The 72,089-nt window shown below is 39.9% G+C and overlaps 3 protein-coding genes across 4 annotated transcripts in view; 1 reads left to right on the top strand and 2 right to left on the bottom strand.

Moving 5' to 3' along the window:
* Positions 1-17,550: 17,550 nt before the first annotated feature.
* LOC139474368 (tRNA wybutosine-synthesizing protein 5-like) lies at positions 17,551-41,506 on the bottom strand. The gene is made up of 10 exons (XM_071257353.1): positions 40,954-41,506; positions 40,259-40,325; positions 39,859-39,984; positions 30,581-30,630; positions 23,230-23,322; positions 22,522-22,698; positions 21,898-21,964; positions 20,864-20,941; positions 20,060-20,131; positions 17,551-19,001 (listed from the first exon to the last, which is right to left on the bottom strand). Exons 1-10 carry the CDS (start codon positions 41,391-41,393, stop codon positions 18,888-18,890), a joined length of 1,284 nt encoding a protein of 427 aa, XP_071113454.1. The 5' UTR covers positions 41,394-41,506; the 3' UTR covers positions 17,551-18,887.
* Positions 41,507-42,124: 618 nt separating this feature from the next.
* On the top strand, positions 42,125-50,197 carry LOC139475883 (heterogeneous nuclear ribonucleoprotein R-like). Of its 2 annotated transcripts, XM_071259095.1 has the most exons (12): positions 42,125-42,226; positions 43,098-43,280; positions 43,554-43,777; positions 44,372-44,479; positions 44,904-45,080; positions 45,724-45,859; positions 46,092-46,300; positions 46,577-46,750; positions 47,267-47,382; positions 48,042-48,148; positions 48,453-48,559; positions 49,078-50,197. In XM_071259095.1, exons 2-12 carry the CDS (start codon positions 43,100-43,102, stop codon positions 49,393-49,395), a joined length of 1,857 nt encoding a protein of 618 aa, XP_071115196.1. In that variant the 5' UTR covers positions 42,125-42,226; positions 43,098-43,099; the 3' UTR covers positions 49,396-50,197. The 2 variants fall into 2 exon arrangements, with proteins under 2 accessions (XP_071115196.1, XP_071115197.1); XM_071259096.1 differs by lacking the exon at positions 48,453-48,559 and having other exon boundaries at positions 49,078-49,370.
* A 20,016-nt stretch (positions 50,198-70,213) lies between these two features.
* LOC139476044 (cornifelin homolog) overlaps positions 70,214-72,089 on the bottom strand; it is a 4,434-nt gene continuing 2,558 nt past the window's right edge. The window contains exons 2-4 of the mRNA XM_071259283.1: positions 71,673-71,760; positions 70,765-70,904; positions 70,214-70,318 (exon numbers count right to left, since the gene is read on the bottom strand). Of these exons, the coding sequence (XP_071115384.1) occupies positions 70,214-70,318; positions 70,765-70,904; positions 71,673-71,760 (333 nt within the window). The remainder of the gene's footprint in view (positions 70,319-70,764; positions 70,905-71,672; positions 71,761-72,089) is intronic.

The raw sequence follows: 72,089 nt of genomic DNA on the forward strand, positions 1-72,089 counted from the left end.
CGGTCTGTAAATAATCGAGTCTGGACCAGAAACCCAGTGATTAATATCATGAGCATCGATCCACGCAATTGGGATCAATGACATGCATCAACCAAGTCAGCGAGCCTGACCACCCGATCCCGTTAGTCGCCTTTTACGACAAGCATAGTCATCTTTTACGGCAAGCATGGGTTGCTGAAGATCCATTCTACCCCGGAATCTTCACGGGTCTCCAAAATGGTACGGAGAGGATGTAAATTGAGTTTAGATCAAGGAAGCCTAACCATGTTGACTGCACAGCTGTGACACCGGCGGTGCGAGTGACCAACTATTGGTCCGAGAGCGCTGTTTGACTTATTTATTTTCTTGCAGTTTTTCTGCGTTCAAGCAACTATGAGCTTGAGTAACCATTAGTCGATACAATTGTTAAATAAAGATGTCAAGAGCTGCTACTGTCATGTTTGCACACACAATACCAGGAACACTTTGTCATTGAGTATGCATAGAAATGTCAACAATGCCCATGTTTGTTGATTTGCAGCAGCGTCGGTATAGTAAGTTAAACGAACGAAAGTTTTTTTACACTTAAATAAATATTTAGCGTGACTTATAATAAGTAAAATACCACAATCGGTCTCGTTATATACCATTTTTTCGACGAAGATTTCTGGACCCACCAACAATTTCATTTCCTTTTTAAACAACTTTTAATCCAGGTTGTTCAATTATACTAACGTGTTGCAGAACGTGGCCTTGGCAGCTTATGGTGTACATTTCGCTACCTGCTGCTTCCAAGCTGTAGGTTATATAGTCACAGGTGAATTCTCTATTGACAATAACAACCTTCGTCCGTTGTTCGACTATGGACCAAAATATCATAAGCAGCCTCCTACCAATTGGAATCACAACTTTAAAATCATTATGGATGCTGTCGAAGCATATGCCAATGAATGGACCAAAAGAGAAGAGGAACCTGTTTTTTAAATAGGTTAAGTGTTCATTGGTAGAATGCACAACAATGAAAAAAACATTCTGTCCCAGCCTGCTGTCATCTAAAGTCTGACTGCCCAACATGAAACGTTGTTCTCACTGACAAATAACAAAATCATTTTATAACAGCATCAACTGTTTGGTGATGTAAGTGACATACCGTGGTATATAAGTGGCGGCACGTGGTCCTGTGACAGGTCACAAGTCAAGTGAAGTTAAGCACATGTGGTGCCTCCTTGTACAAGTGACTTTGTTCGAAATGTGCCTCTGTTCACCCAGCAGTGAATGGGTACCCGGTAGGGTGATATGACGATGTGGTTGTTAACCTTCTAGCATTTCACAGGCAGCTTCGGTTGTATACTCCCTAGGGAGCTGAGAATTATGGTTGAATGCTCACTGATCCACTGACCGGGGTAATAACAGTGTAGCACTTTGAACCATGGGGCTTCCGTTACAAAACGTAAGTCCGGCATTTCACATATTGTTTTCTCAGTAAACTTCAAATGACATTTGGTTTCATTTTCGATAAATTGACCTGAAACACAGAAGTTTACTGAGAAAACAATATGTGGAATACATCTATTTAACATTTGTGGGTAAGAAGTAGGCATCCCCATGAACACCAACTGCGCTCCCCTTCTTGCTGATCTGCTTCTTTTTGCACATAAATCGAAATTTCTTCTCGGATTATCCAAGTCAAAAGATGGTAATTTGGCCGAGAAGTTTTACTAAAGCTTCCGGGATATCGATAATCTTTTATCGTTCAATAACTATGAAAAAGCCAATTTCCTTCCACTGATTTACCCACCTGAACTTGAAATACAGGAGACCAGTGAGACTGCCCCATCTGTTTCATATTTAGATCTATGCATAAAGATTCAGAGTGACAAAACACTCTCCACAGGAGGGATGACTTCAACTTTCCAATAGAAAATTTCAAAGTGCTTCATACGACTCTTGTTCAGAAGTTGCTTGATCAAGGCTACAACATTCAAGACCTCACAAAAGCCCCCAAAACGTTTTGTGGTGGACATGTGAACGACGTTTCGAAATCATTTAATAGTGGTCAGTAATCACATACTTCCGGTATATAGTCTGGATCTCATAATGCATTCAGCTTTGGCAGATATTTCCTACGATTATGGAAATGGTCATGTCGCTTCTATTTCATAGTTTAGTTTACAAGAAGCTTTTTTCTATTTTGTTATGTCCTCTGAAGATACCTTTGACAATTGCATGTCCGAATTTCTTTTGATACACATAAAGAAGATAACACATAACAACAAAAGTAATTAGATAACAAAGGTGGAAACTTAACAAGGGAAGCCAACAGATAGTTGGCGCTGATAGGTGATTAGCAATGGACAAATGAAACCAGCTTATCACTGATTGGTAATAGACAATGGACAATGGGCAAACGGGAGGCTGGGGGTAATTAGCCCTGATAGGTAATAGAATGGAAATGGCAATTGACAAATGGAAGCCAGCTGGAGAGAGTGAGTGAGTGTGGTTTTAGGCCGCTTTTAGCAACATTCCAGCAATATCACGGCGGGGGACACCAGAAATGGGCTTCACACATTGTACCCATGTTGGGAATCGAACCAGGGTCTTCGGCGTGACGAGCGAACGCTTTAACCACTAGGCTACCCGACCGCCCCTTAGCCAGCCGGATAAATAGTACTAATCATCATGTATTCCTTTTACTTTTGTTGTTCTTACTGGTACATATACACTCTTCAAAAAAAGAAAGGCACAGGTACATTTTTAATAAATTTATTGCATCTAATATAGTCGCTACATTTAATTTAATATCGTAGATACAAATATGAAACTTTGGAGCTCGATAGTCACATGTTGTCGTTGTACAAAGGCATTGAAAACTGTTCATTGTCATGTCACATAAGGCTCAGTATCTCTCAGTATCTCGTGTGACCGCCCCGGGCAGCAATCACGGCTCTGCATCTCCTCGGCACTGACTGGATAAGTGTACGAAATTCTGTCCTGCGGAATTCTGCGCCAGTCTGCTTGTAACGAGTTGGCAAGCGTCGCTGTCGATGGATCTGTTGCAAAACAGGGACGATAACTGGTCTTCTGGGTCGGATTCCAGCCTTACGAAGTTGGTTTCTGACAGTCTGGTCTGATATCCTCCTCAAACCAGGGATGCGTCCTGCAGTCTCCATAGCTGTGGCATTGCGATGACGTAAGTGGAACAGTCGAATGTAGCGATCCTGTGTAAAGGTGGTAACTCTTGGTCGGCCGGTTCTCGGACGGTCTGCAGTGGAATTGAACCGTGTGTCTCGGTCACAAATGCGGCAAAAGGTGCTGCGGTGGACGTTGAAGTGGCGTGCAACAGAAGACTATGACTCCCCTCTTTGGATACGTCCTGTGGCGATGTTCCGATCCGCAGCGCAGAGTCTCGGCATTTTCGAACTTGAAAATGTTCACAATTGAATGTCAAATTACTGGTTTGTGCTTGCCTTTGTATAGCCAATACCACGAGTTACGAATGCCACCACTTTCACGTGTATTTTGCTTTACTGTTTCCCTCCATGACATTTTTTAACAAATGTGAAAACAATGCCGTTTTTCGACATTGCAAATCGACAATGGTTGCGTTTTGACGCACCGTTTGCCGAATAGCAGGCCACCAACATTTTCCAATAACATAACATAACTGTATGTCCACTTTATATACCGATTTTTTTGGTGTAGTCAGGTTCAAAGAATTACATACTACCTGTGCGTTTCTTTTTTTTGAAGAGTGTATATGTTCTCTGCTTCAATGCATTTATTCACATGATGAAGGAGTAAGTTTATACTCCGAAACGTTGTGTTCGTCATAATAAAGAAGTTGACATCCATAAATTATCTTCCTCGTCAATAAATTGTACCACCAGACCTAGCACCTTCAACGTCTGGCAAACTAGGCCGGGATAGCAAGCTGGCACCAGCATCTCATTCCGCGATATTCAATCCCATAATATTCAACGTAAAAGCATCCCTTTAGCCGAGTTATTCCTTGAAAAAAAGTAGGTTTTTTTTGTGGTGACAGAGGCAGATTATGCCACAGATTAGGGATGGAATGGAATGTATGAAACGGGGTGATTATAGATGATTACAGGCTGCGACAGCTGAGAAGTGAATAAGTATAATCTGCTGGAGTTGCAACAAAATCTCAAATGGGCATTTAATTGCTTCTATGTTTTGTCACGGCAGTAGTGGCTTGTTTGTTTCTTCACTCTATGCGTTCAGAAAATTACATTTATTGCTAAATCAATAAAAAACACAGTTGTGAACCTGCATTCAGCCCACATACGAAGTTCTAGATCAAAGGACACTAAAACAACAGGGAAAAGAATTGAATGAAGCATCACAAATGAAACACAACACAAAGCGTGGCTACCAGCATGTTTGGCAATATGTGTCCTGCATATTGATTTGCAGGTGACTTATTACATGTTTAGACAGTACTAAGTCAATCATTCATTGTCACCCTGAACACATCAAATCTAATCTCTGTTCTAGCTCCTCTTTGAATTCGATTTCTGGTTAGTCATCAATACTTCTTTGGTGTGGGAGAATACATTTTGTATCAAGTAGTCGGCAGTAGTTCAGCTTTAGCAGCACAGCCTGTAGATACTTGAGGATGAGCATGGCAAAAATGCTAAAAGAAATGTCCATGGCACGATTCGTGAGCAGGTGTTAATGAATCACTAATGATGATACATGTTGCGGACTTTTCCTGAAAAGATGCGAGACCTATAGGGCTGACATCCTTGTTTGCTTGTTTATTGTTCAACGGCGCACTCAGCAATATTCCAGCTATATGACGGCAGTCTGTAAATAATCGAGTCTGGACCAGACAATCCAGTGATTGACATCATGAACATCGTTCCACCCAATTGGGATCGATGACATGCACCAACCAAGTCAGCGAGCCTGACCATCCAGTTTACGACAAGCATAGTCAACTTTTTAATGCAAACATGCGTTGCTGAAGGCTTATTCTACGGCTGACTTCCAGAGACCAAATGTAATCTGTTAGTTGACAAGCCTAAGTACCTTGATCTCACATGTGAGGTGAGTTGAGGTAAAATGGGGTTCAACGTGTCCAAGATTATTTCTCTTTTATAGTTACGTGCATCATGCATGTTCGTGCTTCTACTAGTCCGGACTGATGCCGATTTTTATAGTGCTAGCCCACTGAGATTCCATGCCCCAGGTAAACATGAATACCCCACTCAGAGACAGTATACTAACTCCGAGCCAACCAGTCCTTGTTTTAGCCCCATAATGCCGAGTGCCGGACAGGGTAACAACGATGTAATGTACCATCTTTTAACGTCTTTTGGTATTATGCGGCCGGGGATCGTACCCCAGACCTTCCGCTCTCCGGTGGACGCTCTACTACTAGACCTCGGAGGCAGTCCTTATAAATTACAACAAAGAAACATATTGAACACATGAATTTATTCAAATTTATATATAAGTTACATTTGGCAGTTTGCTCATCTTGGTAAACTATGTACAAGCATACAAATACAAATAGGATTTTTAATCCTTCAAAACTGAAAAGACACAATGTAAGAAATTTTAAGTAGAATCAGTAAAGAATATCAACAACTTCATCACATCATTCTGTAGTACTTCTTAACTTGACAAGAGTTCACATACTGTTAAACTAATCTGATTTTGTTTCAAAGATTTTTAGAAAATGTTTCAATTCATTGAGAATTTATTTCAGGATTCATAGAAAAAGGTGGTAAGGTACATGACACTCACTTGGATGTGTAGTCAGTGGTTTAAAAGAACAACAAAGACTGATGCTTAACAAAAGTTTGATCACTGATATTACAATTTGTTCAGGGTAAACAATGAGAACTGACTGACAATGAAACATGTAATACAAGATAACTTGACCCAGGAGGTGAAACAAATTGTAATTTGGTACATTGGTGTTACAGACCCATGATTGTCGTAAAAGGCGACTAACAGGATCAGGTGGTCAGGTTTGCTGACTTGGTGGATGCATGTCATCGATCCACATTGCGTGGATCAATGCTCATGATAATAATCACCGCATTGTCTGGTATATCAGCCATTGGATTGTCTTGTCCAGACCCGATTATTTACAGACTGCTGTCATATAGCTGGAATATTGCTGAGTGCGGTGTTAAACAACAAACAACATTGGTGGTAACTTGGTGGTACCTTCAAAATCAGGAATAAGAATATGGCACATTTCAGTTAAATATATAAGTAATATAAAAGTAGAAAGCAAACATATTTTGAAAACGAACTTGTAATATGTTTTCACAATGGGTTCCTGAAACTCAATCATAGTGGTATACATGAAACTGTTGAGATTGATATATTTACAGTGGTAAAGTTATGAATATTTTTTCATAATTAATCTTTCAAAGTACTAGCTACATAGTTGTAATATAATTTTATAATGAAGTAGATCTGCGGAGATAATTCAGATATTTGTTAAAATTGAAACCCACAATGTAGTGAGTGCAGTGGGGTTTTTTCAACCATGAACCATACTTCTCTATGAGTTATCTCCCAAATGCAGTATGTTTACTCCTGTAGTCTGACACATCAATTAATGAAACTGTTCAGAAATGCTACACTACATGGAAACTGGGTCAACATTTCCCGCATGGCGACATGCTGTAGGCCTGTCGCCAACCCTCTCGACAGGCAGACCCGCAACATGGAATCTGGCTAACATTTCACTGCAGCGAAATGCTGTATGGGGAAATAGGTAGAATAGAGCTATATTGATTACTTAATACATTCATTTATATAAGCAAACAAAATTGCATCACATTTTACGTAATTTAATAATGTTAAAAAAAAAAATCCAAATCCAGTACATTGTCTTGTCAGTGGTCTGTGACATCACTTCGAGTTAATTTTCCTAAAATGAAATGTTTTGACTTATTTTTCAATTCATGGATCATTTATGATCTTTTCATTGCACCTCATGAATCACCTGGTGTCTGTTTAAGGCATACATGTGAATCAAAGATATAGTTTCTCTTTACAGTTTGTTTACATCTTTCCAACTATTACTCATCAACATGTAACTTTCTCAAACCAAAAATAAATAAAGCATTCTATGCAATGAACGATAGTTACATGCTTCTGAATTTGCAACAAGGAATGTATGGAAACAAACATATATACTTCTACTACATATACATATATTTCAGCTCTCAGTGTCCAATTTCAGCCATTATCAAGCACATAAAGCTTCAGCTTTCTGAGCCTAATGGTGCTTGAAAATGAAATGTCTTAACCTTTACAAAATATGATGGTTTCTAAAGAAAAGAGACACATGCCGAGTTCAGCTTTTTTAGTCAAAGGACAAAGGACATTATGTTTATTATAGCCAAACATGCATTTTGAAATGTAAAAAAAGGGTCAAATGAAGATCCAAATGTCACGTATTGCAGAAAACAGAACATGTTGAGACCCACTACTAACTAAAGATATACCAGTGTCCTTACATAAATAGGTTTGACAAAATAGCAGCTGTGCTGGCCATGTTGAAAATCATATTTGAACCTCTTGAACAAACTAGGGATCACATATATGTATTGATAACAGAAAATAATTCACTTCTGATGATGCGGCCTAAATGATAGACTTATCTTCCGGGGTAGCTTCCTCCAATTTAGATTGTTGTAGGGTTAGAAAGTCACAACTTCAATTGGGAATGATACATCTAGACATTCACCGTGACTTTGAAACAAGGATCAAAACTTGCATTAAAAAAATAATTTGATATTCTTTTAATTTTAGATTTTAAGAAGGTGATCTTCATTTCCTTCATAAACATCAACATACTTTTAATGTTCAAAATTAAATCAGAAACATTCAGTTTTGAGTTATCATAAGCCTTTGACATATCCTTACTTTCCTAAAACAGAGAACTGTCAAGTGAAGAAATGACACAATCATTCAAAAACCTTTATGTAAATCCATTGCAAATAACATTTGTTGAGACAGAAAGCATTAGCACAAAAATAACAAAACAACATAAGAATAAAAATCTTCTAAATAAAGGTTCATTCCCCCAAAACTCAAACAGCATCAAACCAACATTTGATACTGGATTAGACAGATGGTGGAAACCCATAAGTTTAATGCCTACTGCCAAGATCAATATTTTTCTTCAAGCTCCAATAACATTTTTATGAGAGATTGAATGATAATGGTTGTGACTTACTTGATCACTTCAAACATCACATTAATATTTGTATTGGCTTGCAGCCATTTGATTCCAGCTCACCTGAAGATGGACAAATGGAGTTCAATTGAACATGTGTCTTTACATCTCTATTGAAACAAGTTAATGTCACTAGTTGATGTCAGAGGGGACATGCTTACCTTGACATATCATTTGGTGAAGGGTCCTTGTCCCAACCCGACAATCAAGAATCAAAGATTTAGTTGTCTTTAGGTAGACTAGACACCTAGGTATTCACTGAGTGAGTGAGTTGGGTTTGACGCCGCTTTTAACATTTTTGCAGTTATATCACAGCGCGTATGTGGGAGGAAAGCCCAGAGTGATTGAGGTCTCAGACGTTAACCACTTCGGTGAAACCCACGAGCACAGGTATGGTGCTGACAAACCTAGAAACATAATTGGAGAGAACCTGAATTCGAACCCACAATCATAGGTTTCTGGCGTGCCCAAGGGATGCAACTCTTTTGGCGCTTTAGATGACTTGGCCACATGTGCCCCCTTAAAGTTTTGGAAACATGTTTGATGGGCAATATACTTATTTAGGTCTTATTCTCTGCATGTGGTGCTTACATTTCACATTATTCTGATTCCAATGTTGGATCTAGTGGGACATGGTATAAACTTTATTCGCAGTATGTTATCTGATAGCCCACCAGAACACAGCACCAAATAAGCCGGTCCGCCCCTGACATCTACATGCAGACACAAAACAGGCGACATGAGAATAAAGCGACAAAACCCTTTCCATATAAAATAGAACTGCGTTGACTTAGCTGGACATTTCAATGATCAAATATCACAGATTAAATCTTAACCTTTCAGCATGAGATCAATACAATCAAACAGTGTCTCCCAGCACACATAAATACAATCAAGAACAAACCTGAATACAATACAATGAATGTACCTGACATGTTATAACAGATATACAAACAGGAAGCTGCACCAATCATGAATACAACAGAGAAATAAAATATACACCCTCACACTACACACTACACACTACACCAAGCACCAACAACATGGGCAATGCATATGAGTGAGATATCTGTTGTGGATCTGTTAACACAATTTCTGCTCCAACACTGCATGGAACACAAAGAATGGATTTTTCACAGTGCAACCATGTGGGGAATCAAACCCAGGTATTTGTCACGATGAGTAAAACCTTAACCATGAAGCTACCCAACCACCAGTTTTCCACGAGGCCATCTGTACAAATGATCTATCTGCCATATATATTTATCATTCAAGGTGTAACATCCAAATCATATAAACTCAATTTGCACGAAAATATATAATGAGCAAAACTTGTCAAGAACAAAATGAAACACAAAGTAAGACTATATCACACAATATCGCAATTGCTGGCCACAGAGTTTTAGTATTGAATTAAATGGTTGATGGTTAAATAAATGACTGTATGTACAGTACACTTCATTCAATGGCTGCGATGTTTTATACCACACATATCACATGTACACGCTGTGTTATCACACAATGGACATATCACAGACACAGCCTCCCAGTTGATACCTTGACATATACTGCTTGTGTGGCGGGATATTAAAAGTGAAAGATCAGATCAGCAAATCAATGAAAATATACATAAAATTCTATTTGATATGGGACAACATATACAAAAATGTCCCCTGAATTACCATGAACTGTGTGAAGATATTGCTTGAGGTAAAGAATGAGTGTATTAATAGATTCAGTACAGACAAAACAGCATTCTGTCTCCAACCACCGTAAAGATTCTGCCATGCAATGACAGCCAGGAATAAGTCTCGACAAAGTTCATTTTTCAATGTGATTTGGTAAGTTTTGATCCTACACCTGAAGTTGTGAATAGTTTGCAGAATGTAATCTTGTTTTTCTCCCATCTAGTGTTTATTCAAGGCAGGCTATTACACCAGGCAAGTGTAAATTTCCTTCAGTGCAGTTAAACCATGTGAATTCAAGGCAGTCATTTTTTCAAGGATTTACAGCAACAATGAAAACAAATAAAATAACTAAGTGAAAATAAAAAGTTAGATTATGGAATTATGTTATTTTGTTATACACTATCTGATTTTGTACCCATACCATTCATTACCGTCAGGGGTATGGGAGAGGAGTAACAGGCAACCAATGTCAGTTGTTCAACGGTCTGCTCAGACAAAACTGTTTCATGCCCACACAGACATTTTCAGCCGAAGCTCTGCAATGCATGAGGCATTAGAGCCTTGTGACCACAGCAAGACTTCCATCAGGTACAGACCTCACCCATCAAAGGATGCTTGCTACCACTGACAGGAGCACTCAGATCATGGCACACAGACGTCACACCATCTGATGTGCTGGTCAGGAGCTGTTCAAGCTGATGTTCGCAATATGACATAACTAACAAGCTTCCATTAATATCACTTTGAACAGAATTCACTCACATCACGTGTCAGCATGTTGTGGGAGGAAAGCCTGGAGAGACGTAAGTACGTTCTGGACGTTGACCTCTCTGAAGAAACTCCCAGTTTCCAGTAGCCTTGAATAGTATTGACATATATGCAGGGATGAGAATGGATATTTTCCTTTTCAGCTGAAACTTCATTGCAATGGAGCGGGGTCCATAATTTGAGGGTGTTTATGGGGGAAGCCATAGGATTATAACGAATTTGTAGTCACTAAAATTTGCGGGTCCGCGGAAGATTCTAGCCCCCTGTATATGATGGCATGTCAGCTTAATGGACGAGGAAAGCCCAAAGTGTGACAGGTACCAGACATTCCTCATTTGAAACCCACAAACAGTCCACAGTATTGTGCTGACAAGCCAAGCAACATAGTCTCTCTGATCTGTACAGTCCTATCATCATCTGGTCTCCAAATCCATGGTGTTCTCAGAACCCTTGGCTCATCTATACTGTGGTTTCAGATCATAAACAGATCTTAGCACTTCAACCATAAATGACAATGTGAGTGCTAAGAGCATCCCCTTCTAGTCTCCATTTCATCCATGAGTAGACCGTGTATTGTATCTCCATGAGTAGACCGTGTATTATATCTCCATGAGTAGACCGTGTATCATATCTCCATGAGTAGACCGTGTATTATATCTCCATGAGTAGACCGTGTATTGTATCTCCATGAGTAGACCATGTATTGTATCTCCATGAGTAGACCGTGTATTGTATCTCCATTCCATTTGGATACATATCCGGGACCCATTCACAATAGCTTCGTTGTTCTTTCACCTTCTCAATTACACCACCACCATACTTTTCGAGACAGACTTTCCATGCACAATGGGAATGTATAGAAAGGAGACAAAGTATTCATTTCTGAAAGCATTCAAAATACATGCTCCAGAAAATTCACACTGGTCACCAAGGGGTCGAGAGTTATATTCGATGGACTAGAGAAGTAATGTACTGGCCATGTATGCAGTTAGCGCTCACAGACTTGTGCTTCAATATGCAGTGTGTGTCAGCTATGGAGCATCACTTCCCAAGGAGCCCATGCTATTGCACTAGTTTAGATGGGCTATGGCCACTGGTGTCACAGGACCTATTTAAACATAGAGGGATCTGGTACAGTGTGACAGCTGATGGTTGATGATTGGTTTGAGGTTGACTTGCTAGCTCAAGATACAACGCCAGAATATGTCATATCAGTTACAAAAGCACATTTTGTGTGCAATGGGATGAGCTTTTGAAGACAATGGGCCACAGTATATGGCCATGGAATTTAAGAGATACGTGACTGAATTCATATTCAGTGGCCTGACACGCTCACCATATCATGCAGAGTCCTTCGTCAAAGCACAAAGGTCTATTTAGAAATCAAACCTGGTGGAGGGATTGCTGGAGCTTAGAAACACTGCAGCGCAAGGACAGACCTTGTCACCAGTACACAAGTTTCTGTGCCAGCGCACCAGCGTCTGCCCCCGTCATGGGTTTTACTGGCACAAGAAGTGCCACCAGTGACAGCTGTAACAGTAACTAATGAACAACAGAGACAAATCTGAGGCTCAGGACGAGAAGCCAGCTCAAAAGCCAGATGAAAAGGTGTACTCAAAACCAAATCCCCCACACCGCAGTGACACATGGAGATTGGGCACAGTGATAAAGTAAAAGACACCTCGCTGATATGTGGTACAAACCTCTAGCGGGACGTACGAAGAAACCGCACACAGACAAGACATGGTCCTTTATTAGCTGAGGCAGAGACGGTTGAGAATCCCCAAAGTGAACACACCATGAGTGAAGACGTAGAGAAAACAGATTCCCCTAACGGACTGCTGACTCCAGATACCCATTCAGAGCATCATCATCAACTGTCCCATCATCTGTCAATTGCTCTTAGTGGAGCCCTGCAGTCTGGTACACTAACTATGCCAGCTACACAAAGAGTTAAGTCGTCGACCAATTCAGAGCCAGAAAGTGTTGACTTTTTGACAGTTCCAGTTACTGGAGGAGAGTATTATCATTTTACTTTACCACATGTTTTTTTCTTATTTCTAAATATTCAACATTATGCCAATGATTGAAACTATGCTCAAGCCAAGGACGATGTTGCTGAACAGTTTGGTTGTAATGTGTCAATCAAGAGCTGGAAGATTTTGTATTTTGGTCTTTTTAATTTGTTTGACTGTATAAAGGTTGTGACATTTATTCATGTTTTGACAAACCATTGAATGTCAGTATATGCCCACTGATGTATGCTACCTGTGGATGAAGTGACATGACATCAAGGCATGTAGAAGAACAAGGCATCGGACTCAACACACGTTTGTGGTTTTTACGGAAGCAGTTGGCATCGCCTATGGCAACAGGACATTAGTAACACAGCAACAACCACATCAACGCTGCATGGACGTTGCTTGCCACCACAATGTACTCTCAATTTAATGTGCAGGAAACAAAAAATAAGCCACAATGTTCAAGTTTGTAGTGTAAGTGAGTTGAGTTTAACTCTGTTTTTAACAGTTTTCCAGTTATATCACGGCGAGTCAGCTTAATGTGGGAGGAAAGCCTTAAGTGATGCAGGTCTCAGACGTTTACCACTTCAGTAAAACCCAAGAGCACGAGTATGGTGCTGACATACCTAGGAACATAATCAAGGTCAACCAGGATTCGAACCCACAATAACAGGTTTCTGGTGTGCCCAAGGGACGCAACTCTGCACATCGAATCGCGGCACCTTAGACGACTGGGCTACCCGTGTCCCCTAGGATGATACAGACTGGGCCACCCATGCCCCCTAAAACGATACAAACTCGGCCACCCGTGCCCCCTAGGATGATACAGACTGGGCAACCCGTGCCCCCTAGGATGATACAGACTGGGCCACCCGTGTCCCCTAAAACGATACAGACTGGGCCACCCGTGCCCCCTAGGATGATACAGACTGGGCCACCCGTGCCCCCTAAAACGATACAGACTGGGCCACCCGTGCCCCCTAGGAATATGCAGACTGGGCCACCCGTGCCCCCTAGGATGATACAGACTGGGCCACCTGTGCCCCCTTGGATGATACAGACTAGGCCACCCATGCCCCCTAAAACGATACAGACTGGGCCACCCGTGCCCCCTTCAAATTTGTAACGGAAATCACACAATAGAAGTAGCTATAAAACTCTCCTGACGATGAATGACATACTGGAACTAGATCCATCACTGACTTAGAATATCATGGAATTGGGATTCGAAACTTTGTATTTCTATGTCAGGTACACACCAACATGAACAATGTCAAAGTTGTTTCCAGGGAAACGGAAAAAATATAAATTCTAACAATCCCTAAATAGCAAAAGGCACCAGATGACAAACTGGTCACATGTATGCATAGTTTCAAGGAAGAATACCCATTAGTTTTAAACATGTAGTCAAAGTCAAACTTCTTGCCATGGAAACAGGGAAAAAAATATCTAAATTTCTAACTAGCAAAAGGCTCCACTTCAACCCATGAATAATACATGTTCCAAGTTTGATTCAATACTGTTGAACAGATTTTTAGTTCTGCTCCAAAAATGACACCTACCTCCATTTCAGCAAAGTCTAACTTGTGTCCATGGATACACGGAAAAATGAAATTTTGGAACATTCCTAAAAAGGCATGGTTAATAACATGTACCAATTTTGGATGATATATCTTTCATGGTTTTCAAGTTACGCTCAAAATTAGCAACGAAATACAGACGGACATGCAGACAGAAAGTCCAGATGATGATAATGCCAGGAGATAAAAACACTGACTTTAACAAAAGAAAACCCACACAGAACACAAATATTCCTTTGATGTTCTCCTTTTGTGCTGTGGATACCATGTGGGTCAGTTACGATAGTATGCCTAAATACCCACAATATGGTGCAGCCTTATATTATTAGTTACATTTGGAACTTGCAGATATATTTCGTTTTGGACACAGAAATCAGATATACTTGACTAAATGCTTCACTGGCTTGTACCATGTATTTAGAAGCTTCTTTTGGCTGATGTGAAAGTTCACCTGATGATCTCACCCTATGGATGAGATTGCAGATCTTACCGGCCTCATGGTTTAAATTTACCCATAGAGCCATTTGGCTTCCCCATTTCTTTTCTGAGGAGTCTTTTACAAATGCTAGTAGCCAAGAAAAAATGTTGGTTGCCCAAATATGCTACTGTCATCATGAACTACATGATCCATATATTATTATTGCTTGTAAAATATTTTATTGAATCCCCAAATTAAAATCAAATCAAATCTTGTCATGTTCTGAAGTCTGTGATTTTGTCAAATGTTAACCAATCATAGCTTAGAAGCCATGATTTGTTTTATTTTCTTGATTTTATTGGTCAGACTTTCAATTAGACATTGTTTTTGTTTTTTACTTCCTATGGGAGCCGCTATGGTTAGAACACAATCAACAACCGAATCACTTGGATCATCAGACGTGAGCACACCTGATACATTTTAAGATAGCAGTTCATGTTACAACGTTCGTCTCGGCTACTAAATGAAAAATACCAATAACAGAATAAATGACAGATTACAAAACACCTAGAAAAAAAATCTAGATCATCTGATATCAGCCGGTCACCAACAGCAAGGTGTTGCAAATCAATACCTGACAGCTGTGTTTGGAAATTTCTTGTTTTTTTAATAATGCATACAACTATTTTGTATAACAATAACACAGACTGTTTCTTTTTATCTCCCAACATTGTCAAACACAGCATATATATACACACATGCCAAATTAACCATTTACTTACCGTATTCGACGTAATAAGCGCCCGGCTCTAATAAGCGCCCCCGGTGATATTTGCTAATAGCTAATTTATTGGCTAGTGAACAAACCCAATTAGCACCCCTTCCGATTGATCAATGTACACAAGACTTATTTATGCGCGTATAATACGCACTCGTGTGTTATATGCACCTCAATTATGGGCAAATAAATTCTGGAAAAATATATCTGTCGTATATAAACATTTCAGGCTGTCAGCATAAACCACCAAATTTATCTTTTAACATTGTTTTTTTTCACCAAAACAATATTCTGATAAGAGCCCCCTATTTCTAATTTTGAGAGCGCCCTGGGCGCCTATTACGTCGAATACGGTATGTAACTTATGTAATATTTTCAGTCACGTTCCCTAATTTCTAGCCACCATGGCAACCAGTGTTCAATTTCCTGTCAGCATGGCAACCAGTGTTCAATTCTTGCCACCATGGCAACCAGTGTTCAATTTCTTGTCACCATGGCAACTAGTGTTCCAGTTCTTGCCACCATGGCAGCCAGTGTTCCAGTTCTTGCCACCATGGCAACCAGTGTTCAATTTCTTGTCACCATGGCAACCAGTGTTCAATTTCTTGTCACCATGGCAACCTGTGTTCAAGTTCTTGTCACCACATGAAAACTCAGGTCCCACAACCAGTTGGTTGTGAACAACAGGCCAGTTTGTTGAGAGGTATCATATAAAACAAATAGCAAATTAATAGTAATTGTTTCCACGACCTTGGTAATCCATCCAACACCATCACACTCAAACATGACAGTGAAGAGGCAGAGAGTGGAAGATCTATAATCCTTGAAACTTTCATATGCTATTCATAAACAATACAGACTTGAACATCATGGCATATGGCCTGTGTTCAATTAAATAATCTGTGGAACACAATGGCATATGGCCTGTATTCAATTAAATATTATTTTGAATACATTGGCACATGGCCTGTGTTCAATTAAATAATCTGTGGAACACAATGGCATATGGCCTGTATTCAATTAAATATTATTTTGAACACATTGGCATATGACCTGTGTTCAATTAAATAATCTTTGGAACATCATGGCATATGGCCTGTGTTCAATTAAATAATCTGTGGAACACAATGGCATATGGCCTGTATTCAATTAAATATTATTTTGAATACATTGGCACATGGCCTGTGTTCAATTAAATAATCTGTGGAACACAATGGCATATGGCCTGTATTCAATTAAATATTATTTTGAACACATTGGCATATGACCTGTGTTCAATTAAATAATCTTTGGAACATCATGGCATATGGCCTGTGTTCAATTATATATCATTTGGAACACAATGGCATATGGCCTGTGTTCAATTAAATATCATTTGGAACACAATGGCATATGGCCTGTGTTCAATTATATATCATTTGGAACACAATGGCACATGGCCTGTGTTCAATTAAATAATCTTTGGAACACAATGGCATATGGCCTGTATTCAATTAAATATTATTTTGAATACATTGGCACATGGCATGTGTTCAATTAAATATCATTTGGAACACAATGGCATATGGCCTGTGTTCAATTATATATCATTTGGAACACAATGGCACATGGCCTGTGTTCAATTAAATAATCTTTGGAACACAATGGCATATGGCCTGTATTCAATTAAATATTATTTTGAATACATTGGCACATGGCATGTGTTCAATTAAATAATCTTTGGAACACAATGGCATATGGCTTGTGTTCAATTAAATATTATTTGGAACACAATGGCATATGACCTGTGTTCAATTAAATAATCTTTGGAACATCATGGCATATGGCCTGTGTTCAATTATATATCATTTGGAACACAATGGCATATGGCCTGTGTTCAATTAAATATCATTTGGAACACAATGGCATATGGCCTGTGTTCAATTATATATCATTTGGAACACAATGGCACATGGCCTGTGTTCAATTAAATAATCTTTGGAACACAATGGCATATGGCCTGTGTTTAGTTAAATATTATTTGGAACACAATGGCATATGGCCTGTGGTCAATTAAATATCATTTGGAACACAATGGCATATGGTCTGTGTTCAATTAAATATTATTTGGAACACAATGGCACATGGCCTGTGTTCAATTAAATAATCTTTGGAACACAATGGCATATGGCCTGTGGTCAATTAAATATCATTTGGAACACAATGGCATATGGCCTGTGTTCAATTAAATAATCTTTGGAACATCATGGCATGTGGCCTGTGTTCAATTATATATCATTTGGAACACAATGGCATATGGCCTGTGTTCAATTAAATATCATTTGGAACACAAGGGCATATGGCCTGTGTTCAATTATATATTATTTGGAACACAATGGCATATGGCCTGTGTTCAATTAAATATTCTTTGGAACACAATGGCATATGGCCTCTGTTCAATAACACATTCATGTTCCTACAAAAAACACACCAACTGCTCATTCCACGACCTCTGTCAAACTTAAACAACAGAAAACTGACAGTTGGTACAATTGACTATCTAACTCCAAACTGGTCCTCACAACAGGGTTTAAGACTTCAACCAATATCTGTGTAAACCATGAAACCATAAGCACATATTCATTTCCCTGCTGTATGAACCAAACTCTACTTTGGCACTGCTAATATTCTGTACACGCAGTTTGCTCTACAGAAGTAAAACATCTTGCCAGCCTGATACAGGCTAATTGCCTACAAGCAATATTCAAAATATAGCTGTGGTTATCAAACTCCCGTCGCCACTTGGAATGATTATGACTCTCATCATCAGCTGAGTTTATCACCTTGCTGACAACCCCTCACCACTCTGCCTCTGCCAAAACTTGAAGGATTTTATGAACGCTTCAATCAATATGCAATATTAATATTATTTGGCAGCAGACCTGTTATGCACACATCTGGAAGTAAAAAAATAGAGGGGAGAACAGGTATGTGTGCTTTAAAGACACCCTCCACAAACCACATTTGCTATCATCATATCTATACATCCGCCCCCGCCCCCCAGAAAGCATTTGTTATCATGAGATCGCATTAATTATTCAACCCTCAATTTTAGTCATGACCATAACCTAAGTTGTGTGTTGTTTCAAAACCCTTCCCCTTAATTGTTCACGTATATGGACCACTCCTAAGTTCCATGGTTATATAGCCTATGTCATTGTGGAACACATTTCAACAGTTACACCTTAAAACATTTTCTCAGATCACCAAACTTTTTCATACTTTAGTCTCATTGTAATCCTAGTTCAGCAATGAATTACAGTCACCAGGCACCACGATTAAAATATACCCTAACAATCGTGGTTCTTTGGCTCAATCAGATATCAACCAATGTGTTTGTATCCAGGATGTGTAGACGACTGATGAGAACTTCGGGTGAACAGGCCTCACAGCTCATCGTGGACGTCCTCCGGGTCGGTGACCAGGTCCTCGTCCTCCCCTTCCCCCACTCCGAACAGCTGCTGCACCTCTGCGATGTATGTCTGGGCATCCCACCATGCCTGAAACACGAAAACACAGTCTCAGGACACACGATCATACACTCCTGCCTGGGCGTCCCACCATGAATGAAACACACACAGTCTCAGGACACATGATCATACACTCCTGTCTGGGGGTCCCACCATGCCTGACACAGTCTCAGGACACACGATCATACACTCCTGTCTGGGCGTCCCACCATGACTGAAACACACAGAGTCTCAGGACACACGATCATACACTCCTGTCTGGGCATCCCACCATGCCTGAAACACACACACAGAGTCTCAGGACACACGATCATACACTCCTGTCTGGCATCCAGTAATGGCTGTTAAATCCATTGCTGTCAAAGGGAGTGAGTGAGTGAGAAAGGGAGTGAGTGAGTGAGTGAGTGAGTGAGTGAGTGAGTTTGGTATTTCAGTCCCATCACAGCATGTCAACTTGATGTTAACTTGTATAGTTACATTGCCAGAATTTAGTCTCATTTTGATGCATCTTTGAAGTTCCTAATCAAATGAATGTTACACAAAGGCACAAGAGTCAGATTCAAAAATGTCCAAGAAATTTAATTTCATCAAAGTCACCTGAACAATTGCAGATTGAGCCATCGCATCACTCAGACTGCTCTAATTTAATTCTCATTATGGCTCTGAGAGCCACTGGACATTCACTAAATCAGGTCACAACTCTACTTATCGATATCCGCTCATACTCGAACTTGGCATACATGCACACAAGAGGACACGCACACAATTAGTCATTACAATGTTCACAAATTGGTCAAGAGCAACAGTTCAGACAAGAAATGAGTGAATGTTGTTTTATGCTGCACCCTGTAATATTAATACATCATAAACATAGTCTGGTGTCTTGTACTTAACTGTTTCTGGAATATCCAAACCAGTGGTTGACAGCATGAGCCATGAGCCTTACATCCTGTTAACCATCTTATTAACCATCCTGTTAACATCTTGTTTACATCATCTTAACCATCTTGTTTACATCGTCTTAACCATCTTGTAAACATTATGTTAACCATCTTATTAACCATCGTGTTAACATCTTGTAAACCCACCTGCTCTGGAACTGTCAACAGGTCCTGAGTGTTGATTTCACCATCGCTGTCAACGTCTAAGGTTCTGAAGAACTGGAACATACAGTCATTCAACAGTCAATACCACTTCCATCTTCCTGGGGCAAGGGAGTTAACTGACTGTATAAGTCCAGTTTCCACCCTTGGGAATTCCTGGGCTGGACTGTAGCACCCCCAGTGGGTATTAAGAGTTATGTCCTTTCTATGTCCCTCTACTGACCAATCAGAATCCACCTCTAATATCACTTGCATTTGCGGCAAAATGGCGGCACCCAGTCAAGACAATCGATTATCAAAATATATATTGTAATGAAAAATGTCTTACTTCGCTAAGTTCATCAAATCATGTGAGCACCTTGATTGTAAACATGAAATGATTTGGAAAATATATGTTGTCACCGAGCTGTTGGTACACATGCTTTGCAAATCTTGCAATCGACAGAAATCTGCAGGGCAGTTTACAAACTGCATGTCAAACTCCTTATGCGATTCTCATTGGACTGTGCACAGACTCATTAGTCCAGCCAAAATGTAACTCCATAATACCAGCCTAGTTCGGCAAGGGTGGAAACTGGACTTTTAAAGTCAGTTAACTCTCTTGCCTCGGGAAGATGGGTGAGGAAAGTGCAACAGCTCACTGACTTTTATAACACTCAGGGATAGGAAGGTGGATGACGACCAAACCTCGACTTTCTTAGGTAAAGATTTTTTCAGGCCAAACTTACCATCTAGACCCACATTTCTAGAGGTTGGCTAGGTTCAGTCAGAAATACTTCTTGTCCTTACCTCATCCATTAGTTCATTGTAGACACTTGCAATTTTGGCTTTTGATTCTTCATTGGGAATAGTCTCTATCATATCTTCCTGTATGAAGAAACAATACCACAGTAAACTATGGTTACAAGGAACTCAATGAAAGCACTAATTCTAGTTTGTAATAACTGTAGTTACCAGTATAAGCATATATAGAGGATATAATATGAGTGGTCATGTCATACTATGTTTATGACACAAGTGTCTAAATTCCGGTATTTACCAGTGAGTGAGTGAGTTGGGTTTAACGCCGCTTTTAACATTATTCAAGTTATATCACGACGTGTCAGCTTAATGTGGGAGGAAAGCCCGAAGATATGCAGGTCTAAGACGTTTACCACTTCGGTGAAACCCACGAGCATGGGCATGGTGCTGACAAACCTAAAAAACATAATTGGGGCGAACCGGGATTCGAACCCACAATCATAGGTTTCTGGCGTGCCCAAGGGACTCAACTCTTCAAAGCGAATCTCAGCGCCTTAGACGACTGGGCCATCCGCGCCCCCCGGTATTTACCAGAGTTTAGGCACGAGTGTGACATCATTCCAACCTCACTTTACAATAAGATTTTAATGACCTCAACAATGCCGTCCAGATGACGGAAAATATACACTGTTGTCTCGTGACGTAATATGACCACACATAATTATACGATAGGGCACATACGATTTTTATGAACCCCGATATGTTTGCCCTCGTGGGTAATAAATACAGCAAATGGCCAGGTCAGTTCCACCATATCCGTCAGTTGGTTGCTTGGTTTGTTGTTTTACGCTGCACTCAGCAATATTCCAGCTATATAACGATGGTCTGTAAATAATCGAGTCTGGACCAGACAATCCAGTGATTAACATTGTCCATCAACTGAAAGTCCAAATCCTCGTGAACCACCATCATCAATACTTCAAAGGTTGATATCAAATTCTCTTATTAAAAAGAACTCAGATAAAAATATCAAATTTCAAACTGATCTTTTACATTAATTGATATTGAGTATTCATACTAACAGCAAATACTTTCTTGAAACCATCCAGATCAATGCCTCGAATGGCCACTGTATTGATGAGATGATCCCTGGAAATATACACATGTGAGTGATCATTGCGTAACCATACTTGAACCTTCTTTTAATTTTTAACTCCATACAGCTCACATCTATTGTTTACGTACCACCCCTCGGATACCGCAAACATGAATGTTGTCAGTAAGTAACCGCTACTTCTTGTTATCAAACAGGAACAGAAACTATAAATGTTTGTTTTTGTTTGTTTGTTGTTTAACGCAGCACTCAGCTCTCTTCCCACTATATGACGGAGGTCTGTCAATAATCGAGTCTGTACCAGACAATCCAGTGATTGACATCATGAGCATCGATCCATGCAATTGGGATCGATGACATACATCAACCAAGTCAGCCAGTCTGACCACCTGATCCTGTTAATTGCCTCTTACGACAAGCATGGGTTGCTGAAAACCTATTCTACCCCGGATCTTCACAGGTCTCCAGTGTATGTATCCTGATAGAATGGACATTTAACACATTACATTGTTCCCATGAAGTTGGACAACCATCTATGTGGAAATAATCACCTTCTGAATATCCTTCGACCAGAGTCAACAGGAGAACTTACTTGATGGAGCCGATGTTGGACATGGTGGAGTCCATGCCGTGCAGCTTGACGTTGGTGAGGGTGATGCTGGAGTCGCAGGAGGTGCCACAGGTGTCGAGGTCAGTGTCCCTGGCACTATAGTGGTCCCACCAGATGTTGACCGCCAGGTTGCTGCCGAAAGACCGCACCTGGTGGATCCTGGTCACAACAGAAGGGATGTTATAGCACCCTAGCTACTTCAATGACACTCTGTCCCCCAATGGAGAGCGACTCGTCGATGGTTCGACCCATCGCGTGTCATGCCAAAAGACGTTAAAAGATGGTACTTGTTGTTAGCCTGCTTGGTGTTTATCATTAAGGGGACATGGACTGGTTGGCTAGGAGTCAGTATAGTGTGTCTGAGTGGGGTATTCATGTTAAACTACGGCATTGTATCTCAGTGGGCTAGTAATATAAAACCAGCATTAGTCTGGAGACACACACACACACACAGACACACACACACACACAGACACACACACACACACACAGACACACACAAACTGACACACACACAGACAAGACACATGCAAGCACGCACGCACGCACACAGCACGTTGCTATACAAATGCAATAATCTTGAGGGCATTGTTTAACCCCATTCCACCCTTGTCTCTTCTGAAGGAGTTCTTAGGGGTATGTAGGGGGTCATCATTGTTCCCTAATAATACGATATTAGACACCACCTACCATCTGTATGGGATGTAGAGACAATCTCCAGCCGTCATGTGGACATGGAAGAACTCCACCTCAGCTAAGCCTGGGAACTTCGTGAAGTCAACCCTGGAACCCATCACGACAAAGTCACGAAACACATCAAGACATTCCCATCTCGTTACACCAGGTCTATCCAAGATACAAGGATCAGCTGTGCTGCCCTGAATAATACAAACTGAAAGATCCAAATCTATCATGACAACCTTGACTACCCAGTGTCCTATTATATCCCCATTCCGTTATGATGCTCATATCCTAGACCCAAGCACCACCAATTAGTCCGATATAAGATAGCTACGAGATAAATCGCAAAGAACATTGAAGAACGAAGCATGGTTTATTTCATGATAAAACATTGTTCTATCGTGACGTCCTGTCTAGAGATTCGAACATGCACTCGCTACTTGATGACATAAATTGGACGACGTTACTTTTTTTACGGAAGTCTCTAATGAGTTGTTCCCCATAGAAGTAGCTAGGCAACGTTGATAAACGCAATGGCCAAATAATGGATTCCTAAAGTGGGAGAGATATGACAATCGGTATTGGGAGAAAAGGTACAGGTAACTGACATGAAAATTGTGAGAATATGTGGGAAAGACCAAACTTAACCCCCCTGTTCATAAAATGGACTTGTCCAATATTGCCGTGGTCAATGTTTATCGTATAATAAAACACTGCAGGGAGAATAAATCATGAGGGGTGCAGGAATGTACAAGAAACAACTTCCACTCATTTGTTTCTTCAGTATTCAGTAGTTCGCGGTAGGTTTTTGTACAGTGCGTGCAGAAATGAAATAATAAATTTTCAATTCAAATATTTCGCATGTGGAGTTTTTATTTCAATAAAATCAGTACTAGTACAGCTAATAATTATGACCAAGCTTTAACTTACGGTCCAGTTTTGATATAATGAACGTTCTATCATTAATAAAATAAATATGACTGTTGTTAGCACATGCCCATGAGTAAGTTTTCTTCCGTCGCTCTGTTTATGATCGTTCGTATTACCAACTATTACTTGTAAGCTGGGCTCTGATTGAATGAAACGACTTCTGGGGAATTCCATCGATAGTAACAAATGACGTCCTGTGTCTGAGATTAGTTATTCTGTTGCCCAAAGACCATCAAAATATTGTGAAGTAACCCTGCGTATTCGATTAGCAAATCAGCAACTTATTTTGAAATTATAAACGGGCATTCCGTCAACCTTGCCAAACTCCATGATGACAGTTACATCATGATCATTTGCCATCACACTTTCTTGTGGAAGTATCGTGGTATTTTTGAGTCCTATAAAGCTCTCGAACCCACACGACACCAGTTTGCAGGGACTAGATGAATAGCGTTTCTAAATATTTAACTTAAATACCCACATGTGTAAAAACAAGTGCGTAACAGAAATTTGAATACCCAGATAGAATTACTGATACCCAATGATTTTAAAATGCATGGGTAAAATACCCACAACACCAATTGCTTATCTGGAGCTCTGCTATCAGTTTTGAACAGTTTTTTATTTTATGGTATTAATACAAAAATTAAGTATATCACAATCTGTGCGTGCAAAACATGCATGCAAAATATTTTTTGCGTGTTTATATGATTATAATGTGTGAAAAACGCAGGTTTTTGCATTAACGCGAACACTGGTATTGCTAACATGTTTCTCTCTCGTGTGACAAGACAAAAGCGGCTGCACAACTCATAGTGAATTGAAGGTCTGGGATGTTTAATAGAAGCTTCAGGAATATTGTAATGCCCAGCCATCATGGGGTGGATTACAAATATAAGTACTAAGTCTCCCATACCAACAAGTGGTGGCTTACAAAGGTGAAGCCAACATGCAGGGGCTAAACCATGAATAAAACTTCAATGCAGTACAATGAGGCTGTATTATCAGCCCAGGTAAAACTAGCAAGCTGCTAGAGTGAGTGAGTATGGTTTTCCGCCGCTTTTAGAAATATTCCAGCAATATCATGACGGCGTACAACAGAAATGGGGTTCACACATTGTACCCATGTCGGGAATCGAACCCGGGTCTTGGGCGTGACGAGGCAACGCTTTAACGACTAGGCTACCCGACCACCCCTCAAGCTGCTAGAACTACGGGTATGAGGAAACAGAGTAATACTGACAGTGACACCAATAAAACCACTGGGTGGGTGGGAGAGGTTTCAAATAGATCTCTGAACAAGCATGCCTCCATAGGACGTCCAGGACGATACAAAGTCAAATTAATGCGGGGTGACTCTACAGCAACAAAACATGGAACGCAAAATACAGGTATAGCAGAAGCAGCAGTAAAATATTACACTGTAACTGTGTCATAAAAAACTACTTTGAAATACAAAATATTACATAGTGGTTCTCCAAAGTGTCAAACAAGTTATGTCCCTTTAGCATCACAAAAATCTTGAAGCCTTCATATAATCCTCACACAATCCATTGAGGTCCGGAATGTGTTGGTCAAAAACACTGATTGCCATCTGTGAAATTGAGCCATTGTCTACGTCTCATTTTAATGAAAGCAATATTTATTGGGTGGATTAGTATATATACCACTTCCCCGTTCACATGCTCATGTGCCTCTATACATATGTGTGTATGTGTGCATACGGGTGTAGAAATACATACGTGAGTATACTTGTCATGTGAACGGGTTTACTCATGTGTGTATATTTACACCAGGAGCAAATTTGCATCATGTCTGGAGCAGGTGCAAATGTAAATGTAAATTTGCACTGTGTGTATATGTTGCAATGTGAACGTTTACGTCAACGTAAGAGGATGATCTGATTAATATCTGTTCTTTTGCCAACACCAAATAAATTGTCAACAGTTGCCAACTTTTATGTGCATATACAGAGTTGAGATGACGGTGTTTTCTTTCGTTTTCAAGGAGTCAAAACTTTGTGTATAAATCAAATCAAACACATGTTGCTTCACACGAAAATTTTCAGTGAAGTAACGCTTATCTCATTCAACTTTAATTGGAAAATAACTTGTTTTGTGTTGAAAGTCATGAACAGACTGACGAATATGTGTGCCTTACACAATTTACATACTTTAGTTACACACCTAAGTTGATTTTCATGTGAACACATAGTAAATTTACATATACGCACGTATGTATAGTTCACATGTGTAAAATTACTTACTTTAGTAAATGTTGTGTAAGTGAACTGGGTATAAGTTAGCAGATAAATGAGGTGTTGTTTTAACAACTTGCAGGAGCTGTAAGCTGCCTGTCCTACGTAGCTCTTCATATGTGTACACCTGCCCAAAGGCAAGGGTGTTAACGGACTATAAACATCCAATTTCCACCATCATGTTTGAATTCAGAGGTATATTAACATTGTATTTTGAGAGTGCATTAAATGCAATAACATAAATCTAAGCACTAAAACTTCTTCCTATTTACTCGCTCCTGTTATCAATGACATGCAGGTTATCTCTACAAAGCCATAAAATAACATTTTTGATATTTTTCAGTTATATACCTTAACATGAATTTGGAATTTTTTAATGACATGCTGCAGGCTTGTGACCCAATATCGGCCCCTGTGCTGGCCTAGATAAATCCCTGGGGTTGCTCCTCAACCAGAAGCCTTTGTATGAGAATATTCCTTATAGGGCTGGGACAGGCAACGCGGGTACTCGGTTCAGGTGGGTCCTGTTTAGTAGACCCTTGGTTTGTCATGTGATATATTGTATGTTGGATGAAACAATTAAATATCTTTCATGGTTACACAACAAATCGGTAACAGGTTCGTTGCACCAGCATAATTTAGGGTTTGGACGGGTTACTTAGGTCGGGTGGGTCCTGAGTAGGACCCAGAAACTCACAGGACTATCCAGACCTATGGTTAGTCACGTGATGTATTGTTTAATGACAAAAAATCACTAGAATTCCATGGTTACACTACACGTCACTGATGTTCCCATTTCTTTCTGACTGTGCACCCATTCCTACTGACTTTAATATGTTTGAATGAAGATACAACTATCGTGGATGCATGAGATCGTTTTATACACGCATCTGAATTCTTTTTGCCAGGGCTCCGGTAAAACAATTCTCAAGGTCTTGAGGCTTACAGCGTGTATCCGGGTAGGGTCGAGTAATAGGGTGTGGGTTCCCGGGTAGTAAATTTAGACTCGTCCCAGCCCTATTTCCTTGAATCAGACACAAGAATTGAAAAGGTATCTGTCAGAAACCCATCAGACAAACAGCACAACCACACACCATAATCCTCACCACATTAAATTATTTTTCCTTGACAAGAAAAGCCAGGCCTACATTTTCCTGCCACAAGGAGATCTATTACAGCCTTCACAACACAGGTAGAATCTCCTGGCCTGATACCTATTACCTTACAACATTAGTGAACAGGAAGCACTTTAACATGCCCCACTGATCACCTGATCCTGCACTACAATTACCCAGTCCCGGAACACATTCTTGTGTAATAACACTAACTGTCCCCCCTGCGACACAATGGGGGAACTCCCCATGCTTGAGTGGCAGCACAGAACACAATCAAAGCAGTCTGGCTGTCCCCTAGGGCCTTTTGCCATTCAGGCAGAACTGCTTACAGTGCCCTGGAATACATACACATTATGTCACTCCACATCAGTAACTCTTTGATCTACAGGATTTGATCAATATCACCCTAAACAGGAAATACCATGACTGATTTGTTGGACCTGGGCAAGTCAAATTTTGCAGTTTAGTTATCTGAGGACCAGTTGAAAATGCTCTTAAAATCAAAATATAAATCTACACATTGGTATTTACCGGAAAATGACGCCGTAATGTGTCTTACCTGGTATTTATTTCACTGTAGTGCAGTGTTTGGCCTACAATGAAGCTTTCTGTTTATGAGGTGTGCATTGCATGTTCTGTTACTGTACTGATCTGTTATTAGTAAAGCAGCTCATGCCTCCAGCCCAAACCATTGTTAAACAAAGATGGACAGAAAAATGAAGTATACTACTCAGAGAGGTTAAACAACACATGATTTCTTGTCATGCCATGACAGATTAACTATAGTGATATGTAAGGTGTTTTTAACCTGGGATTGATACTCAAAATCAAAACTATATTATTAAATATAATCATATTTTTTGTTAATTTGTAAAAAAAAAAGAGGTGGGGGGTGCATAGAATGGGAAAATGGAAATGTGACAAAATATTAATGTTTTTTCAGTGCATATACATGGGAACTGGCAAAATACTAAATAGCATCCACTATGGCTACATCTAGTGGTTTTAGCACCATGTTCTGATATGGATCATAGATCATGTATACCTGCCAGGGAAATAATTTGTGATTGTGTAAAACCTAGTCTACAGGATTTATATTTTATTTTCCAACTTGATGTTTCTTAGAGTCAATGGATGAACAACACAAATGCCTGATAAAAACAAAACCATACATGTATTTTTAACATAAAATATAAGAGCTCTGTCTACCCCAATATAAGATTAGAACAGAATGCTATGCCAAGTCATTCCTATCGGATACCATTAATAAATGGGATATGTTACCTGATTGAATAAATCAAAGTAGAAATGATATGGAAACTCAAAAGATTATTTTACTTGGACAATAGTACTAATATACATTTTGACTTAAACCATGGTACTGATTCTGTCAGTTAATCCATTCTCGCCTCAAACTCGGTTGTAGCAATTTAAACTTCCATCAGCTTGAAAGACACATCTCAAACAATGCATCATGCTCTTGTGGCTACCCCTTTGAAGATATACTGCATTATTTTTTCACATGCTCTAACTACAATACTTGAAGAAACAATTTGTTTTTCTTTTTGAATTGTTACAGTTTATATGTACATCCTGCGTTCTGGTAGATTAGCACTGATGTAATAACTTAAGAATTAATTCATATTTTAACATAAGTACTAAGTATCAAACAGTTAAAGACTTGCTTTTCTTAGTGCTTGAACACCTTTCCATCAACTGGACCAAACTGTTGACCACTCGTGTTTGTCGGTTTTAATGCATACCGTATTCGACGTGATAAGCGCCCATGGCAATATTTGCAAATATATTGGCTAGTGAACAAGGCTTTTTTATAAACAGTACAGATAGATAAATGAGTTAGCCAAACTATTCAGATTCTGAACATTTAAGTAATAAGTCAAATATTCCTGTTATATTTACAAATGTTTAGTGACAAAAGAACATATTTAAAAAAGAAAATGTATCCATAGATGTGTGAGATTTGTTCGCAGTGAACTTGAGTGTGATTTGTCATAAGGAAGATGAGTCTCACTCTAAATATGCATGATTTGACATCATGGATATGATGAACAATGTAAGTAATCTAAAGTAGAGACAATTTATGGCTTGACAATGGTATGAGGATCCATGTCAAAACGTCAATTTGACAGTAAATATAGATGTTGTTATCCATAAATTGGGTCTACTTTGTCATCTGTCAACTTCCAAGTCATGCCTATCAAACAATTCAATTTAAGTAGGGTAAATGATCATACCGTGACTAGAACCCTAATCTTCATGTTAACATGGCTTACTGATGAATCTGCTCTAAAACATAACATTTGTAGTCAGTTCCCCAACCTACTGTTTCACTTAATTTACACTCGTTGGTTATCTGTTTGTTGTTTAACCCCGCACCCAGCAAAATTTCAGCTATATGGCGGCGGTCTGTAAATAATCGCATCTGGACCAGACAATCCAGTGATTGCCATCATGAGCATTGATCCACGCAATTGGGATACGATGATATGCATCAACTAAGTCAGTAAGCCTGATCACCCAATCCCATTAGTCGCCTCTCCAGATCTCCAAAATATTTATTAAAGCTGGAAACACGAATTAAGAAACCTAATTTTTACATTGGGGGAAAGAGTCATAGAACTGTTGCTGGAGCTATTTTTAACTACATATTTGAGATACTATCATGAGTTCTAAGCAAGACCAATTGTGGTAAAGATTATAAAAAAAATTTATTACAAGTATTCTTTATTTTGGTCTAAGCCAAAGGCCTTCAAGGGCAGACCCATGAAGATCCGGGGTAGAATAGGTCTTCAGCAACCCAACCTTGCCGTATAAGGCAAATATGCTTGTTGTTAAAGGCGACTAACAGGATCGGGTGGTCAGACTCGCTGACTTGGTTGATGCATGCCATAGATTCCAGTTGCGTGGATCGATGCTCATGATGTAAATCACTGGATTGTCTGGTCCAGACTCGATTATTTACCGACCGCCGTCATATAGCTGGAATATTGCCGGGTGCGGCGTTAAACAACAAACCAAACATTGAAGGGCAACCCACCTGTCGACGTCCATGCTGGAGTACAGGCCCTCGGGGCGGTCCAGATCTACCTGGGACAAAACAACACCAGTGATGAGCTTGACAACATTCTGCCAACATGTAACATTAACTGCTCCTACTGGCTATCTGTAAAACATTAAACATGTAGAGCCTTACAAATAGCAGTGTATACTCATTCACATGCCAATATATATTGTCTCCCCTTACATGTATATGATAACAGCAAAATTCCCTACATGATATACTGACCCCACAAGCTTGTTGTTTGTTTAACACCGCACTCAGCAATATTTAAGCAATATGACGGCAGTCTGTGCCAAACAATCCAGTGATTGACATCATGAGCACTGATCTACACAGTTGGGATATGATGATATGCATCAACCAAGTCAGGGAGCCTGACCACCCGATCCCATAAGTCGCCTCTACGACAAGCTCAGTTGTTGAAGATCAATTCTATACAAGATCTTCATGGTTAGACCCCACAAGTAATTAGGATGAGAATATTCACACTGTGCTATACTGAGTTTCATATGACCAAGGAATCCTGTGTTTTTGACACAATATTTTGACAAAATACTTGTTAGTTTCAATGCATCATTATCAACACAACATTAACAAAAAGCTGTTATTTGTTATCAGGAAGTTTGTCCAACATATTGCAGTTCCAAAGTCCAGATAAAAAATACAAAAATCAATATAAAACAACCAAAAATGATATTCTGAAAGAGAATGAAATGCAAACACACTTTAAAACATCACTGCATGATTAAGTGGATGAAACTTGGTATATAACTCAAACAGACAATCACATCAAACGATGGTGTCCTGGCTCAAGGCACTTGACGACTGCATGTACTTGACAAAACTATTGCATCCTGGACCCAAACAAATTTAACAGGGACCCAAACAATTGACATTGCAAGTCCTGGGGCACATCAGCTGTGAGAATCATTCAAAGTTATCAAAGTCAGAGATTGCTCAGTAAATATAATTGCCATTTGTATTCTGATAAGAATTACTCTGGAGTGTGTGTGGTTGACTTTCTTCCCTCTACATGTATAATTGAAATCCCCATCTATGGTAGGTACGAGATGAGGTGAGGTGAGGTGAGGTGAGGTGAGGTGAGGTGAAATGGGGTTTAACGTCGCGTCAAAGATTATTGCACTTATATAGCGACACGCATGCTTGTACTAGTCCGGACTGATGCCGATTTATAGTGCTAGCCCACTGAGATACCATGCCACAGTTAAACATGAATACCCAACTCAGACACAGTATACTGAGTCTGAGCCGACCAGACCTTGTTTTAGCCCCTTAATGCCAAGCGCCAGACAGGGTAACAACAAGTAACATCTTTTAACGTCTTTTGGTATGACGCGGCCGGGATCGAACCCCGGACCTTCCGCTCTCCGGGCGGACGCTCTACCACTAGGCCACGGAGGCTGTCTCTGGTAGGTACCAGGGGTGTCAGTATGTACAACAACAAAAGATCAATAAACTTCCTAGGAGCCCAGTGAAGCATGTCGATTGTGGCCCCTAACCTTAAACGTATATATTATCCCAGTCCTGGGCCCCTTTCCACAAAGCTATCTTAGCACTGCGGAGATCGTAAGTCCCATACTTGTGGTTTAAACATATTTATTCCATAAGAATACCCTGGTATACATGGCCATACATTAACAGAGACTTATGACAGATATATCACTACGGCGATTGCAAGTCCCATCCTTTAACATTCACTACAACAGTCTTAGCGCTAAGATCGCCTTATGGAACTGCACCCTCAAAAATAGACAAACTCAGGTAAATACATGGTGTGTGCTATAGAGTAAAAAGCTACAAAATTGTTCTACATTTTTGCATTGATGCATGTTAAAATACCTTAAGAAATTAAGAACTTTGAAAAAAATCATCTTTTATCAAAATGCAAATGTAGTGCTTTCATCCCAATTGCCTGACGTGGGCACTTCGTCTGAACTCCAACATCAATCAGTGTTTTATCTGTGGTCAAAGAATAAAAAAAGACAATTCTGACTGACTGATTCCACTGACATGCAAAGAGATCCTTAGTGCACCAGGTTCCTGTGTCATACTACATGTACTTCCTGTGTATCGGGCATCAAGGAAGAGATACCAGAAATATGACAACATTAATAACACCGACAACATTCTCTGTGGCCATACAAATAGTCACAGAGGTTATCAAGCAATCAAATCACATCGGATATTGCTGTGTAAGTTCTGAAAAATCTAACAAATTTTAAATGTGTGAACATCTCCCAGTGTGGAATGCTTTATGGCATGATGGAAAGTATGCTATACTTGATACATTGCTGTTACATGAACTGAGAAAAGTATTCATAAGGACATTGAGATATCTGATGCAAACACTTCCCTGTATAAGGCTTAAAAAAATAAAAACTGGTTCTCAGGCAATGTTTTTTGAAAGTATAGTGCAGGCAGGCGGTGTCTTTTTTTGTTGTTGTTGTTCAAACTAGTATGTAACCAATAAACAACTGTGTACAATCAACCTAGGACTCCCTACATCAATGTATTCCTTGATGAGTAAAGTACTGGAATACAGTATTTGACTACCGTTGGACTTGGAATCATTCAGGATTTTTTATTGTTGTTTTTTAAAATGGAAATCAAAAACGAAACGTGTGGCAACCTTTATGATGATGCGGGCGGTGCCTGAGAACCTAGACTTTTAGCTTTTTTTAGCCTAAGTTACCTGTAAAGATCTATTGTCAAACTGTCAGGACATTGTTTGTTTGTTTAACACCACATTCAGCAATATTCCAGCTTTATGACGGTGGTCTATAAATTATATTCTGGACCAGAATTGTTCCGTTTGTTTGTATGAAAAGTTTAGTTTGTTTATTGCTTAACACCACACTGTATGACAGTGGTCTGCAAATAATTGAATCTGGACCCGACAACTTATCAGGCTGCATGAAACTCAAAGCAACAAAACACCAAAAACTTTTGTTTCACATAACATGGATATGGGGCAGTAGATAGTTTTCGGACGGATTGTTTTATTTCATATAGAGAATCTCACCCGAATGTCTTTTGATATCAAATATATCAACACGAGTTGATAAAAGTGGGAAAACTCCGAGGCTTGCCGAGGATTTTTGCCACTTTATCAACGAGTGTTGATACATTTGATATCAAAAGACACGAGGGTGAGATTTTATTTATCATCCAACATCATTCTTTCAACTTTTTCAATTTGTAGACAGTAATTAGCAGTGTCTTCAGTGTAAAAAGTACTGAAAACAGCTTCAGTAGCAGAGCCATTAGTGATGTCATTTGATTGTGACTCATTGTAACCAGTGACGTCACAATGGTCTGCAAACCATTGTGATGTAATTTCATTGCAGCGATATCTACAGTTTAGATATCACTTGATCTCATCCAAGCGATATCTCCTGAGGGAGCCAGTTTTGGATGATAAATACTTTTTAAAGACAGTAATATGTAAAATGAAACACATATGTCGTTTATAAGACTTAGTTTCAACTGGCCATGTTTCTGGAGTTTGTAGGTCAAAATGGCTACTGCAATGGTAATATCGAAGTTTTTCTCAAAGAGGCTTGTGTCAGCAGATTTCTACATTTTGGACACAAAATAAGTAAAACACAAACAATGATGACTATCACTTATGAGAATTTGACTCCTGCTTATCATTGTTAATCTTGCTGAAACTTTATAATTATGACTGATACCTGACAACTGATGAAGTGTAAGCAAAGTAAGGGTCCCTCCCCCCTTGTGCATATAATCAGCTAAACCCTGCTGAAATCTGCTGACACACGCTTCCTAAATAAAACAACATCTGCTAAAATGAATAGTGAACAAACTTATTTCCCTCAACAGACCCTTCCACATACTTAACAAGAGTCATCAGAAAGATGACATATCCCCCCGGCAGCTGTCTGTAAAGTAACCACAAGTAAATGTGCTATTCTGTATTCTGTGGGGTTTTTTAAGCAAACAAATGACAAATTACAAGAAACAAAGACTAAACAAGCGTACAGTCACGAAGTCATCTATATCCCCTGTCCATTTTAACACGTTATGGTCCCAAACCAGGTAAGTGACCCAACATTTCTTTCAGCCCATTTCAAATTAGCTGCAATGGAAATTCTAAAATAAACATTTCTAAAACTTATTTACTTCATGGGAACGTCAAAAATAAACAATTATGTAATTCCTAAATAGCAAAAGGCACCAGTTCAGCAAGAGTCTGATAGACATGCAAAGTTTTGTTAGAAAGTTTTGAAAAGGTTTTGAGTTATGCTCCGGAAATGAACTCTACCCTATAGAACCTAAGTCCAACTTCAGTATGTGCCTGATAGCTTTGCCAATTTTCGATCAAATACACTGAATGGTTTTGGAATTCTGCCACGGAAACGAACCTCATCCCCAATTGAGTTTATGTCCAACTTCATTCCATAGAAATTTCAAAAAATAAGAATTAGAAAAATATCAAAAGGCACCACTTCAGCATGTGCCTGATAGATTTGCCAAGTTTCGATCAAATACACTGAATGGTTTTCGAATTCTGCCCCGGAAAAGGAAATGATTGCGGACGAACAGACAGATGGGCTGATCGCTATATCCCTCTGCATGTTTTTAGGTGGTTATTTAGGTTGGTGTGTCTTGTTTGGAGCTTAGTGATTACTCTGTCAATTTTTTTTGATGGATAGAGAATTTTTGGTTAGGTTAGTGGTTTGCTGAGTACTTTTTTGATTTGGCTATTTGAGTTTAGATATAGGTTATGCCATTTTTTGGTGATTGTTTGCTTGTTTACACTTTTAATTTCTGATTTTGAGATGGGTAAGTTTAAGCTTATTTCTGGGATTTTGAGGGATAGTTTAGCTGCTTTATCAGTGTTTTCATTACCGTATATTCCTACGTGGGCGTGTATCCACAAGAAGGTTATTTAAGGTCGGTTCTTGGTATGAAAAGATATTCGGTATCATTTATTTGTGCTATGTATCCTAATCACCTTAAAGCGTATTCGTTGCAGCCCTACTAAAACACACACCTCAATTTTAAAATTGCCATAGGTAAAGTGACAACATTTCACTAAAATAAAATAGACACTTCCATTTGTTGAAAACATTACATAATAAACAAAACATACATCCAAAAAGGAGAAATTGACACTTGGGAATGCACTACATGACAGTGATCTCATACACCTGTCAACAAAAAGCTTTCAAATTCCAGACTCTCCATTTCACACCCAGGGAACTGACATAAATATATTGAACTAATTAGCTAACCTTTGAATGGCACACATGCACCCAATTGTTCCCAAGACAGGCTTTGTGGGGCAAGCGTAATGGAAATAATTAACAAGGTGTTAATTGCTTGCAGGCCTTGTCAGCTTGTTATTACACAACTGGGGAACAAAGGAGACGCGCTCTTTGTGTGTGGACTCTAACAGTGGATGATCCTTTCCCTAATTACACAGCTTAATGCTATTTCCTGTTAGGGGTTCCCATATAAACTAGGAGATATTTTTCAGTGAGCCATTTGAACTTTTGGCCAGCATGTCCTCATTTTGACTGAGGTACCTAGGATTTAGTAACAAGGTAGGTGTGGTTTTGTCTTTAACCTATGGGTATTGAAAAGGGATCCAATGGCAAAGGAAACCTTATGCTACAAATGAAGATGATTTCTTTCAGATCCTCTAATTAGAAAAAAGGATTGAAAAAAACCTGATATTAAATCTTCGGCATTTAGAAGTGAAAAACACATAATCAAGGGAATTTATGGATGTCAACTTCTTTATTGTGAAGTTCACTTGATGGAGGAGTAAGCATATACTCTTAAACATTGGGTTCCTCAAAATATAGAAGTTGACATCCATATATTCTCTTTCTTGTGTATCACTTCAAAAGACCTAAATAGTTTCACACCTAAAGATGCATCGATCAGTTATTGGATAAACTGTCTAGGAAACTAGAAACGTAGCCTTTAGCCTTGATATTGTTTCTGTTTAACAACCTACATTGCAATGCTTAAAACTACATTTGGCTTTGGTGCAATTATGATCAAATTAGAAGCAATTTATTATATAACATAAAAGGATATGATATTTATACAGTACTTTAAAGATGTGAAGGCCTATCATCTGAAGCAAATCAAGAAATTCTTCTATCTGTCCATACTTTCATCATAAATTCGGGTAGATATAAACTTAATTAATACACTAAACCCTCACATATAATATATATGTATCTTGTGTACCTTATGTAGTACCTAATATTACATATAGTCTCATCATTCTGACTGTAAGAACCTAACACTGCTGATCATGCTTGATAACTGACTATAAGGTATTTTCTTAGTCTAGGTGAATACATAATATTTGAACAAGAAAATACCTTATCTTTGTTACCTGATTTCCATAGGGAGAGGTATCAAAATAAGCACTGTATTATTTACCAATCCTAATTTTCAGTTGCGATAAAAATATGTTTCAACATTTATCTAGATAATAACATTATTGAAGTACCTGTGTCTTACTGTTGCAATGTCTCATGGCTGTTGCTTAATGAAAAAACAACATTGGAACATTTGCCAACTTGTAGATTGCCAACCAAAAGGTTAACATTAGAAGATAATAATTAGGATATATGTACCAGGGTATACATATGCAATAGTTGGTGTCAATCTATGCCCTTTCTCAGTGACCTTGATATAAATTATAGTATAATATTTTCACTGTTTGGTTTCTATTCCACATTCCATAATTAGTCATCATGTTATATTTTATTTGTATGAATATTTATATTTCTTAAGCAGATTTAGTTTATTCCTTTCAACAAGTAGGACCAGGTATGGGAAAATTGATGTCAATGACCTACTTGCAATACATAAAACATGAGGTAGGAAAAAGACCCTGTCATTCTGCAGTTGAAAATTCAAATATTTGACATATATACAATATGCTTTTTTCTAAGAGACAAAAAACTGAATCACTTGTCCCTACAGTTGTGGTATACTTCTTGCCCTTGGTCAGGTCATGGAATGCATGTTGGTTTGTCTACATACTAGGGATGGGATGGGTAACTCAGGTACTCGGGTCGGGTGGGTACTGAGTAGGACCCGGGTACCCACAGGACTACTTGAACCACTATAACTACATGGTAACTCAAGTCACTAATGTTCGCATTTCTTCATGACTCTGTATGCATTCCTTAGGACTTATATATGTTTAAATAAATATAAAACTTCAGTCAACTTCAGTGTATATGAATGACCAGATCGTTTTATACGTGTATCTAAATACATTTTGCTCGGGCTTCTGTCTAACTATTCCCAATCAGACATTATGTACTTATCTCTTGACACCAACAGCGGGTACCAGGGTAGGATCGGGTAATAGCGGAGTGGGTACCCAGGTTGTAAATTTAGACTCATCCCAGCCCTAGTACATACAGGTTGTGTTTACACTACATCAGATAAGTATCTTGTACAGAGATAGCAAGATAATAGGGGACATGTTTAACAAGGCTTAATATATAACTTGAAAGAGCCGACCGTATAAAAGCTGACACTGTATAAATTCACAAATTATTCTGTTTTCTCAATCAGTACCCATAATCCAAATCAAGGAGAATATGAAATGTACATTTTGTGATCATAATATTAGGTTTTAAAGCATGAACTGATGAAAGTTGATATTGTTTTGGTTTAAAGTCAAACCTTTTTCATAACATGTATTTCATGAACAAATGAATGAACCATAAACTTACTTTGATAATTATGATTGATGGGGAAATACTTGTCATAAGCCCCTTAAACAGAAACATATTAGCATACATGAACATACCCTACAAAGAACGGTTCAGTCGTTAGATCAGGTCATAGATGCCAGATAAAAAGTCCATACATAAGAAATATTGTGACAGTGGAAATCTACAAAGGACAAAGCAAGCATGGCACCAGACTTGCGTTAAACAATGAAATTAATAACATTCCTTGATGTGTGTTATCAGGTTATGTTTTCATGAACTTAATTCTATGGCACTATCTAATGACATACATTGGTACTAACTGAGCAGTCAGTGCCCATCACAAGTTGGGACTCTACCAGCTAAAACTTACAGGAAATATTTGGGTCCTGTTAAGTTATGATATTGTGTAGTATAATTACCTTAATTACAGGAACTCTCTTTTTCGTGTAAAGTGTACAAAGAATATAACTGGGGATGCAAAATATATTTTCTCTGCGTACATTCTATACATTTGTGCGTATTGGATGTAGCATAGCATAAAACCCTGGACTTAATTGCAAAGGTACTATGACTTACGCAATGACAATGTAAAGATTTGACTCATGTGCTATTGTTTCTGAAAATAGTTCTTGATACATGCCAACAGTTTCACAAGTTATTGAGGGAAAAGGGTGAAGGTATATAACAGCTATCTCTCTTTGCATGTGCGAAACAGGATTTTAGGCTTACATAAGAGACCTTTATATACAGAGGACAAAGGATGACAACGGACAAAGACAGCAGTGAGGTTCAACAATGAAATTAACAATGCAGGACAAACTGTCAAACATCCACTAATTACACCCTCTGGCTATATTAATTCATTCAGAATGACATGGGTATACATCTTACATGACCAGGTGCTAATTGCTTCTGTGTGGACTGGGGGCAAGTGAGTTAACAATAGAGTACTGAAGGGGGGCTTAGAAAGTGATATATAATTGATTTGCATAATTACTATTGTGTACAGCTCTGGGAAACAAGCACAATGCTATGAAGATGTATCATTGTGAAAACAGCGTTCAAACTCAAGGGTCATTGAACTTTGCTTAATTAAGCATTTCACTATTCTTAACATTTAGTTTGAATATTCAACCATTGACAACACGCCTGCAAAATCACTAAAATAATTTACCACAGTACATATGTCCAACTCCCCAACGTTATAATGTTAGTATTGATGTTTACAGTATCTTGTTGTTTGTTTGTTGCTTAACAACAAACTCAGCAATATTCCAGCTATATGACGGCAGTCTGTAAATAATCGAGTCTGGACCAGTCAATCCAGTGATTGACATCATGAGCATTGATCCACGCTATTCGGATCAATAATATGCATGAAACCAACTCAGCATGACCACCCGATCCCATTACTCGCCTCTAACGACAAGCAGAGTTGCTTTTTACAGCAAGCGTGGGATGCTGAAGACCATTTCTACCCCTGATCTTCCTGATTCCCTGATTTCTCCCCACCTTGTCCCTGTATTTGTTGGTATCCACCATTACAAACGTCTTGTTTCCCCGGTAGAGACAGTTGATGTTGTCAACAGCATCGGCATGAACGACGGACTTAGTTCCCCCACTGCTGAACCACATCATCTATAGAAATAGGATACAATATTTTAGATGTTATGTTTTATTCAATGTGTACTATATACTCATCACTAAAAATCAATTCATTAAGAAAATTTGATTTAATCCAGAATTAATATATGTTGGAAGTGCATCCTTAATGGCCCATAAAAATAGGCCATAATAATAATTATTTACTTATAAATACCGATCATGACAGTTTTGTGTTATTTTCTAAAGTATCCTATAAAAAAGTGTACTAGTTTTTTTAATTAAATTAAAACTTGGAAATCTAACGTACCGCAGTGACAACACTTTCTTCCATTAGCCGAGTACACTGGACTGCACACGGGAACAATAAGTCACCTCTAGAAGCATACATTTATTATCATTATGATTATATAAGGCAGGTATCCAGCTACTAGTATCTGCTCAAATACAGTTTTATTTGTACCCGACCAGTGGATTTGTTTGCATTCTAGTGCATTCTCAACTCCCTGGGTATATATAGCCTGGTTGCCTAGGTTTCACATCCACCTCACATACTGGGTACCCATTCCCTGCTAGGTGAACAGAGGCATATTTTGAACGAAGTCACCTGCCGAGGGCGACACCACAAGTTATTACACTTGTGTTTCAGGTGTATGTACGTATCTGGCTTCCACCATCTGGTCATCTACCATCTTTTGAGTGCACTATATGTATGTACTATACACTAGGGGTAGTGACAACACTGTAAAAACATTGTTGGTCCCAAGGCTGGTCAACCTGGTCACTAGCAGGACAAGATCTCAGCACCTGTCACTTGCTACCCTGGTGCTTTTGACCCCTAGCCCACTCAGCCCCTACATTTCCAATCTACAGGATCAGGATGAGATCACTATACAGTCTTCTCTGTGAACTTGAAGTAAACTTAATTTGTCAGGTTCTCAACGATGAAAATAAACAGATATAACACATAACTTCCTTATAACGAAAATCAAGAGCGCAGTGTACCCAAGATATTCAGGAACAGCATCCACCATGTAGTATTCAGTTTTGTTGTAAATCTTTATAAAGTCTTGAAACTTCATATCTTCAGTGTCTTGCTGTCTGCTCTCTTTCTTTATCGTTTCAAGATGCACGATACTTTCTTCTGGTAAATCAAGCGACAGAAAATAATCGTCTGTCCACAAATTGAAAGCGGGTGACAATTTTGCAGCTCCCGTCATCTTTAGTGGTTTAGATCCAAAAGCATAGTCTCTTAAAAAAGCCCTCTGATCGGGAAAACCATCGACTGCATCAATCTGCCTACTTGGGCGACCTGATCCAAATGGTTTCATATGGCCTGGCTCACTTGTCAAATCCTTAGGAGATTGTTTATCATTTTCTGATGTTCCCAGAATAACAGTACCAAACATGAAGCTGACAAGGGTAACAATATGTGAACATTTCATGATCGACACAACACAATACGACACGTCAGTAGGAGTTTATGACACGATCAACCTGCCTCCAAAATAACGGATCTTGTTCCAAAGTCTTTTAGCAAATAAACTCCTGGTAAGAGTCCGCTGTAGCCCACATGGAGGTTATATATTCGTAACGACTATCTATGTATTATCTATGCGTTATGAAAAAAACCTATATTTTTTTATTATCAGACATTCTGTACATTGAAATATCAATTGAATATCTGAATATGGAAAATATGTTGGTATAAGCATTGCATTTTGTGTGTATGTTTCAACATAAAATGTTCAAAACATTACTTGTTAATTATAATTGATACTATCCTTAATTAACGTTGCTCAACCATTCGCATTTGCAATATTATTAGTTTAATGAAATTGTAGGATTTCGTTTAACTATTCTTTTGGTGACACTCTTTCATATGGCCATATTCTTATGGAACAGGTGTACACATTCAACTTGTATTCTTCTAAATAGTCACTAGGAACATCGTACACAGTGTAATTTGCATAAGCCACTGAAACCGGTTTCCGTAACTGGATTGACGAAAAAAAGTACTACGAGTAATTGTCAAATTACTACAAAATAATTAATTTTCAGAACGCATTTATCCTAATTACGCAATATTAAAAGTTATTGTGGTGGAAATAATAAAAATATGATGAATGTGTAACCTGTCGGCAAAGAAGAGGCCCCCGACGACATGTCACGTGACCTCTCCGCCATTTATCCTTTTTCTACCTTGGCCAACAAAACTCTACGAGTAAATTTTGAAAGGTCTTACTGCGGTAGAGGAGTTTACTTAAAGCTCTGCGAGGTAAGAACTTATTGCTAAGGTAACCTAGAATCATTTTGTGCAATTTTGCTTGCATGTAATTATCAATGGCTCGTGGAAAACGTTTTTCAAATGTGAGCCTTTGCATTGCTCTTCCCTCGCCGCCTTCCTGACCACGGCGTGCGCGATGAAAGACAAAGAGATCTCTTTGTCCTGATTGTTATAGTCTCGAACGTTAGTGACAGTGTTTGTTGGAGGGCCAAAGTTTGTAAGCCTAATCATTTTCAGTCTCTCCTGGACCTCGTATGCATGAAGAGTGTTTCTTGTCAGTTGTGTGTCAGTTAATTTTGCTATATTTGCAAACACGTGGTCTCTCCGCGTGGGCATGGCTGCCGAGCCACGCTGATCAATCTTCGAAGTAGGTCAACAGGATACGCTGGGATTTTTTTTGGGCGTGGGTATTGACTATCGATTGTAGTATGCATTGTATTTATGCGTAGATATTAATACATGAATATTACCGGTATGTTGTATAATAATTTGAACAGGTTACAAGTCGATATTCATAACGATTCTTTGTTCATCCCTTCCAGTGACATGCCCTGTTAGGGTTAACTTTAGGAATACTAATTTCATTTATCCTAGTTGACATTGTCACAGTGTCCTAAGATAGGATTAAAATTTTAGATAGTTGGGCATATTATTTCCAGTTTTACAGATAGGTTGTTTTTAACAGTGTAATATATTACTTTAAAAATCAAAGCAAATTTCAGAGATCTGACTTTGGTTTTGTCTCATGACTGCATGGTAAACGTATTTAGAATTAGATAGATGTATTCAGCATTATTTTTTCATCCAGCATGCTTATCCTGTGAAAATGTTTTCAGTGAATGAATATTTCCTTTTTTTTCAGTAATGACCACAAACGGTGAGGAGCAAATGGACCAAATGACAGAAGACAAATTATTAGCGGAAGACGAAAAAGACGACCAAATGGATTTTGAAATTAACGGCAGAGCGGAGGACTTGCAAAAATTAATTGACTATGGAATTGACAGAAAAGTGTCCGAAGAATTGGTCAAAATTTATTTAACAGGTATGTGAAAGTTAGTCGGCGACTTAAGCAGCTAGTCCAGCGCCTAGTCTAGTAGAATCACACAGCACTAGTCAATAAACGAAGCCTTAAGTATACTGAAAATAATGCTTAAGTACTTTTTGGGGCCAATACTCAAGATTTTGGCAGAGACTGCAGGGAAAATACGTTAAATGAAAAGAAATTCAGTTCTTGCACGTAGCTTATTGTGCTGCAATGATTATATTAAGTATGAAAATATGTTTTCCTATATTAAACCTACAAAATGCATTTCAGGAAAACTCACCCCATCTGATCTAGATGAACGCGCACTAGATGCACTGAAAGAATTCAATGCCACTGATGCAATAGAGGTCTTGAAACAGTTTTGTGAAAGCAACTTAGAACATGTGGGCAATAAAAGTGCATTTTTGTGTGGACAAATGAAAACCTACCGTCAGAAGAGCAAACAAGGCGGTGCAGCAACACAAGCCAAGGGCCCAGATGAAGCCAAGCTGAAAGTGAGATATTGAAAATGTTTTGAAATTCTTTATGTAAATGATTTCTGAAATGAAAATATAAGTAGGATCTGATCTAGACTGTCTGCCCCAAGAGTGGAATGTCCGGGGTTCAATCCCAAGCCACATCTTGTTCCTCTGTCTGGCGCTCGGCAGAATGGACCGCCTCCATGTTCTAGTCTTAGAGCGTCTGGCCGGAGAGCAGAAGGTCCAGGGTTCGATCCCCGGCCGCGTCATACCAAAAAACATTATTACCCTGTCTGCGGTCGGCATAAAGGGGCTAAAACAAGGACTGGTTTGCTCGGAGTCGGTTTACTGTGTCTGATTTTTGTATGTTAAACTGTGGCATGGTATCTCAGTGGGCTAGCACTATAAATCGGCATAAGTCCGGACTAGTACAAGCGCACGCATGCACGTCACTATATAAGTGCAATGATATTGGATGTGACGCTAAACACAATTTCACCTCACCTGGAAGAAATTCATTTAACCTGCATTAGTTTTTCGTACATCATAAGACATTGGATCTTCTTACTCAATTAAAATTTATTCCTTAAAATAATAGTTTTTGTGTAAAACTGAAATTTCTGATTTCAGGAAATTTTAGATAGAACTGGCTATTCCTTGGATGTCACTACGGGTCAGAGAAAATATGGAGGACCTCCACCTAACGAGGACGATGTACAGCCAGGTCCAGGTCATGAGGTCAGTTTTTGCCTTGTTAAGATAACTGTTTCACGCCTAGTGCGTGCTGGAATACTTGATAGATTTTTTACTCAGTTTTTACTTGGGATCTTTGGTTGCTCCCAGGCTAACAACAGTCTCATTTACTTTTGTGCAGTGAAAATACATGGTTTCTTTCTCGCTTAGCATTCAAAGTATCACAGTATCAGTTCCAGATCTGTACAATATTGTAGAACTGGCGTTCCCTATCTGTGTAGATCAATGATTTGACGCTATGCTGCTTCCCCTAATGGAGGGATTGGCACGATTCACATCAACAAACAATAGGAAAATCAGATATAAATTTGAAAAGCCTCTTAAGGATTTACAATTTCACGTCTATTCCCTCAAGGTTAATGTATATATGTTTATTGAAAATTTTCAACAAAAGTTTTTCTTATTTCAGGTCTTTGTTGGCAAAATTCCAAAAGATCTGTTTGAAGATGAACTTATTCCATTGTTCGAGAAGTGCGGGCGGATCTGGGATCTCCGACTAATGATGGATCCCCTCACAGGCCTTAACAGGGGATACTGCTTTGTCACATTCTGTGACAAGGTGGGAGCGCAAGAAGGTGTCAAGCAGGTACATATATTTTGTAACAAATTTGTGGAATACACTGCAATATTGCTTTTAAATAACAGGAATTTCCAAACATTATCATACTATGGTCTCAAGTCCCAGTGTTAGAAACTGCTTTAGTCCACTAGTCTTTATATACCTTATATAACTATTGGCCAGTTTGATAAGTGCGCTCGCGCTGAAGTCCAGATATTGGCGTAGTACTGAACTATTACGTACATCACACTCAATATGTTTCCCTTGTGTTGATGCTTGGGCAGAAATGGGGAGGTGGGTGAAATGACAAAATTATTGCACTTGTATAGCGACATGTGTGCACATGGCTGTATGCCTGCTTGTACTAGCCCAGACTAATGCGTTTTATAGTGGTAGCCTACTGAGATACCAAGCCACAGTTTAAGATGATTACCCCACTCAGGCACAGTATACCGACTCCAAGCCGACAAAGTCCTTGTTTTAGCTCCTAAATGCCGCCTGCTCTACCACCAGAAAGTCATGAAAATTGATCAAAGTATTCATTGGGTGATGGTGTGATTGTACGGCCAATGCGTGGATCATGTTGGGTTCTTTTATAGATATTTTATGGTCCACACGTTTCGCCCAAACAAATCGGTTTTGCTGATAACTTCATGTCTTACCATTTCAGCTGGACAACTATGAAATCAGAAAGGGCAAGACATTGAAAGTGAATATCTCAATTGCCAACCTGAGGTTATTTGTTGGAAACATTCCCAAAAATAAAACAAGGGACGAAATCAGAGAAGAATTTGGGAAAAGAACAGGTTAGTTAAAATAATAAAAAAGCAGAAATAGCCTTGTTTAAGATTTAGCAAGTAACACATGAAACCTGCCCTTATGCTTTTGTTGATGAAATGTAAAACAAATTAAGCGAATGCAGAAAAATGTCTCTTGTTATTGAGGATGTGCTACCTCTGCACTACTTTCTGAAATCAATAAAAGTCACAATCAGGTGTCATGTGCAGTGTTTTCACCCTATTCTTCTCTTTCTTTTAGAGGGTCTCACAGATGTCATCGTGTACGGATCAGCCGACAACCAGAAACTGAAAAACAGAGGATTCTCATTCCTGGAATACGACAGCCACAAGTCTGCTTCCACTGCCAAGAGGAAACTGGGAAGTGGCCGTGTCAAAGTGTGGGGTTGTGATATAATTGTTGACTGGGCTGATCCTCAGGAAGAGCCAGATGATGAGACTATGTTGAAGGTATGTATGTTGCTAGATACCAGGAGACCGGTGATGTACCTTGGCTACCATGCATGATCTGCAATAAAATTATACTTTGTAAATCGGAAATCATTACTTGCATTTGCAACTTGAATAACGAAAAAATGTGATCAAGTTGTTGCCTTGTAAAAATTGATAAATCTGGTCTTGCACCTTGTAACTATGAGAAAAGAATACCTTTCTGGAGACCATCGTTTTACATGACAAGTTGCATATTTTTTCCACAAGATGTTTAACTTAGAAAACTTGTTTCAGGTTAAAGTGCTATACGTTCGCAACTTGACTGCGGATGTAACAGAAGAAATACTTAAGGAAAAGTTTGAAACGTTCGGCAAAGTCGAACGAGTGAAGAAAATCAAGGACTATGGATTTGTTCACTTTGAAGATCGGGATCATGCGGTCAAAGCGATGGATACACTAAACAACACAGTAAGATTGAACGTCATTATGTCCAATATATTCATTTCCAACAAGTGAGTGAACAAGTGAATTACATTGCATTGGCAGTATTGCAGCCATATAGCAAGTTTTCAACCCACTTGGTATGTTAACAGATTAGTTCAGATGGTTTCACTGACTTCATCACCTCTAGATCCAATCTGCTGATCAATCCCCAAGTACCAAGAAATCTTTTACATACAGTAAGTGGACAAGTACCACAGAAGACAGCCCATCTTGAGCTTTTTGGTTCTTGATGGAAATATAAATCTGTGGAGAGAAATGTTGTATCGCTTTCTACACATTCCTTGTGGGTGTTTAGATTGAATATGCAACTACAGTAAACTGAAATACTGTTCATGGATCTTTGTATCAACCCTTAAACTTATTTATATACTGTGGCAGGTTCACCGAATAAGGCTTATGTAGGGTCTTGCAAATTGCTATTTCTGCATATCAATGATTTATGGATATAAAAAATATTAACCAAATATTTTATCTTCACAGAAGGTAGGGGGCATGGACATAGACATTTCTTTGGCCAAACCTCCATCAGAGAACAAGAAGAAAGAACAAAGGAAGAGAGACAATGAACGAAGACAATACATGAGAGGCTTTATGGGGTACGAATTTGATTTCTGTAGTAGTTTCATTTAGATTATTTCTGACCCCGTTAGTTGAAATGTCTGTTAACTTCAAGTACCATCGCAACTTTGTACTCAGAAATATGTTACATATGACAGTATTATCCATAACTTCTTTCCTATACGTACACATCAGGGCTCTTCATCACCAGAGTATTGTGGATAACATCTTCATTATTATACATTCATAACTGCTTGTCTCTTCCTTACCTTATGTAAATGTATAGTATATAGCCGTTATCCATAATACTTACATGACATGATTACATACATCTTTAAAATGCCTCGGAAAAGATGGTGTAGTGTATGAGTTGGAAACTAGTGGAATGTAAACGAAGCCACTACAAACTAGTAGTTTCTCTTTCTAGACCCCCACCCCCAAATTAGTTTTGGTGTAGATTAGCAAGACCTTTCTTTCGCATACAGCAGGTTGACCAGCACCACAGAAGACAGCCCATCTTGAACGCACTGGTTTTTGATGGAAATAAAAATCTGTGGAGAGAAATGTTGCATCGCTTTCTACACATTCCTTGTGGGTGTTTAGATTGAATATGCAACTACAGTTCACATATTTATTATGTGCCCTGCCCAGACCCTTTTTTTCCTAGTACCATAGCTATGATTGTGTTTCCCCTCAGATACGATGACTTCTGGGGCCCCCCCACCGGCGGGAGAATGCCCCCACCAAGTGGGCCCCCGCGACGAGGTGGCTTCCGGCCACCACCACCACAAGGAAGATATGGAGGTAAGCATCTACATGTGTATGTCCTTCCTTAGTTGTTCCTGTATCCTCTTTGGCTCACTTCAAATGTATGGTCTCGAAGGAACTGGTGACGTTTTGGCTGTCAAAATTGCTTGCTTTGGAAAGTTTGTGCGGCATTGTAGATGTAGTAGCATTCAAAAATGGCAGTTACGAAATTTTGTTTTTGGCTTTTGACTGTTTTGAGTAGTAAAATTTTGTTTTGTTTGGGCGGAACCCTGTTTGAGTTGATGAGGTAGCTATGTGGTGTAGTAAATCGTAACAAAGCTCTGTGTGGGACTTGTTTCAGATCCCTACTATGAAGATTATGGTTGGTTTGACTACGATGACTACTATGGAGGCTATGGTCCCCCAGTCCCCCGAGGCCGTGGGCGTGGCGGCCCCCCTCCCCCAATGGTTAGTAAACCTGTTCTATCATCCTTACTGCCTTTACACGCGAGAATCACAGTATCAGTTCCAGATCTATATCAAAGTTGTAGAACTGGCGTTCCCTAGCTGTGTATATTAAAGATGTGACGCTATGCTGCTTCCCCGAATGGAGGGAATGGCACGATTCATATCAACAAAATTAAAAGGCAGTGAAAATCAAAATTTCAAAAATTTGCCAGAATTGGCAACCCAAAAGGAAAAAAAATCAAAATTACCAAAAAATATGTAACTGCCTACATTTTGGCCCAAAATTTGAAAACAAAATCGGAAAAAGAAAACCTGAACCTTCAAAATATCAAAGAGGGAGCACACATACATGTTAGGTTCATATATATATTTATAGATATATTTATATGTAGAGGCATTGTAACGTTTCATTAAGAACTGTATGGTTCTGTGTAATGGAGTACAATATTTTTAAAAAAGTAATTCATCAAATATATGTGAACAAGTTGATGGTCTACAAATATGTGTTTGCCTTTCAGGCTATCCGTGGGCGTGGGGCCCCGCCCCGAGGCCCTTCCCGAGGTGGGCCAGGGGTTCGGGGAGGCCCTGGGCGTGGCGCCCGTGGCCGAGGCGTGGTAGGCCCCAGGGGCAGAGGAAACGCCCAACCGAAGCAGCTGAGAGGGGGAAAGAGGAAAGCAGGGATGGAGTTGCACGTGGGGCAATCAAAGAGGAGGAATCTGGATAGCTGGGGTAACCAGCCAATCCCTCAACAACCCCTAGATCAGTCAGGATATGGTGGCTACGGTGGAAATGACTCTCAGTGGTACCAGGATTCATACGGTCAAAATTGGGGCTAAAGAGGTCGACCTGCCTTCATCCTTTGTTCAAACTAAAACAAAAATTGCTGAGCAAAATTTGAAATTTTTTACTTCTGGCTGTTTCCTCACGGAATATATATGTACATATTCATCCTAACATCCCCACATTTGGAAAGAAGATCGAGCCAAAATTGGAGTTATTTTGTGCAAGAATTGGAACTTTCTCCACCTATTTACCAGCTTGATACATGGATTCTTTTCAAAATCGTACGGCCTTTCAAAATCTTAAAGGTCTGGCAGCTGTTGTGATTAACAAAATTGCATAAACAGTTACCCATCGGACACACTTGAACATCAATCATGAATCACTTTAAGGTGAAGGAATTCAAATCATGGAATTTCCAAATTGTACTGGAAGCTATTTTACTCATTTGCTGTAATCATTGTCCTTTTGTGCTGGAAGACTTTTGTTTCATTAGTGCATTTATTTTATCATTCGCTGTAAGAAATAAGCCAAAATTATGGCAAATGTGTGTATTCATTTGGCTCACAACCAACTTGTCATCAAGTTCATTTCACAAACTTTGTAACTTTTCACATTTATCATTGTGGTTTGTAGTGTCTTTTTCTTTTTGGCATTTAACAGCAGCTACTTATGTAATCCAACAAAAATTAGTTAAATTGGCAAATAAAGTCATGGTTTTATGTGTAGATGTCGGAATTTCAAAATCTGTCATTTTTTTCCCCCCTCTTCACACGTGAACAAATTGTTCATAGGAAGAATGTTCACAATGAAATTTTGTAATAAAATTAGGTTTCAAAATTTGAGACCTCAAAACTATGTTGCATTTGGCTGGCTTTGACCAGTTTTTTGGTCCTTTTTGGTGAATGCAGTCAGTCCCTCACAAGTGGTGGACCTCGACAACCATGGCACCGGAGGCACAGGGACTATCAGGTAAATGGCAAGCAAGTGGATAAACAAGAACCTATAAATTCAAAAGTATTAAACAATTGGCTATTTCATTAAAACACTTCTCCAGTTTGCTCTTGCAAATAGCTTGTTCGTTCACTGCTATCCCTGTTTTGGTGATTGGTTTGTTTGCCATGATATGCATTCACAGGGTAAAGGTAAGCTTTACAGTGGAGGTGTGTGTGTGTGTGTGAGACTTGAAAGGAGTGAAATCATTCAGATTTTTGGTTTAACAAGGTTGGTTCCTTTGGAGCAATAATTAGCTGGTACTTAAGGACAAACTCATGCCATCGTGGACAAGGAACCATTGTATGTGTGTTTTACTGGACACTGATTTGATGAGTTAGTTAAATCACAAACGTTTTTTGGAACGGTAGTTTTTGCTCATCAGCTTCTTCCCCCAAACTAGGGATTGCAACTTGGGAAATTAATAAAATCGACCTGCGGACTCATCCCTTAAAAAGACTGGAATATTAGATCGATTTGTTGAAGGGCTAGTGCTAGTTGGCATCCCTTTTGAAAACAGTTTCACATGTATGGGCCCGTGTTTTTAACCACCCATTCTAATGCGGACTTTTTTACCAACTAGTTTCTCTCCTACAGGTTTTCAGGCTTGTGAAGTTATATTTTAAGCAGCATAGAAGAGTCCACAAAACATTAGTTAGGTGTAACCTGCGATTTCTGTTCCAAACTGAAAATTTAAGTGAAATTTATATACTCTTAACACTGACACGTAAGCTTGATCAGCTTGCATGCCAATATATATTGTGGCATGACTGCCCGAAGGACAAGCATTTTCACTCTATATTGCCTTCTTGTAATGTCCAGTGTTAAGATTCGGTTTTATCGACATTAAGGATCAAGCACGTTGCTGCATTTGTAATGATGAAGATGGCACATTTTCATATGTATACATCATACCTGTGGCCCTCTTCTTTCTACTTATAAAAACATGCATGGAAGACGTTTTGTTGGAACAAACTAAAGAATCTGATCAATATGTTTCTACACTATTTTCCAAGAATGAAACCAAACGCTCATGCTAGTTGTCGGGAATGGTCACTTGGGTCATTTCCTATTAGTAGGGCTTTTTTTTAAGCCAGAATTACCTATTGCAGGCCTGAGTTTATTAGGTTACCTGCTAACATTTCTACATAGCATAATACATTAGTTAACAAGGTAACCTACATAGAAAAGTGTTGGGTGTTCAGGGGCAGTCTGGTAGCCTAGTTCAAGCGTTCGCTCATCATGCCGAAAACCCGGGTACGATTCCCGACATGGGTACGATGTTTGAAGCCCATTTCTAGTGTCCCCCGCCGTAATATTGCTGGAATATTGCTAAAAGGAGCGTAAAACACACAAACCCCCCCTTTTTTCGTGTTAATTTTGACTTTTGAAATATTGAAATAGAATATTGGAAGGATGGTAACAAATACGCGATAGGCGACCACCCGTGAAGATAAACACTGCTGGATATTTGCGAGCGAGAACGTACCCAAAGTGGATCGTTGCCAGATGGTGTCCAAAATTACTTTATGGAGGTTGTCCAAATTTTGTCGATTGTGGCGTGGCAGATTAAACCCTTTTTTTGGCACAGTATAGAGGCAGCGTTTTTAAGAAGAAAGACTGAACCTTGATGAAATGTCCTGGAAATGCTTGTATGCTTGCACAATAGTTCAAAGTCGGCACCATCCACCAGGTCATATCAGATGCATATTTCCTAATATGAAAGATGTAAAGTGTGCTATGGATTTTATGGGAGCTTCAAACCGAAATTTGACAGTTTGGTCACCAAAACGACGGACTTTAGTTCAACCATATACAAGATTATTTTTCGCCCTGATAATTTCTTGTTGGCAAAATAGGGTTGATGGGAAGTATGGCCGGTGATTACTAAGGAAGTCGTAGCCTCGTACATTCTCCTCAAATTTAACGGGTTATTACTGGCCTCACTGCGTGTCAGGTTGGATTCGACAGTGTTGTCCCAAGTAACGATTAATTTCGCTTTTAGCAGTACACAAACTAGATGTTAAGTCAATTATGTAACCACGTGGTATTGGCAGCCTGCGACTCGACTCTGTCATGAGAGTGGTTAAACGAAATACCTAACCCTATGTTCTGATGTGATTATTATACATTTGCTAGGGTTATGGGAGCAACCATTGACAGGGGTAGGAGGCCAGGACTTCAGGGTTGTTTTACTGAAATGCCTCGCATTGTAAGGGGAAACAGAATTAATGAACCCTTGTGTAGCAAGCAAGTGTCCACAAAGAACAGGTGCACAATTGTTTAATGTTTTCGTGGGGTACAATTAGGCTGAGAATTAAAAATATATCAATGCTAAGCTCAAATCCCTCCCCGTCCCCTGAACAAATGGTTGCTCCCGAAGAGCCTTCACGGTCACATGTTCGGCAGCTGTTGCGTCACAGTATGAAAGCTGAATTGATACAACACATCTTACCAATAATTTGTACTTTTGGAAAACGAGGGTTATATAAATAATCTCGCTCGAAAGAAAACCCCGCAAATGCACATGACAAAGCGAACATTTACTTCAAACGCAGGCGAACCCTCGCGAAATGAAGGGGAATGGTTTTGTTTTTAACCAAAACCTGTGAACCAGTTTGTTTCGATCGTACCGTTGGTACAACCAAACCAGAATTTCTTTGGGGCACAAGGCATAGTTGTCGTGTGACAGATACGTACAATGCTGTCTGTTGTTTTCTAGATAATGCAAAGACGTGGGACTTGAGCTTGTCCTCGTCAACCAGACGTCGCTGCTGCTGTTGTAACAGGACAATGGCTAAGGCGAGGAGTCCCCAGGTGAGTTTATCGCTTTTGACGTACGCTGGGCGTCATGGAGGAAAGAACTTGTACCTACCGAGGTCTCGTGCCAACTGTTGTATTGACCGTATTCGTACAATAAAGGCGGTCTATTCCTGGTGTCCCCCGTCGTGGTATTGCTGGAATATTGCTAAAAGCGGCGATAAACTATACTCACAAAAAAGCGACAAAATAGTGGTATGATACTTTCGAGCAAACCCACCATGACATGACGCCTGGCTCCGCGTGAATTGTTTACTTTGGTTACTCGTTCGTCTTGGCTTTTTGAATAAACTCGTTACAACATATAATGTGAAGCATTTGTGGTATCTTCAAGGTTGAACCTACTTAATATGTATTCCAGGTTGTGGCAGTTTATACCTGCTGGTTTGGTTGTCGGTGATAAACGGGACCGAATCCCTTCAACCAAATATTTAACCTGATCAGGTTCTTGCCAACTGGCGTGTCGGTTGGGAAAAATTACTATTAATGTCTGGAGTGCAGTGTCAATAAAAACTGCCTTTCTGTGGAAGGTGTCCTTGACGCAAAAATATTGCAGAAAATGTTACATTTGTAGCTTCTAAATAATTATAAATAATGAAAGAGCTTTGTCACATGTCTGAATAATCCCGGTTTTAATCCTGGGACCGAAAAGGCGATGACAAATTCTTGCAAACAGCGGCTCAGCTTATTGAAAGGAAGTATGTTTTCCAATGATATATATTTTTCAATACTGATTTTATTGTGTCCTGAAATATTGCAAGAAACCAGAATCCAGATGAAACATTTACTTTACGCTCATTTCACTGTACCCGATCGACAAGTTTCTATTTACTTGCATGCCATTTAGAAGTCGATGATGATCTTAACATGCCACATACTGCACATGAACATCACGCTAAAGAATGTCTTACTAACCGTGAATATCCTGGTTAGAATTGAACTTAAGCAATCCATGTTTGTCATAAGAGGTCACAGAACTCTGGTCTAGCTCTTGAGCTACCAATTCTACCCATTTTAGCTATAAAAACGGTAACGGTATTTTTCAGTGCATTATCATTTTCAAAAGCCCCCAGTCTCTTCTACTGCCCTCCTTCGTCGACTACTCTACAATTGTAATTAATAAAGTGACGAATGTGATTTCTCTTGAAAAATAATATCCTTACGTTGCACATCACAATTAATTATGTAAAAAACAATGCGCTGTCGAATAACGGATTTTAGTGCCAGACTTTTCTCATGTGAAATACTTGAGGTGTGTGTTGGGAAAATACACGATGGCTGTTGCTTGCGGTAAACGATTTCAGTAAGTAGGTTACAACCATCTTGAATTTTACTGACCGTGAAGAATGGCGTTAAAATGTTTCTGGTCTTCAGCAACCCATGCTTGTAAAAGGCGACTAACGGGATCGGGTGGTTTGGCTGGCTGACTAAGATGATGCATGTCATTGTATCCTAATAACGTGGTTGATGCATGCCATCGATTCCAGTTGCGTGGATCGATGCTCATGATGTAAATCACTGGATTGTCTGGTCCAGACTTGATTATATACAGACCGCCGTCATATAGCTGGAATATTGTTATGTAGAGGGGAATGTCCGAGTAACTCGCCATTCCTTAAAAATAATGGAGCCGGGGCCGAGGCCCATTATTTTTAAGGAATGGAGAGTTACGAGGATATTCCTCTACTTAACTCATCCCTACTTTTTACACTTTGACAAAATATTCTGTAGTTGAAAATATTTGAAAAATTACAATGCTGCTTCAAGATAATGTACAGTTAACAAACAACTCTCCATTCCTGAAAAATAATGGAGCGTTCAAAGAATAGAATGTCACAGATGTGTTTTCAATTAAATTATGCGTCGTTCGAATCTAAGTCACGTGATATTTACGTCAATTTGTTAACTTAAATGGCTGTTCAAGCCACGTCGATAACTCTTGGTTTCGGTAACCTAAGTCCATGACGAGCCGGTACGTAGAATAACTCTGGAACAAGTAGCGGCGATAGGGTTAAAGCGTTTGTTCATCACGCGGAAGGCCCCGGTAAACATAGGTATAATATGTGAAGCCAATTTTTACTTCTCAGGGGTATTTGAAACGGGGGGGGGGGGGGGGGGGGGGGGGGGGGCGGTCGGGTAGCCTAGTGCGGTCGGGTAGCCTAGTGGTTAAAGCGTTCGCGCCTAAAGCCGAAGACCCGGGTTCTATTCCCGACATGGGTACAATGTGTAGCCCATTTCTGATGTCCCACGCCGTGATATTGCTGGAATATTGCTTAAAAACGGCGTAAAACCATACTCACTCACTATTGGAAACGGCAGGCAATGTGACCCGACTGTACAGTGTGGGGTCGCGACGAGATCAGGTCCACGTGCATTATTCGAGTTCAGTTTTGGATTGTGCGGGAAAGTATCTGTTATGATTGGTTGGTTGGTTTATTGTTTAACGCCGCAATATTCCAGCTGCATGACGACGGTCTGTAAATAATCGAGCCTGGACCAGACAGTCCAGTGATTTACATCATGAGAATAAATCCACGCAATTGGGATCGATGACATGCTTCAACCAAGTCAGCGAGCCTGACCACCCGATATTTAGGCGGAGCAGAAGTACGATAAACAACGTTACATTTTACCAAATCTCCCATTCTCAATGTATTTCTTTAATACAAATAAAGGATAGCTACATGAGAAGTTGAATTATAAAACTATCTTATCTTCTCTTTGTCAAAACCCATATAACCATCCCGAAAAGACTTAAAAACCCTTTATTCGTTTCCGAAACTTCGAAAATAACGATAGTGTTTACAAAATCATCATTCTTTTCGCGTCTGCCGAGTTCATCTTGTATATTTTACACAGCTACAAAACGTACATCCTTGAATTCATCATACCATTAACAATTGAGAAACTGTCTAAGTACCAAAACTCCTATTGAATGTGGAACCAACCCCTGTTCTCTGAAACCTACCAGTAGACCTACTCGTTTGAAAATGTAAACAACTCTGTCAACATGTTTACATTTTCTACTATTTCGAGAGATTGAAGTCGTCAGTTTGTGCAAACATCAGCTGAGATAATTGCGAATATGCACGGGACGATAATCGTTGCAAGATATTTAGACAATGATTTGGAAAAGTCAAAATCGTTCTTTTGGGGGTGACTATCAGAAAAGGCCCAAGGAAACGCAAATGCAGTTTGATTTGCATGGAAAGTATTCAGAATTTTGTACCATGACCGTTAAGGAGCGTTTTGACAACCCTTATATCCATAATTTGTGACACATTTTGGCCGCTAAATTTAATTTTGTATAGACTAATGCCAGAGATGCCTCCAAATTTTCACTGATATATTTCAATGGGACTCGTTTCTTTGGCGCTTCAGTACATATATAATATTCAAGTGCTTTGCTGAAATTGATGTGTAAAAAGTCTGGCAGTTGTCATGCCCCATTGGGTTTTTGTTTGTTGTTCAGCGCCGCACTCAGGCGTCATACAGCTGGAATATTGCTGTCTGTACATAATCGAGTCTAGACCAGACAATCCAATAACTGACATGAGCATGGATCTACGCATATGGGATACGATGACATGCATCAACCGACCCGTGAAGATCCGGGGTAGAATAGGTCTTCAGCAACCCATGCTTGCCGTAAAGGGCGACTAACGGGATCGGGTGGTCAGACACGCTGTCTTGGTTGATGCATGTCATCGTATCCCAATTTCGTGGATCGATGCTCATGATGTCAATCACTGGATTGTCTGGTCCAGACTCGATCATTCACAAACCGCCGTCTTGTAGCTGGACTATTGCTGAGTGCGGCGTTAAGCAACAAACAAACAAAACATGCATCAGCCAATTCAGCGAGCCTGACCACCCGATTCCGTTTGTCGCCGCTTACAAGCATGGGTTACTGAAGACCAGTTGTAAACCGGATCTTAACGGGTTGTGATTTATAGAGGACATGAACACGAATATAATGTTCTATTTATTACCGAAGATGATGTCGACATACAGAAACGAATTTTAGTGTTTACCTCTGAGGACAGCAAGTCTCAACAACAGCGGGAGCACCTTCAGAATACAGTACCGCAACTGCTCGTGAAGACGGTCTCTGCCGTAGGCCACATTTGGTGTATGTGAGAATCCGTCGGACGCGAACTCGCGTTCTTCGGATTGTTAGTCCTGATATCTTACCGACTGAGCTACGTCCACACTGTATACCTTTGTGCAAATTTGCCTATGACGATACGAAACTGAACGAAAAGGATCGAAATAGGTGACGGACACTTACGAAGGTTACGGTTTGGCATTGTGTCTCGTGACTTTAGTCTACGGACACATACGAATGATCCCGATGCCATTTGGCACACTCGTCTCTTTTTGTAATTTACAAGATACCGAAAGGTGAGGTATGAGCTGATATGGCTCGAACTGAAAACGGCTCCAGACGCCGAACTCGCGAGTACGCGTGAATGACATGGTATATAATAATTCGTCGGGTGATAATTGTGACAGAAAAGTGTGATAGAGAACACTGTAAGGATGATGTGGATAGTAGTAAGGAACGAGGGATGAATAAGCAATGCCAGTGACGACACAACGGCAAGTTCGCTTTGAATCAGAACTGAAAAAAATGTAGCCGGTGAAAGTGGCTTGTGTGGCTTGTGTGAATGTTCCAGGAGCGAGAACGGTTTTCAGTAGCCCAGATATTCCACACAAAACCATTTCATCCTTTTTACTCGACGTTGTGTGAAGATTAATAGGAGCCGCTCTATTATCTAAAATAGCCACGGAATGGGTACCTAACCCTAATGATCGTAAAAGGCTAAGGAAAGAGTTCGGGGTAACGTACCCTAACACTGGCGACATTAGTATGTGTCCATCGCGAATATTATATCCCTAATATACTGCATTCTTGTGCATAATGTAAATTAATGAACCGAAAAAATATTATGTATATTAGTTCTCATTTATAACCATTTTATCCACTTGAATTACGAGAAAAACGAAATAAAAATTATATTAAAAAATAAAAGTGCTTTCGTAAACTAGCGCTTGCTCTAAAATGCGCCGCCGCAGGCTATATTTAATAAACAAATATTCAAAACTCTTAACACCGCTGGGCGTATTCAATGACATTGCGTGTACAGATGATAGAAGCTGGCAGAAGCTTATGCACACTCGACGACCCCTGACGTCACAGGGCATTGTTTCGCGAGTGTGATTGGCAACAAATTACGTCATGGGGTATTGTCACGTGTATATTCTAAAGGTAGGCCCAGCAGCGGAACAACTTGTCGAATGACGTCAATCTTCAGATATGACGTCGTTTCTAGTGTGACGTCATTCCGACCACAAGTCACAATAAGATTCCAATGACATCAACAATGCCGTCCGGATGACGGAAACAATACACGTTTCGACTCTAAGGGGCACATGTATTTTATGATGCCCGACATGTTGAAATACGGGCATGTTTGTCATACTGACTTTATGAAATGAGTGTCAGAATTCTTGTATTTCCGAGCCAGGGTAATGCATGAATTGTTACGAGTTTCGTCAAATCAGTAGGTTGGTTTGTTGTTTACGCCGCACTCCGCAATATTCCAGCTGTATGACGGCGGTCTGTAAATAATCGAGTCTGGACCAGACAATCCAGTGATTGATATCTTGAGCATCGATCCACGCAATGTGGATCGACGGCATGAATCAACCAAGTCAGCGAGCCTGACCACCCGATCTCATTAGTCGCCTTTTACAACAAGCATTGGTTGCTGAAGACCTATTCTACCCCGGAATCTTCACGGGTCCAAGACCCATGCGAGTGTAATACTTTCTTTATTAGGTATTTTTTCATTGATCTTTTTTTAACTCCCCTTTAGGAAATAAGGCCAGCTCAACAACCGTCTCAGAAAAGCACAATTGTCGACTGACAACAACCTTCAGCCGTTTCCATTGTGATGTCATTCTGACCTTACGCCTGGTTGACGTAAACAGTACACTGCCACGCGTGCAGTGATATTTGTACTAGTCACATTCGATTTTGTAACTGTTATTTTCTCACCCCATCGTAAATAAGTAACATTGTCTCCAAGAAGATATAGCTACAATGAAATTGCATCCCATTGCTTTGCAGACCGTTGTGACGTCTTTGTTACCATGACATGACTAATCCCCACCGGTTAAGATGGTTAGCTGTACGTTAACACTCAAGGCACTGGTTCTTACTGTTTGCAAACTGTTTAAAAAAGATGGAAGAATGTTTTTTTTATGAAAAAGAACCAGGGTAGAATTGGACGTCAGCATCCCATGCTTGCAAGAGGCGACTTACGGGATCGGGTGGTCAGGCTCGATGGTTTTAGTTTTAGCATGTCATCGCACCCTAATGTGCGTAGATCGATGCTCATGACTTCTCTGAATTCTCTGGTTCAGACACAATTATTTACAGACAACCGTCATACAGCTGGAATATTGCTGAGTGCGGCGTAAACCGCAAAATCCTGTTGTCTTTTGACATAGGAATTGTAACTTTCGCCTCGGGATTTTCAGTTATCGGCTCATTGTTATGCATTTTTTATGAAAACACTCCAATGGCGAAATCCTCTATAGTATTGTGTTATGGTCTTATACGAGGATTTAGGAAGTCGGGCGAAAACGACGACCTCGTTTCAACAAAAGCATTGTTCACCATACAATGGTGAAAGTTCGAACATCTGGAACATATCTGGTAAACAATCCCACATGCCTATTGATTATGCACATCATCATGGTCGTGCGGCTAAAAATGTATATAACGTCTAGAGAATATCGGCAAATGGCAAGGGAGAATGACTGTCGTGACAGCTGCACCAATACAAATCTCGGAACACATGGCGCGAGTTCCCGTTATGCTGATGGCTGTTGAGAGAGTATCGGATTTTACTGATAGCAGTGTTACTTGGATCACGTAGACTTGATAGTCGATTATCATGTATTTTGATTTGGCTTTTTGTCGTTTAAATTGTGCTGAAGAGCAATAGCTGGACGACTTGGTCACGAGTGTCGTTTCTTGCACACTGCTGATGTAGGTGTTTGATAAGGTTTGCTATTCTTCCACTGCCATGATGTAGTGCAAAGTTTGGTACATACATGTATATTCTCACTTTCACGTTTAAAAAATAAAACAGGGATGTAGACCACACGCTTTGGTGGTATTCTTTAAGCGTTGTGTGGAGTGGGGTTTTTTTTCAGTCCTTAGAACGTGTGCCGGCCGGGTACTTTACGCCCTGGATGCCCCAGAGACGTACAGGAGAACGCAAGGCCGGTGATCGATCCCCTCGGCCGCGTCATATAAAAATACGTTACAAGATTGTACTTCTTGTTATCCTGCCTGGTGCCCGGCAAAAGGAGATAAAACAATGACTGGTTTGGTACTCCAATTCATGTTGAACTGCGGCATGGTATCTCGGTGAGCTAACGCTATAACACTAGAAAAGCTCGACGTGTACACCTTCGCATGCACGCATATCGCTTCATAAGCGACGTTGAACCCATTTTCACCTCACTTCACTTTACATACAGAAGGGTGTCTTCTTGAACAAATCTCATTAAAATCAGATCACAGTGCTCGCCACAGCAACACAAAGATCTGAGGACATCCCATTACGGTTCATGTCAGAACGCTCTTTCGCGAACTTTGACCGATCAGGAAGGAAATAGACAGCAAATCATAAAGCAGCTCTCCATTAGTCACAAAATGACGACTTCCAGTCCAGACTAGGCATTGAAACATATTTTGTTCTCGATTCAAAATTTGAAAATGAACGAAAGAAAATTCGGGAATGTCTTTAATTTTTGGCCGAGATTGAATGGCAGTACTGCCTTTGGGCTATGGAAAGTCTCTTCCGTTCGACATATGTATCCCATTGAAGAGAGAGAATGTCTCTTGTAACTTTTTTCGAGGTTGCATGATGAGAAGACACATTCGTACATTCACTTTTATAAGAGACGCTCGGATTGGTGGGATGAAATGTTCTGGTGTGACCTGTTAGGGATGTCCTAAGATCTTTGTGTAGCGGCAGCGAGTGTTTAGTTCAGATTTAATGAGATTTGTTTCCTGACATAATTCCACAAATAGGTAAATATAATAATACATTTACAAAACGCTACGCGTTGCTCGAACACACAACACAAATTCTGTCTATTAATTGGCTTTAAGTGGGTAAGACTTGCTCCAAATGACAGACTTCTCAAGTTGAATTTCAAGTCGTTGAAACTCGCTTGTCTGCTAACTAATAGTATAAGATGCGTATTAATTTGTCTACACACACGCGGGCGCAAACACACACTGAATCTTTCACACAGGACTTTTTTAAAAGAGACTATATACCGGTATATGGACTCTGCCTATAACAATGCCCAAACAGGATTGGGGATTCACAGCGGAGTCCTTGGTTGATGCATGTCATCGATCCCAATTGCGTGGGTCGATGCTCATGATATTAATCACTGGATTGTCTGGTCCAGACTCCAGATTATTTACAGACCGCCGTCATATAGCTGGAATATTGCTGAGTGCGGCGTTAAACAACCAACCAACCAATCACAGGGGAGTCTACCGTGGTAATGGAAATTATTCGATTCTTACTGGTGACCAAACGCCGTGATATAACTGGAATGCTGATAAAAGCGGCGTTAAACCAAACTCACTCACTCACTCACTCACTACTCACTACTCACTCACTCAATCACTCACTCACTGGTGACCAGAGGTATCTAATCACAAACACACACCTCTGATTGAAACAGCCCATTTTGTAAATGACTAAGCATTAATTAGGTTCAACTCGACCAGCAACGCCTCACCTTCACTCAGGCGAAAAAGTGAGACGGGCGCATCACCAGAGAAGCTAACATTTATAGAACACTACCGCCGTCATATAGCTGCATGGAATAATGAGGGAAATGTTATGTAATAGCGGTTTTGCGTATGTGTGGTTATTCCAAGATGTTGGTGATAAGAACATGTTTTTATCTGCATTTAGAAGACGCTGAAAAGATATATATTTCCAATCATGGTACCACAGTTTAGAGTCGTCTATTTTTTTAGCGCATTATGCTAATACAAAATCTCTTCTGCAACCCGAACTATACATAACAGTACTCAGACACAAACGATGAGTTAGAGCAATGTGTAAATTTCGAATATCACTTCACAATTTTCCAGTCAACATTATTCGTAAAAGGTCATTGTTAAATATACCTCATTCAGAATCTATATGTAAAGAATGTGACTTAAATTTAGTAGAGGATGAAAAACACGTCTTTTTTGTATGTAAGAAATATATTCACTTGAGAAATACTTTTTTTTTTACCTCATTACAGAAATGTTATAAAGGTAATATCACGTTTACAAATTTATTTAAATCATGTGATATTAATGTACTACGCTTGACAGCTATATATTTATGTACATTATTAAAAATGAGATCGACAGACATGTGACCTAAAATGTTTTTTATCTTACAACTGTACTATGGGCCATATGGCCTGAATTACGAAATAAACTTGATTGATTGATTGATTGATAATAATAATAATGCTGAGCGCGGCGTAAAACAACAACCAAACCAAACCCAAATTTATAGAATACTACTATATTTTCAGTCATTGTCGATAAGCTTGTTTTGAATTATGACATATACAAATTATGGGTTACAAAATACAGTTGAGGTTCCTACAATATTCAAACTTGTACATTTTGTGCAGAAACACGATAGAAGTCGACAAAGAGCATATATTCAAGCGTGCACGTCAGAGTGAGTGGTGTGACGTCATATTAGTGACGTAAGGCGCAGAACGAAATGCAAGGATAGTTTGGTTTTCTTGCCCACTTCATGTTGACTAACAATGTTGCTGTGCTACATTGGTAGCTAAGTAGGTCATATGATCAAGTGAAGTATTACTGATGTGAAAAAAAAGCCTGAGCACAAACTGCACCATATATTAATAAAAGGCTGTTGTCGGTGATTCCGTAATTCAGACTCCGCCTATACCGCTTCACTCAATATATTACTAACAGAACAAAGACGATCTGCTTCATGTAAAGTGGTGTTATTGTTATTGTAAATAGCAACATAATATTTGGTGTTTTGTCATTAACAAAACCCATACCCTGTAACAGCGACACGCCCCAGAAGAGGGATGGTGTAACAACTCAACAATGTCAATATCGGGTGTGCCCGCCCCGAATCAGCCGACCCTAGCAGTACAGCAATGTTATGGTGCCTCAAATGGGCAATATGTTGGCGGGCAATTTCCTGCTGCCCCGGACCCGTGAAGATTCCGGGGTAGAATAGGTCTTCAGTAACCCATGCTTGCCGTAAAAGGTGACTATGCTTGTCGTAAAAGGCGACTAACGGGATCAGGTGGTCAGGCTCGCTGACTTAGTTGTTGCATGTCATCGATCCCAATTGCATGGATCGATGCTCATGATGTCAATCACTGGATTGTCTGGTCCAGACTCGATTATTTACAGACCGCCGTCATATAGCTGGAATATTGCTGGGTGCGGCGTTAAACAACAAACCAACCAACCAACTTGCTGCACCGGGACGTTACGTCCCTGCATTTGCACAAAGGATATAACACGATCTCGAACGATGTCGTCCCGGTAGCGTACGCCTTTCAAATTGCCACTGAATGATGAGTTGTGATCTCCCGTGAGTTGTGATGCTACCCCATGCCATTACACCTCCACACTATTACAACGCTGAGCAACGCAAGCGTCGCTAAAACGTTCCACATGGCGTCTATAGACCCTTGCACCACCATCAGAGCTGACCAGATGAACCCTTGACTCTGCGTCTGCGTACAGTAAACTGTCCTAGTCTTGTCTTCTGAACCTCGGATCCGAAAAGATCTGAAGTAGAATAGGTCTACAGCAACCCATTCTTGCCGTTGAAGGCGACTGTCTGGTTCAGAATCAATTGCTTACAGCCCGCCGTCAAATAGCTGGAATATTGCTGATTGCGGCGTTAAACAACGAACAAATCTTAACCTGAAATGCTGGCGTGGGCAAATTGGGCGTATGGGCTGGACGTGGGGCCGGATGTTGTGCTCCCTCGACCGGTTGCGTACGATTCTGCGAGTAATTGTGGCAGTTTGGCCACCAACCCAATATGGTTGTCTTGCTGACGTGAAGCCTTTGCAAGTCATGAATTTTGCCCTGCTGTAGATAGCTTCTCTGAAAAGATTGTTTCATGAACATAAAAACGTCTGGCAACTTTTTGCCATTCCTGTTTGCAGCATACCCATGGCGCGTAGACGTTGATTTCAGCAAGAGGTGGCGCTCAGTAACGAGTGGGTGTGTAAATTATGCACAACATAATCATAATATATCTCCATTGTACGAGTCCTACTAGACTGAGGAGCAACAGAACCTATACGCCTCCTCCGATTTTGTTGCATGTTTGATTTTCAATTGTAGATATCCTAAGGTAGCCATAATATATTTTTATAAACTGAACTTTAGGGCGCTTTGGGACCTATCATTTAATATTCTTTCTCCCAAAAATCTTGAAAAAAATAATCATCAGAATCGCTACATTCGACTGTTCCACCTACGTCATCGCAAAGCCACGGGGACTGCAGGACGCATCCATGGTTTGAGAAGGATATCGGACCAGCCTGTCAGGAACCATCTTCGCGAGGCTGGAATCCGACCCAGAAGACCAGTTATCGTCCCTGTTTTGCAACAGGTCCATAGACATCGACGCTTGCGTTAGTGCCATACCTTACAGCCTTGGAATTTGAGAAACTGGGACGAGTGTGGTTTAGCGATGAATCACGATCTGCTTCACCGTCGAAATGGAAGACAACGTGTTTACCGTCGTTTATTGTTTACAATAAATTTACTAAAAATCTACCTCTTCATGGTGATTCTTTTTCAAACTATAATGTCAAACCTTTAAAGAATTAAACATTTTTTTAAAGATAATACACATCTACTACTGGGTTTCTTAAAAATCTTATCTTTGAACATTTTAAAATTTCAAACATGGTAGGATTCATGTGGTTGCAAATTCATTTCTTACCCCAGTCTTCATTGAACCAAATAAGTTTTACACAAACGAACCCAGGCACGGACTACGTTTTTACAATTTTTTTGCAGGAATGAGTGGTGGATAAACAGACATTATCAAATTTAACAACAGTACTTTCAATTTTCAATTACATTGTTATGTGGCAATGTCATGTATTGTTAAACAGTGTTGTCTCTGTTAAGATTCAGTAGAAGTTCAAAACATTGTGTTTTGGCAATAATTAGTTGTCAGGAATTAGTACTATCTAATGAAAGCGGTGGTCAACACGACGTCAACTAAGTCACCGAACCTGACCACCCGATCCACTATGTCGCCTCTTACGACCAGCAGAGGTTGATGAGGAACATTTCTAAGCCTGAATCTTTAGTCACCTCTTACGAGGGCTGGTCAAAAATATGAAAGCCTGACTAACTTTCAACTATGGGCCATAACAAAGTGAACCTTTTCATTGCAAGTGTATTTGGTCTGTTGAGGCCGTTGGTATATTAGTGAGAGCCAGGCGGTCTGAAAATAATCGAGTCTGGACCAGACAATCCAGCGATTGACGTCATGCGCATCGATCCACGCAATTGGGATTCGATGATATGCAGCAACCAAGTCAGCGAGATTGACCATCCGATCCCGTTAGTCTCTAAATAGGGGTCCAAATGGACACAAACATGGAAAAGAACTAGTTCCAATCAGTCATAGTGTGTTTTTATTTCAGAGAAAAGTACTCCCCAAGAAATTCATGATCGCATGTCTCAAGTGTATGGGGATAATTGCCCTAGCTATTCCACTGTTAACCGTTGGGCAGCTATGTTTAAGGCTGGGAGAGTGGGTGAGGGAGTATGGTTTTACGCCGCTTTTAGCAATATTCCAGCAATATCACGGCGGAGGGCACCAGAAATCCCGGAATCGAACCCGGGTCTTCGGCGTGAGGAGCGAACGCTTTAACCACTAGGCTACCCGACCGTTCCTAAGGCTGGGAGAACAAGCCTTGATCATGACCCTGGGTCTGGACGTCCCTCAACTTCAATTCAATCAAGTAGACAGAAAAACTTATACTGTCAGAAAGACGTATTACCATTGCTGACCTTGAGGAAGACACAGGTCTAAACCATGGATCCATTGAAACTATTATTCGTGAACATTTACAGATAAATAAGATATCTGATAAGTTCTGATCTGAAGGAAAATATGAACTGACATTGCCAGAGGAAATTAAGCGCTAATTGAGGAGGATTTCGTCAAATTCAAAAAGAGATGTTGAAAAATGAGTCTATCACTATGATCCCAAGTCAAAACGTCAATCAATGGAATGGTACCATTCCACTTCTCCGGCACCAAAGAAATTCAAGTCTTCAAGATCAGTGAAGAAAGTTAAGGGCACTGTATTCTGGGATGCAAAGGTTGTGATCCTTGTTCAAAAGATGATTACCAATGCCTTCTATGCTGAAGTTCTGCTGGAGTTCTACTATTTCACGACAATGCCTCTTCTCAAACCACTCGACTTGCAAAGGCTGCTGGGCGACTATGTGGTTTCGAAGAGCTTCCTCGCCCTCAAATAACCGTCAGACATGGCGCCAAGTGATTTCCACCTATTTTTAAAACAGAACGAACATCTTCGTGGAAGGCGCTATGACGACAACGATGACCTCAAAGCTGCCGTGAATGTTTTTTTCAGGGTGGTTTCAGAAAGCATCTTCCTGACTGGAATTGAAAAACCTCACTGTCGATATAAGAAGAGATTATGCTGATAACATATAATTAGAGCTTTTTGAACCAGCCCTCCTATAACTAGCTATGGTATATTCTGCCCCGGGTGACCAGCTAGGGGTTCATTATAAGAAACGTTTTTGGATCCACAACACTTTTTCTTCAGGGAATACAGCGATGAATGTGTACATACAATATGAATGTGTGTATTTACATCCTGAGGAAATATGTTTATGCAGTGGTATATGGACAGGACCTCTTTACACGCTATACGTGTACGTAATGTTAAACTTTTCAAACTGGGATTTTTTCAAACATCCTTTTTTCATAATATATTAATTCCACTAATAAATAGAACAATTTCCTCTCTTTCAAATAGCCATAATAGAATTTCAGACAAGTATTTTAGTCACATAATGTGCTAAATTAGGCGGGGTATAAGAGACTTGCAGTTATTATCGTGCAGCAAGCTATTTCGCACTTTTCTAATCTCGCCAACCTTTACCTCGTAGCACACATCCGCCTCACGAGCCCATCCCTCAATAAGCGTAGCTTCATATCAGACGCAACCCCATGGCTGTACGATCGACAGACAGCAGACGCTGTTCTTACTTAACCCCTCCCCTGTGCGAAGTCATATTGCCTCCATCTCACTGATCTAAAAACATGCATACAAGCCATTCCAGCTATTGATGTTACAAATCCTGCATTTTGTATTGTTGTACGCTAGCTGCGTGGCCACCTCGGCCTTGAACCCTCATGTCGTCTAACGACAGCCAGCGGTCCTGCTAGCAGCCTGAAGTCTTCCAGTCGGGAATATTCTGGTCGGGACTTGGCTATATATAGATAACCATGGCAACGCTTACGTCAAGGCCTGTTATTTTGTATGACCTCGTATCGTTATCGATGCAATGCAAGTTATTTTGGGCTCGTTTCACTGATAGCGTCTATTACCCTTTGGATCCCACACTGAGTCACGTTACGCTTCATTGTACCTCACGACTGAAGCAGAACCGACCAGAGGCTTTTTGCATGCATCTTTATAATGATGATATTATTAAAGCTAGAATGCTTCAGATGCATTAAAACACATGGGTAACCTTAAATTCAGCAAGCTTGTTTGTTTGTTGTTTAAAGCCGCGCTCAGTAATATTTCAACTATGTAACGGCGGTCTGGACCAGGCAGTCTAGTGATTGACATCATGAGCATCGATCTAAACAATTACAATGGTGACATGAATCTTAGAAAGGTAATAAAGTTTGCTTTTATCCCATGTGTAGTGTAATAAAGAATAGTTTTGCTGCCCATGCTCTCGGTATAATAGGGGCGGTCGGGTAGCCTAGTGGTTAAAGCGTTCGTTCGTCACGCCGAAGACCCGGGTTCGATTCCCGACATGGGTAGCCCATTTCTGGAGTCCCCCGCCGTGATATTGCTGGAATATTGCTAAAAGCGGCGTAAAACCATACTCACTCATTCACTCTCGCTATAATAGTTCAGGTCAAATCTATTTTATTACACCGGATCATTGGGTAGAACAAACTTTAATTCTTTTAAAAGTCATCGATGTTGCAACTACATCACGACTACACGTCAGTTATCGAGCCTTGGCCAGATAAACCAGTGGTTGATAGCATGAACGTTCATACAGCCCGTGGGGTTGCGATGACTGTGGTTTCAGACAATCCAACGCGGTCTTGGGGATCGGTTCCGCCCTGGAAACCTTGCCTTATGTAGCCACTCCTCTTTCTGAAACCTGTACAAAATATAACGAGCACTCAAATGCGCACATCATCTCAATGTCTCAGTCTTAGACGAATATAAAAGAAAAGAAAAAGAGAGCTCACCAAAGTGGCAAACGACCACGCTCTGTATCGCTGTGATCGATCACACGTGAAGCTGACGTGTCGTGATGCGTCTGAAACACTGTCTACAATAGCGTTAAACCCAACTCACAGCTAGTGAGACCCGTGATGAAGAGGGGGTAGAATGGGTCTTCAGCAACCCATGCTTGTCGTAAGAGGCGACTAACGGGATCGGGTGGTCAGAGTCGCTGACTTGGTTGATGCATATCATCGTATCCCAACTGCGTAGATCGATGCTCATGATGTCAATCACTGGATTGTCTGGTCCAGACTTGATTATTTACAGACAGACATCATATAGCTTGGATATCACTGAGTGCGGTGTTAAACAACAAACAAACAAAACACACCTAATATACAGACTGAAACAAGAGATAAATATATGGAAGCGGCAAATTGACACACACACACACACACACACACACACTTTTGCAGTCGACATTTTTATCCTACATCTTTATCAACTGTAAAAGTCCAATACAAGGGGTTGATGTAAACAAAACGGGATTTCGCTGACAGATATTTTCAGCACAATTCCGCATCTTACTCCATTTATTAATATCTTAACTCCCCGCTTGAGGACGAACATTACACTGTATCATCTAATTCCCTCCATCTTCCCACATCTGTCGCGTCATGAACCCTGGTAGAGCCAGATACCATCTGTGACGATTAGATCGATATGTAGACGGTATCGATCGACATTCTGTGTATTCCGTCGTGGTGCAGACTGATTAACCTATGGTGTCTACCTCCACGCGTTAGTCACGAAGCATGTTGGATCATTACCGAGTTAGCATTTAGACCTTGATATAGGGTTGGAATTGAAAATGTGCTCAAACCCTGACCCTGGCCACCCTCTATTCATAATCATTTTGCCTTTTACGCACAATGGAATCCGAGACTTATTCTCCGGCGTTGACGTTTTTTATTTACTAATTCGGGGTGTGGGGTGTGTGTGTGTGTGTGTGGTTGGAACCATACCTCATGTCTGCTAGTTGACGTGGCCTCATTCGCCACTGCAACACTTACAGTTTCTTTATAAGAAAATGACGCGATCTGAAACCCTGTTAATATTATAAGAACGCGTCTCACTAACAAAACACGTCCACAAAACAGATGAAGCGTACATAAAATCCTCCAAAGACATTCCGCTAGCTGAAGAGCTGCAGAGTTGCGTCCCTTGGGCACATCCTTGCGCGTGGGTTTCACCGAAGTGGGACGTCTGAGACCTGCATCACTTCGGGCTTTCGCCCCCCCCCCCCCCCCGACAGCCGTGATATAACTGGAATACTTTTAAAAGCGGGGTTAAACCCAACTCATCCCCCCCTTCCCCCCCTCGGGCTTGCAAACACATTCTACAGAGAGTCATTATGCCTTAAATACGTTTATTTCACAAATTCAGTATTCTACATAATTAGTTAATCTGCCATTCGCCGGTATGCTTGAGCTCACGAGCCAATTGACAAGCCACAAGCGAACCCAGGAAGGTGGATGTGCAGCAATCATTCATTATACTGCCCTGAAAGACAAAACAGAGATATAGTTCACATATATATGCCTTCAGGCCATTGAGGAAATCAGGACATTAGAGGTTAGTATCAATTACAAAACTTGGGGGAAGTGAATGTTCTTTTTTTAACGCCGTAGCCAGCAACACTCCAGTTTGTTAACAACCTTCGCCCAGACATAACATTGTTTGTTCTGTGGGATATAAGTGCTTGAAAAAAATAATACATGCTTTCGACTGTTGAAAAAAATAGGGGATACCACACATGAATAATTTTTGCACAATGTTTTACAAAAATATCAATTTTAGTATCAAGGTTTTATTGTATATATATATATATATCTGGTTTTGTAGCTTTAGCTGAAAACATATTTAGTCTCCATACACAACCCCAGGCGCCCCATCATAACATCAAATGGTCTGCCCCTTACGTAACGATGACGAATGCACAGACTTACCTCAATATTGTGCCTCTCTCTTATAGCTGTTCTCATTGTGATAATGGCGTTGGGCACACACATAGGAACACAACAGTTTTCACCCATCTTCGAAGCTATCTGGCACATGAAGCATGGACCTAGAAACGTACCGCAGAGACCTGTAACAAAGAACATATAGTCAAGGGCAGCCTTCTACTGACACACTTGACCTATAACACAAACAACATATAGTCAATGGCAGCCTTCTACTGACACACTTGACCTATAACACAAACAACATATAGTCAATGGCAGCCTTCCACCGACACACTTGACCTACAACACAAACAACATATAGTCAATGTGAGCCTTCTACGGACAAACATGACCTATAACACAAACAACATATAGTCAATGGGAGCCCTCTACTGACACACTTGACCTATAACACAAACAACATATAGTCAATGGGAACCTTCTACTGACACACTTGACCTATAACACAAACAACATATGGTCAATGTGAGCCTTCTACGGACAAACATGACCTATAACACAAACAACATATAGTCAATGGGAGCCCTCTACTGACACACTTGACCTATAACACAAACAACATATAGTCAATGGGAGCCCTCTACTGACACATTTGACCTATAACACAAACAACAAATAGTTAATGGGAACCTTCTACTGACACACATGACCTATAGAAAACAACATATAGTCAATGGGACGGGTAGTGGCGGTCGGGTAGCCTAGTGGTTAAAGCGTTCGCTCGTCACGCTGTAGACCAAGGTTCATTTCCCGACATGGGTACAATATGTGAAGCCAATTTCTGGTGTCCCCCGCCGTGATATTGCTGGAATAATGCTAAATCGATGTATACCCAGGGAACTATAGCGATAGACTTCTATATTACTAAACTAGCTATCTTCGTGACCTACATGTTCCTACGTCTTCAAAGCAGCCGCACAGCTTTGATGACCACTTCCTCTTCTGGGGCACCAGGACGTGCTGGCCTTGTGCACCAGGCTGAAATTGACCAATATTCATTTCAAGTTGAAGCTCCCAAAGCTTGAAAATAATCAAACGGCCTGGTCATAAACAGGGGTCATATTTTTGAGACAAGCTTGTTTTAAGGACCTTTTTGATTACTTACAGGATGAAAAGAAGGTCATATGTACGTTTTCATTTGCCAGCTGTACCGTCTTGATGTGACATTATTAACTTTCAGCTTTCCATTTGGCATTACATTTTTTTAGCCATGACAAAGTCCCCAAAACATGTGAATGTTCCTCCTTATATTTTGCAGCCTACATTTTCACTAACTGATGAAGCTTGTTTGCTAGGATTATAAAATG

Source organism: Haliotis cracherodii, unplaced genomic scaffold, assembly GCF_022045235.1.
Source record: "Haliotis cracherodii isolate W230 unplaced genomic scaffold, xgHalCrac1.p SCAF_3, whole genome shotgun sequence".
Lineage (NCBI taxonomy): Eukaryota > Metazoa > Mollusca > Gastropoda > Lepetellida > Haliotidae > Haliotis > Haliotis cracherodii.

Coding starts and splice junctions, on each gene's coding strand:
- LOC139475883 (XM_071259095.1), top strand. CDS start 43,100: ATGACCACAAACGGTGAGGAGCAAATGGACCAAATGACAGAAGACAAA. Junction 44,480..44,903: donor AGCCAGGTCCAGGTCATGAG/GTCAGTTTTTGC, acceptor TTCTTATTTCAG/GTCTTTGTTGGCAAAATTCC. Junction 46,301..46,576: donor ATGATGAGACTATGTTGAAG/GTATGTATGTTG, acceptor AACTTGTTTCAG/GTTAAAGTGCTATACGTTCG.
- LOC139474368 (XM_071257353.1), bottom strand. CDS start 41,393: ATGAAATGTTCACATATTGTTACCCTTGTCAGCTTCATGTTTGGTACT. Junction 21,965..22,521: donor TCCAACATCGGCTCCATCAA/GTAAGTTCTCCT, acceptor GTATATTTCCAG/GGATCATCTCATCAATACAG. Junction 20,132..20,863: donor ACAATGAACTAATGGATGAG/GTAAGGACAAGA, acceptor TGTATGTTCCAG/TTCTTCAGAACCTTAGACGT.